We start from the raw sequence: 53,783 nt of genomic DNA, 5'->3' as shown, positions 1-53,783 counted from the left end.
TTCGTGCAGAGTGGTGCAGGCGAGCTGAAGGCACTGCCGATCCTGCCCAGTCGCAAAGAGAGCACACTGCAGTCCCTGGTTTCGAAATCCAGGGCGTGCATCACTGCCGGGCTGTGAGTTGGGAGTCGGCGATAGGCGCCGAGCACACAAGTTGGCGCCCAGCGTCGTCCGGGTTGAGGACCAGGGTATCCGTATTGTAAATAAGAGATTCAGTTCTTAACTGACTTGTGCCTAGTTATAAATGTTTTATTAAATTCAGTGCTCTCTGCTGCGGTGCTCTGACTGTTGCACCGGTGCCTCTCTGCGTGCGTGCTCTCTGCTGTAGTGCTTCTCGTGCTGCAGTGGCTCCTCTGTTGAAGTGCTCTCCCTATGGCAGTGGCTCTTTTCTGTAGTGATCTCTGTTGCAGTTCTCTCTGTTCAGTGTTCTTTGCTGTAGTGGCTCTCTGTTGAGTGACATGCTCTGTTGAGTGCTCTTTTGCATGTAGTGCCGTCTGTTGACGTAGCTCTCTGTTGTGCAGTGCTCGTTGCCTGTAGTGCTCTCGTTTCAGTGCCCCTGTATGCAGTGCCCTCTGTTGCAGTGCTCTCTTTTGCAAGTGCTCTCTGTTACAGTCGCTACATCTGTTGCAGTGCCTCTTGTGGCTGTAGTGCTCTCTGGTTTCAGTGCCCTCTGTTGGCGTGCACTCTGTTGCAGTGCCTGTGTTGCAGTGCTCTCTGTTGGGCAGTGCTTCTGTTAGCAGTGCTCTCTGTTACAGTGCTCCTGTGCCAGTGCTGTCTGTTACGAGTGCTCTCTGTTACAGTGCTACCTCTGTTGCAGGTGCTCCTCTGTTACAGTGGCTACTTCTGTTAACAGTGCTCTCTGGTTCAGTGCTCAGTCTGTACAGTGCTGCTCTGTTACAGTGCTCTCTGTTACAGTGCTCATCTGGTTACAGTGCTCTCTGTTTATGAGTGCTCTCTGTTGCTGTGCTCTCTGTTGCTGTGTCTCGCGGCGAGAAAACATTACACCTCTAGCAGCCTTCTAAGATTCACATCTATGACATTAAGCTGTAAAACCTCCTGATGTTGATGTGATTGTATTTTGGTCAAGAGGGAGGATGTGAGGGATGATCGTTGGTCATGATTCCATTCAGGGTCGGGCGAGAGGCACAGGGTGCTATTGCAAACTCAACTCACAARGTTGCACCTAAGGCCTGAACCAGGGTCAGATTTCTCTATAACRTCAACCATGTGGAGTTGAGAAAATTACATTATTTAAGAGAGTTAAGTGAAAATAGGGCACAGTGACAGCTGTTTGGGTTCCATGACAATCAACAGTGTCATAGTGAGAAGCAGACACAAGCCTGGRCTATAGAGAGTCTTGAATCATAATTACCTCAGTAGCTAACTTACTGCTTTGGCCAAGTGCCAATTAGTCAATGCAAAGTAGATCATCAGATTCTAATAACATGTCCTCAACTTTATTTGTCCACTTATTAGTATTAAGGCTAAAACATGCCATCATTAGATACATCCCACATACATCCAGTACGTCATACTGCAGACACAGATGCTGGTCCTGTCTGTCTTGTACATAAAGGTCACTTTAGTGATGATATGCAGAGAGCAGACAGCTCTGAACCATACAGTATGGTCATGTCTGGAAGAGGGAGCTTGATGTAGAGTGTCTCACTGGAACCCAGAGGATAGGAAGGGTGCAATATTGTATATTGATCTTGGTCATGGGGATGTATCAGATTAGATGTCCATTTGACCCAGGGTTTCCCTATGAGGATTACATCTAATATCACATGTACAGTATGGAAGGTTCTTTGTCTTAGTAGATGTCATGTGATAGATATCAGCTCAAGCTATGTCTCTCTCTCCCATGCAGGTCTCTCACCCAGCCCTTCTCTCATGTCACCGGGACGTTTCCATGGCGATGTTTAGCGGCTCTGAACGCTTCTTCTGGAATGACTCGGAACAGGTTCCGGAAGACCTCCGCCTCCATGGGAATTCCTCTGGTGGTTGGGAGGAGGATACGGAGCGTAACTACTATGCCATGCTGTACTCCCTGCTCATCCTGGCCATCGTGTTTGGCAACGTGCTGGTGTGTCTGGCTGTGGTGCGGGAGAGGTCCCTACAGACCACCACCAACTACCTAGTGGTGAGCCTGGCTGTAGCTGACCTGCTGGTGGCCTCGCTTGTCATGCCCTGGGCCGTATACCTGGAGGTGAGGGTCCACTGGGTGGGGGGACCAGGGATAAGTTGGGGAGGGAGGGTATTAGGACTTGAGGGTCGACCTGTGTGGGGGGACCAGGGATAAGTTGGGGAGGGAGGGTANTGGGGAGGGAGGGTATTTGGAGGTGAGGGTCGACCTGTGTGGGGGGACCAGGGATAAGTTGGGGAGGGAGGGTATTTGGAGGTGAGGGTCGACCTGTGTGGGGGGACCAGGGATAGGTTGGGGAGGGAGGGTATTTGGAGGTAAAGCCGGTTCGGACCAGGGATGGTGGTGGTCTTGCCAACTCCTATTGTAATTGGCGTGACAATGGTCATAGGACCATAGGAGTTGGCCAGCATAACAATATCTGTCTGTTGGGAATGTCTAGGGCTGGGATGTTTTTCTTGGTCAGGTCCCAGGGTTAGAAACACTCCTCAGACCTACTCATGTTATATAAACTACTGAAAGAGAGACAGTTTGTGACACTGGATGGCTTTGGGATTGAGAGGAGGGGGAGGGGATGTGTTCACTTTGAGTTTTCATTCTGTTCAATGAAAATACAGTGCATTCTGAAAGTATTCAGACTCCTTGACTTTTTCCACATTTTGTTACGTTACAGCCTTATTCTAAAATGGATTAAATCGTTTTTCCCCCTCATCAATCTTTACACAATACCCCATAATGACAAAGCAAAAACAGTTTTTTTTTCGAAATGTTTGCAAATTTGTTAATTTTTTTGTTTGTTTGAAATATCACATTTCATAAGTATTCAGACCCTTTACTCAGTACTTTGTTGAAGCACCTTTGGTAGCGATTACAGCCTCAAGTCTTCTTGAGTATGACGCTACACGCTTGGCACACCTGTATTTGGGGAGTTTCTCACATTCTTCTCTGCAGATCCTCTCGGTCAGGTTGGATGGGGAGCGTCGCTGCACAGCTATTCTCAGGTCTCTGTGTGCTGTATGCTTAGGGTCGTTGTCCTGTTGGAAGGTGAAACTTCGCCCCAGTCTGAGGTCCTGAGTGCTCTGTAGCAGGTTTTCATTAAGGATCTCTCTGTACTTTGCTACGTTCATGTTTCCCTCGATCCTGACTAGTCTCTTAGTCCCTGCCTCTGAAAAGCATCCCCACAGCATGATGCTGCCACCACCATGCTTCACCGTAGAGATGGTGTCAGGTTTCCTCCAGATGTGACACTTAGGATTCAGGCCAAAGAGTTCAATATTGATTTCATCAGACCAGAAAATCTTGTTTCTCATGGTCTGAGTCCTTAAGGTGCCCTTTGGCAAACTCCAAGCGACTGTCATGTGCCTTTTACTGAGGAGTGGCTTCTGTCTGCCCACTCTACCATAAAGGCCTTATTGGTAGAGTGCTGCAGAGATGGTTGTCCTTCTGGAAGTTTCTCCCATCTCCACATTGGAACTCTGGAGCTCTGTCAGAGTGACCATCAGGTTCTTAGTTACCTCCCTGACCAAGGCCCTTCTCCCCCGATTGCTCAGTTTGGCCGGGTGGCCAGCTCCAGGAAGAGTCTTGGTGGTTCCAAACTTCTTCCCATTAAGAATGATAGAGGTCACTGTGTTCTTGAGGACCTTCAARGCAGCAGACTTTTTTGGTACTCTTTCTTGACCCAATCCTGTCTCGGAGCTCTACAGACAATTATTTTGACCTCGCGGCTTGGTATTTGCTCTGACATATACTGTCAACCTTACATAGACGTATATTTATCTTTCCAAATCATGTCCAATCAATTGATCTTACCACAGGTGGACTCCAATCAAGTTGTAGAAACATATCAAGGATGATTCATGGAAACAGGATATACCTGAGCTCAATTTAAATGTAAATTAGGTATTTCTTTAATTTTTTTTAAACCTATTTTCGCTTTGTCATTATGTGGTATTGTGTGTAGATTGATGAGGGGAAAACATAATTTAGTCCATTTTAGAATAAAGCTGTAACGTAACAAAATGTGGAATAAGGGAAGGGGTCTGAATACTTTCCGAATGCTCTGTACATGTGAGAGATGGAGTAAGGATAGGACAGGGAGATGGAGTAAGGATAGGGCAGGGAGATGGAGGAAGGATAGGGCAGGGAGATGGAGGAAGGATAGGGCAGGGAGATGGAGGAAGGATAGGGCAGGGACATGGAGGAAGGTGGAAGGGAGAGTGGAGGAAGGATACGGGCAGGAGATGGATAAGATAGTGAAAGAGATGGTATGTTATTACTGTAGATTTTCTCCCTTTAAGGGTGTGAGGGGTGGTGGTGATACATTCAGTGACTGTGAGTGGCTGGAAGATATTGAATGCCTATTGCTTCTAATGAATTTTTTATCTCTATATGCCTCCACACATAATTGTCCCTGTGAGGAGTGTTACGAAATGAATTTAGAGAGGTATAGTCAGTGGGGGTTGTTTTCTCGTCCATTAATATAATTCTTTGGCTTTGGGGGACTGGAGGAAGTTAAAGTGTTGATTGAATTATTTTGAATTGGTCAGAGGGAGGATGTGAGGATGATCGTTGGTCATGATTCCATTCAGGTCGGTGCGAGAGGCACAGGGTGCTATTGCAAAACTCAACTCACAATGTTGCACCTAAGGCCTGAACCAGGTCAGATTTCTCTATAACTTCAACCATCGTGGAGTTGAGAAAATTACATTATTTAAGAGAGTTAAGTGAAAATAGGCACAGTGACAGCTGTTTGGGTTCCATGACAATCAACAGTGTCATAGTGAGAAGAGACCACAAGCCCTGGTCTATAGAGAGTCTTGAACATATAATTACCTCAGTAGCTAACCTTACTGCTTGATGACGAGTTTCTCACACGACTGGCCTATCTGGTGATGTTTTTCTCTCTCGCTGATGATCTGAATCTAGGATTACAGGGACTCTCCGCAACTACAGTGATCCCAGTCCCTACTCCGGTTACTTATCGCGGATTCCTATTACGTCGCGGATTTATAATGCATTTTTTTTTTTTTTGTGCATGTGGCTCTGCATTCTGATTGCGCTAAAAACTCCACTCCCGCTTCTTGTATCAAAACATGCTGAAATTGTCTATCATTTGTCGTCTGTCAGTTAATGTTTACTACATAAAAACAGCTTGGCAATTTTCTTAAGTTTGGCCAGGAAAGGAAGGAAGGAACTAACGCCTGGATCGCTTGCAAACCATGGTGCAGAATGGCACTGAACTTAAGCGATGTAGCTAGGAATGGGCCTTGATGAGCCGTTCATTACAGTTCTGCCAACGTAATCGATGGTGGCTGTCGCCGTGTACAAGAATCTTTTCTGCAAAGCAAAAAAAAAGAGCGAAACAGCTCCTATCACTTATGTCTTCTCCGAAAAACACACCTGCACGCGCGGGCTTTTCAGAAGAAGAGACACTGCAAGCGCATCAGGATTGCAGCGGCCCAGTCTGAGAGCAGTGAAACGGCCTACACGTGAGTCACTGTATTTGTATACATGGTAATAGTGCGTTAATTGTAAAAAAAAAAAAGAGTTTTCTATTCGCGGATTCACTATGCGGGTCATTTTCGCGAACGTAACCCCCGCGATAAACGAGGGATTACTGTATATTCAATATGCGGGAGTCAAAATTGAGGCTATGATTAAAAGTTGGAGCTCTTCTCTGTCTGCATCAACAAGGACAACACACAGGTCTTTCCATCAAGCTAACGGACAATGTCCAGAAGTGAGTTGGGTGAGTTGGGTGTGCAATTACGCAGGTACTTTCCCGAAACGGATGACACAAACAACTGGATTCGTTATCCCTGTCATGCCCTGCCTCCAGTCCACTTACCGATAACTGACCAAGAGAGCCTCATTGAGATTGCAATAAGCGGTTCTGTGAAAATGTAATTTAATCAGAAGCCACTGCCAGATTTCTGGATTGGGCTGTGCTCAGAGTATCCTGCCTTGGAAAATCGCACTGTTAAGACACTGATGCCCTTTGCAACCACGTACGTATGTGAGAGTGGATTCTCGGGCCCTCACTAGCATGAAAACMAAATARAGGCACAGACTGTGTGTGGAAAATGATTTAAGACTGAGACTCTCTCCAATACAACCCAACATTGCAGAGTTATGTGCATCCTTTCAAGCACACCCTTCTCATTAACCTGTGGTGAGTTATTCACAATTTTCGACAGCAGGAAGAATTAAGTCCACCACAATAGTGTGGGGCTTGCCTGTCCTAGCCACTCGGTAGCTCACCATATAAGACGCTTCTAGCCCCTTCTTATTAATGGTATCTGTTGCTTTTATACATGTCTTACTACTCGTAATTRGTCMTAATTCTCGCTCAAAAAACTCCCATGGCTTATTTTTCAAATTGGAATGTTTTGTTTCTAAATGTCTCCGCAGGAGTGAAGGTTTCATCGAGTTGTGAGATACTACTTTTGGACATATAACACACTGTGGCTGAGGAAAGGCACTGCTCCCAATATAAGTGAACTCCAAACCAGTGTAGTTCTCATCATATTTGTGCCTCTTCGATGGTCCAACGTCCCTGTTTGTTGTTCGGTGCTTTCCTGGGTAGCCGAAGGGCTGCAACTGATTCACAACTGTCAGTGTCCATGCTAGCTGGGKTAACCACAAATGTAAAATTACTGATGCTAGCATTGGATGTGCTCGTGGAAGCAGACCAACTTGTGTCGTCGACAGGTGCAGGTGTAGAACTGCTGGTAGTAGCAGTACTACCTGTAGAGCTGGTATGTGTTTCTATGGACCCGGGCCTTACTTTTTTTAACCATTTATACATTTTTGAGCAAACGGAATGAGCAGCAGCTACGTTTGGTTAGTGGAATTCCCGCGAGAGAGTAACGGTTAATGTGATTGGATATTCATTATTTGACTAGGCTACCTGTTTTTGACATTGTGTTGTTATTTCGCTGAACACTAGATGGTTTCATTTTATTTTGGGCAGTGAAACGAGGCTACTCAGGCGAGAAAAAAAACTCACCCAAATGTATAGCCCCGTTGGAAAATATAAATGGATTGTTTGAAAATGTGAAGAAAAATAATAATAATATATATATATACACTACCGGTCAAAAGTTTTAGAACACCTACTCATTGAAGTGTTTTTGTTTATTTTTACTATTTTCTACATTGTAGAATAATAGTGAAGACATCAAAACAATGAAATAACACATATGGAATCATGTAGAAACGAAAGAACTCTTAAACAAATCATAATATATTTTATATTTGAGATTCTTCAAATAGCCACCCTTTGCCTTGACAGATTTGCACCCGCTTGGAATTCTCTCAACCAGCTTCATAGTCACCTGGAATGCATTTCAATTAACAGGTGTGCCTTGTTAAAAGTTAATTTGTGGAATTTCTTTACTTCTTAATGCGTTTGAGCCAATCAGTTGTGTTGTGACAAGGTAGGGGTGGTATACAGATGACTGCCCTATTTGGTAAAAGACCAAGTCCATATTATGGCAAGAACAGCTCATATTATGGCAAGAACAGCTCACTATTATTCTACAATGTAGAAAATAGTAAAAATAAAGAAAAACCCTTGAATGAGTAGGTGTTCTAAAACTTCTGACCGGTAGTCTATTTTTTATAAAATAAAAAAAACTTGAATCACATTTTTATTTGGCGTACCCCTGACGGAATTGRGCGTACCCCTGGGGGTTCGCGTACCCCAGTTTGGGAATACCTGCATTAGAGGATAGAAAGGGTGCATGTGGATGAGGGGGTGGGGGGAATATGTCAGGCGCTGCAGCTCAGAACACATTTATCTCTGTCAGACAGTTGTTATCACGTATTATAGCACCTAAGGGAAGGCCTGTCTGAGCAGCACTATCTATCTGGGTGAGGCAGGCTGGAACTGGGAGTGTGTAATTGTACTTTCAAGGGTTTGAACGTGGGTGGCATAATTGGACAGAGAAAGAGAGAGGGAGAGAGGGAGGGAGCAAAAGAGAGAGGGAGCAAAAGAGAGAGAGAGAATAATTTATTTGATGTGTGTTGTTGATTATGAATAATGATGATTGATATGGATAATGATGGTGATCATGATGATACTGATGAAGCTGTGTGAATGTGTGTGTCATGTGACCCTGCGTTACCTGTCCAGGTGGTCGGAGGGGCGTGGCTCTTCAGCAGGATGTACTGTAACATCTTTGTCACCTTGGATGTCATGATGTGTACCGCCAGCATTCTCAACCTGTGTGCTATCAGCATTGACAGGTAAGACGCCCTGTGTGCGTGTGTGTGTGTAGATATATTCGGTTTCCTCAACAACCTTCTGGTGTTAACGTTATTCTGCCAGTACCGCGCACTGCGATTTCCCATCAGTGTCCTGCTGGTGAGTGTGTGTGTGTGTGTGTGTGTCGGACCAGCTAGTCAGGGTGCTCGGGACACCGTTCGTGTCTGTCTGTGTGTGTGTGTCTGTGTCTGTGTCTGTGTCTGTGTGTGTGTGTGTGTGTGTGTGTGTGTGTGTATGGTAGACTTTATATACAGTACTATTTGTCATTACTGCACCTCCAGTTGACTTGATGCCCTGTTGAGTTGTCAGGTTCAGAGAGCAGGTCTACTTTCTCCAAATGAGCCTTAAATATTTGTGCTGGAGGGATGTGCCTGTACCCTCTAGGTTAGCATGTTGTATAATGTTGTAAACTACTTCCCATGTTTACTGTTGATGTGCATGTACATTATTTATTTGCTTAGTTTTCCAGTTCATGTATAAGTTAATATTTAATAGCTCTTTGGGTGTTGAACCCAAACGACCATTGGGCACAACGTGCTTTTAACCATCAAAGAAATAGGAACACAGGGGGCAGAACACTGTGTGTGTGTGGAGAGTGAAAGCGTATTGTTATTCTCTGTATATGTGCATCTTTATACTGAAAATCACTAATTAGCAGGTTACCCTGACAGGTGATTCATTAAGCCCTTCACCTGGGTGTGAAGTGTGTGTGTGTGTGTGTGTGTGTGTGTGTGTGTGTGTGTGTGTGTGTGTGTGTGTGTGTGTGTGTGTGTGWGAGAGAGAGAGAGAGAGAGAGAGAGAGAGAGAGAGAGAGAGAGAGAGAGAGAGAMATGATCTGTTTAAAGGTCCAGTTTACAGCATGTGTGTTACACTGTACGGATGCAATTACATTAGCTGTCCCAATGATGTATCACTGCTCTCCCAAGCAGACATCACATCTGTATTATTATCATCTATGTTTTCCAGAAACACCTGGGGCATATATGTTTTTGATAGTGCTTTCACCAATATGGTCCCGCTTTAAATGACGTGCAGCTTATAAAAGCTTCATAAAGCCTTCATAAAGCCTTCATAAACACTACGTAAATGTGTCCGAAACATCTATAAGCTTATGTCATGCTCTATAAAGGGTTTATAAATGTGGCATAACTGTGTGACATAACCACCAATGTCAAATGTGACATAACCCACTATGTAAAATATGACATAAACTTGAGCTTAATAAAAGGGTGGCATAAGCACTGTTTAATAAAGTCTTTATAAAGCATATTTAATTGAGGCTTCACAAAGCATTTATAACCTTGTCATGCATCTAGGTAGAGCATTGCAACACCAGGATAGTGGACCACCCATACGTATAAATGTATGCACGCATGGCTGTAAGTCGCTTTGCATGAAAGCGTCTGCTAAATGGCATATATTATTTTAGATTATATTATTCGAAAACATTTCTAGGATGGCCCAACCTCTTTCCCTCTTGAGTGCATAGACAATTTTGGACCTGACCTCAACTTGACCCAAAATGCTGTGCTGTGTGATGACACACGCTCTAAAGTGCAGTCATGGGCCTTTTAAAATCTGTTTTTATTTTTAGACAATTTGTTTTTTTCTCCCCAAATTCTGTTTTCTCTATTTAATTTTTTCCAAGTTTCGGATTTCCACCCATTTTGTTTCTCGTTTCCCACCAGTTTTTTTCACACGTTTTTAATAGAAAAACAACTCAATTGGATTTTCTGTGTTCACAGCAATGCATAAAACACATCAGGGGATAACTTTTGAGGTCTGGGAAAAAATCTAAGAAACTTTTGAGAGTAGATACCCTTTCATTCATGTGGTGTTTCTGTAGAGCAGTAAGCTCACGTGATGCAGTTTGCAACTCAAATGCCCACTTGTGCTGCCACTGGACAGCGAAAAACAACAACTTTATTTATTGTAATTTAAATTAGTTTGTTGTAGTTAAGTGTTGAGTTAGATTACATAAATCAAATCAAATGTTATATTTGATAAATAGATCGCTACCATAGCTACCTCAATCGTTATTTCAAATAATTTGTGCCTAAATAGCAATTTCTAGCTGATGTTAGCAGCATAAGCTAGCTAGTTAGCTATACCAATACAACATTTAGCTCGCTAGCAGGCTCAGCTAAATACAAATCTCCCTAGATACAGCCACGTCTCATAGTCAAGTCATTAGATTTGTAAATTAAAGAGGAATATAATAATACGAATCAAATTAAGTTTCCCATCTCCTCATTTAGAGTATTTATTGTGCATCACAGAAATGCCCTTACCCAGATGGTGAGACAAATGCATTTCCTAACAGACCTGCTACCTTTACCCAGATGGTGAGACAAATGCATTTCCTAACAGACCTGCTACCTTTAACCCAGATGATGGCTGACGACAAAACTGCATGCCTTGAACTAGACCTGCTCGTACCTTTAACCAGATGTGGTCGACACATAAGCATTTCCTAACAGACCTGCTACCTTACCCAGATGGATGGTGACAAATGCATTTCCTAACAGACCTGCTAACCAGATGGTGGGACAAAGGCATTCCTAACAGAACCTGCTACTACCAGATGTGGGTGACAAAAGCATTTCCCTACAGACCTGCTTACCGGGGGTTACCCAGCCAGTGAACAAACTGCATGTTCCTAACAGCGACTGCCTACTTCGACACAGAGATGTGAGACAAATGCATGTCACTAAGCACGACTGCTACCTTATACCCAGATATGTCGGACACAATGCATTTCCCCTCCTAACGAGACTGCTACATTTACCCACCAGAAGAGTGAGACAAATGCATTTTCTACCAGGACTGCTCACGTTACAGATGCGTGAGACAAATGCATTTTCCTAACAGACCTGCTACCTTTACCCAGATGGTGAGACAAATGCATTTCCTAACAGACCTGCTACCTTTACCCAGATGGTGAGACAAATGCATTTCCTAACAGACCATCTAACTTTCTTTGTTGTTAGGTTGGAACCAACATGCAGTACCTCCAGCAGAGGCAAGAACCATTTGTCCGCCAGCTCAGGAACAAGATACACTATTCACTGCCCTGTGTAATGTTTAGTAATTGCATTGCTGGACTTTTTTAAACAATGTATTTGCATTGTWWTAAAAATGTAAAAATAAGAAGAAATGTATGGTTTAAACTTGTCTTTAATGTTTATTTGTTTTAGCTGTTAGTGATAATTCCCTAGGTGTTAATACATTTAGCCTTTATGTATGTGTTATGAATGAACGAAGGTCTGAATTTATAATAAGTACAGCGTCAAATGATATAAGGCATTTATGAATGTGTTATAAATTATCAAAGCAGTCTGACTTTAAAGTAAGTACAGCGMCATGCAATGTAGAGTCTTTATAGATGTGTTATGAATAGGAATGTGGCGGTCACAAAATTCCATCAGCCGGTGATTGTCAAGCAAATAACTGTCGTTCTCATGGTAATTGACCATTAATTAACATAAAGAATAGCATACTCTGAGTTGTCCTTATGTTAGGTCCTGATCTTGCTATGCCATATGGCTGTGGGCTACACTAGTTCATTTAGCAGACAAGATGTGCTTAGAATTCCAGGGCATTATTTTATATTATGAATAATAGAATTGAACAAAGCTGAATAAAATAGAAAGGATATTTTCTCCAAACGATTTGGAGTGCGAACATGCAGCTATTCTGTGTTGGTCGGTTAACAAAGAAATAGGTACTCCTATATGCTTAATTTAGAGTTGTTAATATAACTTTAGTTGTTCTACAAATGTTGGACTATACGTTTTGATGTTAGGCTGCATGATGCGACTCTAATGATGATTTGAAAAAAGTTGCTTGAAAGACATTTTTGTGCAGGCTGTACACACTATATCCTTCACTCATTCACAATTTGACAAGCACTTGATAATGTCTAGAATTTCACGGCGGCATCCCCTTTGTGTGGCCATAATGCACCCTTAAAAAACATGCCTTTTGCGGCCAGTGGCCATTYTGCCCTTCTCCATGCGCTCCGAAGTACCTCTCACTCACATGGCTCTCCATCAGTGATCGGGTGTTTCTCACAGGCTACAAGTGAAGACAGACATTGGGGACGCAACTGCGCTTGACCTTATCCAATTCCGAGGTGCATATTGAAGATATTGGAAGAACTGTTCACATTTACTTTTCGTCAGCCAACATGATGAGTAGGCGTAACGAACAGCAAAAGCACTAGCCTATGTCAATCTACTATCCCCCATAGTACAAAAGTCAACCTATTCTATTCTGTGCGAGAAATAAATATTCCAAAGTGATCGCAAATGCAATTATGCATGTAATATTTTTATTATAAAGGTGCATTTGTATGGTGAAAATTGTCTTCCCCAACCTTGAAATGTAGGCGCTGCTTATGTATGCCAGTTAGGTGCTTAATTTTGAGAAGTTATTTGGCCACTTTAGTTGTGATACAAACCTTATCAAAACATATAGGCCTACAATGAGGCGTGCAACTATGATTAGAAAAAGTTGCCAAAAAAAGGAATTCTTATGCTGGGCATCATTCACAGCTGATAATATATAATTCACAAYTGATAGGCTAATATTGTCACCCATCAGACTATTTTTGATTTAATCTTCTCTTTACATATACTAAATAATATATGTGTGAAATTTGTTTTGATTTAATATGGACCATTATCATGCACCTGTATCAAAATAGGGGCAGTGGGAAAAAAACACATGTCATCTATGCACTTAAATAGCAAATGGAGGAAGCTTTTCCCGTGGTTAATTTGCATGCCAGCCAGGTAGGCTATACTCCTGTTGTAAATATAAACAATGTGCTTAATATTAGGAAAGTTGAGAAATAAATATTGTAGGCCTATATGATGGGATCCTCCTATTTTTAGTAGAGGCCATCACTCTGTTTACTCGCGCTGTTGCATAGCCTATAGAAATGTTGCGCAACATCAGCTCATGGGCTCTCATGAAGTGCTTGATCAGATGTTCAATTACATTTGCATTGATGTCAGAGTGATTAGAGGGACAATAGAGTGCTGAGTACCAGGCAGTTAGCAAGTTTGGTAGGCTACTAATGACCAGCAGCAGCATCAGAGCTTGGAGAAGCCTAATTACGTGACTGAACGGTCACATGGAAATGAACTGCCTTCATGACTCGTGACCGCCTGGTGTGGCGGTAATACGGCCACCACAACAGCCCTAGTTATGGATGACCGAAGGTGTCTCACTTCAAACAAAGTACTACAGGATAATGTATAAAGTGTCAATAAATAGTCAGAGACCTGACTGGGTCCGGCACCCCACGGTATGGCTTGTTATATTGTTGTATCAGAGACCTGACTGGGTCCAGCACCCCACGGTATGGCTTGTTATATTGTTGTATCAGAGACCTGACTGGGCAGCCACACCACGGTATGGCTTGTTATATTGTGTAATGCAGAGACCTGACGGGTCCAGCACCCCACGGTTAATGGCTTGATTATATTGTTTATTCAGAGACGCTGACTGGGTCCAGCACCCCAGAGTGGCCTTGTTACTATTGTTGTTCCAAGAGACCTTGACTGGGTCAGCGTACTCCACGGTAATGGCTCGTAATATGCTCACCACTGGTCAGCTCCCAGGTATGGCTTGTTATATTGTTTGTATAGAAGACCTGACTGGGTCCAGCACCCCACGGTATGGCTCGTTATGCCCAGCGCCCCACGGTATGGCTCGTTATATTGTTGTGTATGTGTACTGAGGAACATGTAAATAAAGACACTTTTAATTTCCTTAGGTTGGGGTCTTTCATCAAGGTAAGTGTATCCATTCAAAGTTGGCCTTAGTGGGAGTGACCATATAATTATATGGGAGTGACCTTACTGAGTAAAGTATTTGTCATCAGGCTATGTCCTTTGCTAGCAAAAATATTCCCCCTTGTCCTCGCTAGTAAATGTTTCCATTTTTTTTACCCTTATTTTACCAGGTAAGTTGACTGATAACACATTCTCATTTACAACAACGACCTGGGGAATATTTACAGGGGAAGAGTTAACACAGCCACAAAGTCATAATTATGGCTAAACCCCACCCATTTCCACAATTTATCTTCTTAAAATGCTATTTAAAGCTGACCTTAACCTTAACCACAATGATAACATTATGCCTAATCCTAACCTTAAATTAAGACCAATAAAAAAAGATTTTTTTATTTTTTATGATATAGCCAATTTTGAATTTGTGGCTGCGCTATCTAGTGGAAACCATTCCCCTTGGCCTCAAGGGAGAAAAAGACAACAGGTCCTACCTTCCAGCTAGCTAATTAGCAAAGGACATAGCTAGCAAGCTAAATTCTCCACCAAGAAGAAGAAAGACTACACCTTTCAAATCTGTGGTCGATGTGTGTTGCGTTTGTGTGGAATACTATCCCAATGAGAGTTACAAACACAATGTCTTTATTGCCAAGACTCATTGGGGAAGGTGTTTTGGGATATTAAGGTTATGATTAGGTAAGTGTTATGATTATGGTTAAGGTTAGGGTAAGGGCAGGGGTTAAATCAAATCAAATTTAAATGGTCACATACACATATTTAGCAGATGTTATTGCGGGTGTAGCGAAATGCTTGTGTTCCTAGCTCCAACAGTGCAGTAGTATCTAAACATTATTCACAACAATACATACATCTAAAAGTAAAATTATGAAATTATGAAATATATAAATATTACATTGAGCAATGTTTGAGTGGCATTGACTAAAATACAGTAGAATATGATATAGTATATACATATGAGATGAGTAAAGCAGTATGTAATCATTATTTAAACATTATTAAAGTGTCTAGTGATTTCATATTTATGTATATAGGGCATCAGCTTCTAAGGTGCAGGGTTGTGTAACCGGGTGGAACGCAGCTAGTGATGGCTATTTAACAGTCTAATGGCCTTACGATAGAAGCTGTTTTTCAGTCTCTTGGTCCCAGCTTTGATGCATCTGTACTGACCTCGCCTTCTGGATGATAGCGGGGTGAACAGGCAGTGGCTCGGGTGGTTGATGTCCTTGATGATCTTTTTGGCCTTCCTGTGATATCGGGTGCTGTAGGTGTCCTGGAGGTGGCTCCCCTAAACCCTTAGGGTTAGGGTTAGGGTTAGGGTTTAGGGAAGGGACGTACCAAGGATCCCAGATAGCACAACAGAAAAACGATTAGGGGTAATGTGAATAACGTGACTTCACTAAACCATTAGAACGTTTCTGCAACTAACTCCCCCTAACAAGCAATGTTTGAAATATGCTCTACCCTCTTGTGGCTTTGAGTCAGTGACTCTTATCACGGAGCACGTCTATATCATATTCAACATAGTGGGTATGTCACATTTGACATGGGTGATTATGTCACACAGTTATGCCACATTTATGAACACTTTATAAATCATGACATATGGTTATAGATGCTTTGTAACACATTTATGTAGTACTTATGACGGCATTATGAAGGATCTATGAAGCCTTTATAAGCTGAATGTTATTTAAAGCGGGACCCAAAACACATAAATGCAGTGGTATTACGCTACATTTGCAGTAAATTAAGTACATTCATAATGTCCTATAGTTTATGCAGTTTGTTACAGTTATTGCCGATTGCTAACACACTGAAGGTGAATGCTTAGACAAAAGCATCAAAACCTTACYTTTTGTAACCATGCCTTAAACAAAGGCACCAAAAGTACAAACACATTTTCTGCTTTCCACTTTGTTTGCAATTCTGCAACACACTTTGCACTTTGTTTACACTTTGTTTACAATTCTGCAAAACACTTGCAAAACACTACACACTGTTTCTTACATTAGACACTTCGATCAAGAATGAAATCTCTTGCAATCATTGGAAAACACTTCTATTCAAAATGCTAAACATACCTGAAATTGGCAACACCCACACACACACACACACACACACACACACATGAAAACATTTATACAGTAATTGAACACCAATTAGTCTGAGCCTTAGCACTACAAATAGACCTCCGGTAAGCTCACCTCTTTTGTGAGAACTTTCCAAACGTGGAGGCAGTGAAAGCGAGAGGAAGAGAGAGAGGAGTAGGAGGAGGACAAGAACAAAGAAGGGGACCAGGCAATAGACGTAGACATATTTCCGATGACATTAGGGCCACTTTGGTGGACCATGTCATAAATCATGGCCTGACGATGAAGGAGGCTGGGCAGAGAGTTCAGCCCAACCTGAAACACTACAAAGTAGCATCCATAATACGGACATTTAGACTGGAGAACAGGTATGTCTTCAACTTTCTACACTAGACAGTACGTATGTAATCGTTGCACATCATTCTGCATCACAGTACAATACAATGTATGTCCTACAATATTAGGTCTATGCTCCCCAGTGAACAAGGCACCTGCCTTGCCTGTAGCTTGTAGTTTTGACTGAATGTGTCTGACCCATCCCATCCCCATCCTTGTGTGAAAATGTAGACATTGTAGTACTGTGTTTTGAGTTACACCATATTCACGGGACAGTGTATACATTTTCTGTTACAGAGAGTCCTGGACTTTGATGCAGCTGCACAGCCTCATGAGTTCATTTTCACTGATTAAGATGGATTCAATCCAGCTAAAACCAGGCGCCGGGGCCGAACTGTTATAGGACAAAGAGCCGTTGTGAATGTCCCTGGGCAGCGTGGGGGAAATATCACCTTGTGTGCCGCCATTAGTCTGCAAGGAGTTCTCCATCACCACGCCACCCTGGGTCCCTACAATACAGCAACACATAATCATATTTCTGGAAGCACTACATAATGCAGCTGTACAGGACGGACCAGAGCAGCCCAGGTTTGTGGTCATCTGGGATAATGTTGGTTTCCACCGGGCTGCTCTGGTCAGGGACTGGTTCACCAACCACAATAACTTCACAGTTGTATACTTGCTCCCCATTTCTCAATCCGATTGAGGAATTATTTTCGGCTTGGAGTTGGAAAGTGTATGACCGCCAACCACATGCACGCCTGCCTCTTCTGCAAGCAACGGAGGAGGCATGCGGAGACATTGAGGTGGGGTCAGTCCAGGGTTGGATATGGGGCAAGGCAATATTTTCCCTGTTGCCCAGCCAGGGTTGACATTGCTTGTGATGTGGATGAGGTAATGTGGCCAGACCCTAACAGAAGGCGGGATCCATAAACCATCCACCCCATCCCTTACAATAATATGTTTTGTTTACCATTGCACTGTAATTTTACGGTAATAATTATTGTTTCCGTGAGTTTACAGTAACATATTGTATTGATTACTGTACTGTACTGAAATGTGAGTAGATGTACTGGACAATCTTTCACAGAAGCCTGTATGAGAAAATAAAAAAGGTATACAAAGTACTAAAGACAGCAGTGTTTTGTATAGAGTACATCAGTGTGTTGCTGCTTTGAAAGAGTAATTTAAATGGTGCATGTGTGTATCATTTTGTTGCAAAAATGCCATTTTGAAAAAGGATTGTTAGGTTTTGATTGCAGAGTTTCATTTTGCCATAGAAATTAGATGTTTATCTCCAAGTGTTGTGTCTTATTTGGCTTGTGTGTAGAGTTTTGACACAATGAGCCAAATTCCGCAACAAGTGTGTAAGCAATCGCAAAAAAATGTAATACAATATATTAGGATAAATATATCAAAATAGATAGAAAGTGTTCTGAAGTGATCTGAAGTGTTCCGAAGTGTTCCGAAGTGTTGCCGAAGACTGTTTTCTGAAGTGATCTGCCGTGTTCTGAAGTGATCTGAAGTGTTCTGAAGTGATCTGCCGTGTTCTGAAGTGTTCTGAAGTGATCTGAAGTGATCTGCCGTGTTCTGAAGTGATCTGAAGTGTTCTGAAGTCATTGCAGGCATTCTCAACGCTGTGCGTTACAGGGAAGACATCCTCCTCCCTCATGTGGTACCATTCCTGCAGGCTCATCCTGACATAACCCTCCAGCATGACAATGCCACCAGCCATTACGCATTCTTGGCATACAACACAAGGTTTATGAATTTTATCAAAGCTTTCCTGGCCTTATTGCTGAATTGCCAAATTGACTAATTGTGAAACAATTTCAATATAGAAGCGCTTCATTTGCTGTTCCATTGTGGAACTTGATATCACACTCATTGGAATTTCATTTGCTTCTTTCTCTTTCTGTTAACTTCTAATTTTTAACCTACACATTTTCTCTCTCTCTCTCGTCACAGATCAGTATAACCTGACTGATCAATTTCCAGGGTTAGTTAGCATAACCAGTCTGTTTGTGGTGACTGATCCATTTCCAGGGATATGGTTAGGGTTAGTTAGTTAGTATAACCCGTTTGTCTGTGTGATCCATCTCCAGGTACACAGCGGTGGTGATGCCTGTCCTCTACAACACCACACACAGCTCCAGGAAGCGTGTCTCGGTCATGATCGCGACAGTGTGGATCCTGGCCTTTGCTGTATCCTGCCCCCTGCTGTTCGGATTTAACACATCAGGTGAGACACGTGAGTACAGGTGAGACACACCCACACCCCCTCGCACCTACACAGTTTGAAATGAACCACTATCCAGTGAGCCCCTATACCCCTGGAAAACTGCCTCCCTAGCCAGTGAGTCAGTTCTTGATTGTAGTGAATGATCTCTATTACTCAGTGTGTGTTGTTTCTCTCCATATGTCAATTAAGTCCAGGCTTTTTCAGAAATTCACCAATTTGTTCACACCAATGTTAGGTCTATGGGGTAATCTATCAGTCTCATTATAATAAACCATATTAAAATCCCCACCAACTATAATCTGACTGGATGGATATTTTCTCAGAAGAAGTAAGTCAGTTGGAGGACTAGAACAGTATCCATACACATTACACAACACAAATAATCGGTCCATGTGGTTGATGACCGCTACTAGCCAATGTCCATTAGTGTCCATCTGAGTAAACAAAAATGTCCCTTTGAAATTGTGTGCTAGAATTGCAACCCCAGCTGCATGATTAGTCCCGTGGACAAGAAAATGTCACTACCCCACTGATTTTTATTAATCTATATTTTGTATTCGTATTTTTTTTTAGGTACAATTTATAAATAATTATTAAACTGCATTGTTGGTTAAGGTCTTGTAAGTAAGCATTTCACTGTAAGATATACACCTGTCGTATTCAGCGCATGTGACACATTTGATTTGATTGCATTTTCCCCAAAATTATAGTCCTCTTTGCATGAATGTGTTTCTTGAACGAATATAAGATCTGCGTTGCAGTCCTTAAAAAAAAAGAAGTTTTCCTCTTCAACCGGTTTCGTATCCCCCTGGCATTGAATGACATAAACTTCATGTCCATATATACAAAATAGAAAGGAAAATCCTATGCTATCTGAACTCTCCCCTCTATAAAAAGTTGCTTCATATACAATACCAGTCAAAAGTTTGGACACACCTACTCATTCAAGGGTTTTTCCTTAATATTACTATTTTCTACATTGTAGAATAATCTTGAAGACATCACAACTATGAAATAACACATATGTAATCATGTAGTAACCAAAAAAGTGTTAAACAAATCTAAATATATTTTATATTTGAGATTCTTCAAAGTAGCCACTCTTTGCCTTGATGACAGCTTTGCACACTATTGGCATTCTCTCAATCATTTTCATGAGGTGGTCACCTGGAATGCATTTAATTTAACAGATGTGCCTTATTAAAAGTTAATTTGTGTAATTTCTTTCTTTCTTAATGCGTTTGAGCCAATCAGTTGTGTTGTGATTAGGTAGGGGTGGTATACAGAATATAGCCCTATTTGGTAAAAGATCAAGTCCATATTATGGCAAGAACAGCACAAATAAGCAAAGAGAAACGACTGTCACGATCGTCATAATAACTGGACCAAAGCGCAGCGTGACCTGGGTTCCACATCTTTTATTACTATGTGAAACTCAAAGCAAAACAATAAACGAACAAACGAAATGTGAAGAAAATGCAGTGCTCACAGGCACTACACAAAAACAAGATCCCACAAAGCACAAAGGGGAAATGGCTGCCTAAATATGATCCCCAATCAGAGACAACGATAAACAGCTGCCTCTGATTGGGAACCATACCAGGCCAACATAGAAATATAATTACCTAGATGACCCACCCTAGTCATACCCCGACCTAACCAACATAGAGAATAAAAAGCTCTCTATGGTCAGGGCGTGACAACGACAATACATCATTACTTGAAGATAAGGTCAGTCAATTCGGAAAATGTCAAGAACTTTGAAAGTTTCTTCAAGTTCAGTCGCAAAAACCATCAAGCGCCATGATGAAACTGGCTCTCATGAGGATCGCCACAGGAATGGAAGACCCAGAGTTACCTCTGCTGCAGAGGATAAATTCATTAGTTAACTGCACCTCAGATTGCAGCCCAAATAAATGCTTCACAGAGTTCAAGTAACAGACACATCTCAACATCAACTGTTCAGAGGAGACTGCATGAATCAGGCGTTCATGATCGAATTGCTGCAAAGAAACCACAACTAAAGGACACCAATAATAAGAAGAGACTTGCTTGGGCCAAGAAACATGAGCAATGGACTTTAGACCACTGGAAATCTGTCCTTCGTTCTGATGAGTATACATTTGCGATTTTTGGTTCCAACAGCCGTGTCTTTGTGAGACGCAGAGTAGGTGAACAGATAATCTCTGCATGTGTGGTTCGCACCGTGAAGCTTGGAGGAGGAGGTATGATGGTGTGGGGGTGCTTTGCTGGTGGCACTGTCAGTGATTTATTTAGAATTCAAGGCACACAACCAGCATGGCTACCACGGCATTCTGCAGCGATACGCCATCCCATCTGGTTTGTGCTTAGTGGGACTATCATTTGTTTTTCAACTGGACAATGACCCAACACACCTCCAGGCTGTGTAAGGGCTATTTGACCAAGATGGAGAGTGATGGAGTGCTGCATCAGATGACCTGGCCTCCACAATCACCTGACCTCAACCCAATTGAGATGATTTGGGATGAGTTGGACCGCAGAGTGAAGGAAAAACAGCCAACAAGTGCTCAGCATATTTGGGAACTCCTTCAAGACTGTTGGAAAAGCATTCCAGGTGAAGCTGGTTGAGAGAATGCCAAGAGTGTGCAAAGCTGTCATCAAGGCAAAGGGTGTTACTTTGAAGAATCTCAATTATAAAATATATTTTGACCTGTTTAATGGTTTTTAGGTTACTACATTATTCCATATGTGTTATTTTATAGTTTTGATGTCTTCACTATTATTCTATTATGTAGAAAATAGTCAAAATAAAGGAAAACCCTTGAATGAGTAGGTGTTCTAAACTTTTGATTGGTACTGTAGGTCCATTATCTTTTCTATATATTTTCTATTTGGATTAAGTTGTTTAAGTTAACACTGAAAGCTTTTCTCCATCCCTGTAACACTGGTATAAATGATTCAGGAGACACACGCAGGAATGGGTCATAGGTTTTTTTATTGTACCAAAATTACGGCGTGCCGTGTAAAGGCAAGGGAACGAAGACGAAACAAACACTATACAAAAACACAGGGTTGAAACCCAAACAAAAGAGCGAGAAGTACCTTGAATAAATAACACTAGCACAATGATTACCACACGGTACGAGATCCATAATCATCTGCGCAATCCACAAGGGCACTAAAGCCCAAAACACACAGCACAGGTACTCACACGCACCAACGGACATTGGAACAGTAATGTACAGCCCAATGGAAACCAAAGTGCACACTTATACAAGTACTAATCAGTGGGAAGTAGGGGACAGGTGTGCGTAATGAATGTTCCGGAGGGATCCGTGACAATCCCCAATTTGTATTTATTTTTATGAAACCTTGCTGCGACCCACAGGTGGGTCCCGACCCACAGCTTGGGAACCACTGGACTAGATGTTCAGCTCAGATCAGGTAGAGGCGTACTGTAAGTGTTTAGTAATTAGACCATGGTCGTGTTCTCCGAATGGTTGTTTTCTTCTTCCTCAGACGACCCGACGGTGTGCTCCATCTCCAACCCTGACTTTGTGATCTACTCGTCGGTGGTGTCCTTCTACCTGCCCTTCACTGTCACCCTGCTGGTGTACGTCCGCATCTACGTCTTCCTACGGAAAAGGAGGAAGAGGATCGCCTTCCGCCAGGCCAGAAGTGGAAAGGTCCAGCCAGGCTCGGCCCTGCCCTCAGTGGTGAGAACACATCCAAATGGTCCCACYGTGATAGTGCAAATGTACCTTGAAGTGAGTGCATACTCTCATACATCTGCACATAGGTGTGTAAGGATTTCCTTACAGAAGAGATGGCAATCTCAATGGGACTCACATAGATAAATGAATGAAAAAGCACTACACGCTCACATCAACATTGCACTCATGATTGGCCAATGTCACAAGTGGCATCTGTCATGTGACACAACCACAATGAAATGTCTACCAGCATCATACAGAGCGTGCACGGAAACAGAGGTCTTGGAGAGATCTGATGTAGAGAGGCGGTTATCCAGCTAGTCGTGGTTGCAGGAGGAGGGATGATGATATAACCACTCCATGGAGTTGTGGTGAGGTCCATGCTGCTCTCTAGGTGGCCCGGCTCCATATGATGTGTAGAAAGGAGCGTATCTGAGAGCTGGGAGAACAGTTCTACTCACTTGTCAGTTCAGGTTATACGATAATGTGGGATCTGAGGATCCGTGGGCTTGTTGGAGTTCCTTTGATCATTACATTCACGTTCAGGCAGGTTTCAGGGTCATTTCCATCACACTAGAGGTGACTAAGGTCATGCCCATAATGTGATGGTAGCAGGTGGAAGGAGAGTTTGTTACAGTCCGCTCTTTACCAACTTAGAAATCACAATGTCAAATAAATGGCAATTACATGGTAATTAGAAACTAATTACTGTTTTGTTTAATTGGGATTCATTAAAATAGGAGCCATTACATTGTATTTAGTTCCAAAGGGAGCCAATTGTTACCACATAATGTCTTAGTAAATACCAAGCAACACCATCTGGAGGGGAAGTCAAATAAAGAGAATTGAATCAGTGACATTGGGGCTGGTTATAAGATCAGACCCTTCATTTGAGCGGCGGGTTGCAGGATCATTTCCAGTCATTGAGCCCAGGTTTGATCATATCCATTACGGGATGTTTGTGTTGTCGGATCACGTCCCAGGAGACATCTGGGATGAGGGACTAACGGTGCTGTTTGGGAACGTTGGAACAGGATTTAGTTCCAGCTAACTGGAGAAAAWTGTGATATGGAGAGAAAAGCTTTCAATGCTGCCCTGATTTATTTTTATTTTGATATAAATGGAATGCAATTTTTTCTCCCCATCCAATTTCAATAGAGTCAATCAGAGATTGAGACAGCAGGCAAAGACGTTAAGAACTTGAGGAATCTGGTTTAAGGTGTTCGAGGGCCCTGTGCTACGTGGTTTAGTTAACAGCTACTATATTGACAGATGGATGGATTGGGGAATGGGTGCGAAGATAGATTTGTTTACCTTTTGAAGGATGAGTCAGGTTTGATATTTCCTCTCTGCCAATCCTCTCACCCTCCTTCTCTCCGTCCCGCCTCATGTGTGTTTAGGGACAGTTTGAAATTTACTGGGGTGGGGGGGGTGGGGTCCAAAATAGGGGAGGGTTGACTAACTTTTGTTTTGGTGAGGGTTGTGTATTGTTTCATTGGGCAAAGAGGATGGTAGTGCGTTTTTTTCCCCTCGTTAACATTCGCTCTTTTGCAGGTTTACTATATAATTTCTCCATATAGCCAAGTTTCCTCATCTGCTTGCATGCAACTCCACTACATTAAGGTGTTTTGGTACTTCCTTTATGCACTACGCTTTTCTGTGTGCTAACCTTTACTATACCACAGGTCAATATGTTCTAGCAGTCTGTCTATCCTGCCCTCTATCTACCATTCATAGTGACAATAGGAGTTGGTGGATCATTTGTCCAGATTTGCAATAGGCTAACTAGCAATCATACCACAGGTAAAAGCATTCAAAGCTGCATACATTTTCAATATGAATCCACAAGAACAAATAGGAATAGCTGATAGGCAGCGGAGAGGCCAGTTGCATCATTGCGCATGAAAGAACAGTGAAGACATGAGACACACAGCTGAAAAAGCTCCCCTATTGATCTTGTTTAGGGACAATACAATTCTCCTAACAAAACTAGCCTACAACACCACAATGCAATTAATAATTGCAATATTGTTTTTAAGTGAGTACAAAATTCTACTCTAGGCTGCAGTGAAAATACCTTATTTACATAAGTATTCAGACCCTTTGCTACGAGACTCGAAATTGAGCTCAGGTGCATCCTGTTTCCATGGATCATCCTTGAGATGTTTCTACAACTTGATTGGTGTCCACCAGTGTTAAATTCAATTGACTGGACATGATTTGGAAAGGCACACACCTGTCTATATAAGGTCCCACAGTTGACAGCGCATGTCAGAGCAAAAACCAAGCCATGAAGGAAGGAATTGTCCGTAGAGCTCCGAGACAGGATTGTGTCGAGGCACAGATCTGGGGAAGGGTACCAAAACATTTCTGCAGCATTGAAGGTCCCGAAGAACGCAGTGGCCTCCATCATTCTTAAATGGAAGAAGTTTGGAACCACCAAGACTCTTCCTAAAGCTGGCCGCCCAGTCAAACTGAGCAATCAGGGGAGAAAGGCCTCGGTCAGGGAGGTGACCAAGAACCCGATGGACACTCTGACAGAGCTCCAGAGTTCCTCTGTGGAGATGGGAGAACCTTCCAGAAGGACAACCATCTCTGCAGCACTCCACCAATCAGGCCTTTATGGTAGAGTAGCCAGACGGAAGCCACTCCTCAGTAAAAGGCACATGAAAGCCCACTAGGAGTTTGCCAAAAGGCACCTAAAGGACTCTCAGACCATGAGAAACAAGATTCTCTAGTCTGATGAAACCAAGATTGAACTCTTTGGCCTGAATGCCAAACGTCACGTCTGGAGGAAACCTGGCACCATTCCTACGGTGAAGCATGGTGGTGGCAGCATCATGCTGTGGTGATGTTTTTCAGTGGCAGGGACTGGGAGACTAGTCAGGATTGAGGGAAAGAGTAACAGAGCAAAGGAAAATGAGTTGCTGTTATTATTCTAAATATGACATCATAATTGTGATAATCTGATGTCCCCCTAGCTGATCATTGTCTGGCTCTGATCGTAGTGTAGAACTAATGAAACAGGCAGGGAGATTGAACTCATCCTTGGTGGTGGGCGAACCCTCAACCTCCTGGCACGTATCCCTTCGTGGCATCGACTATGCCACAAAAGCATGCTGCAGTGGCAAAGTCGATATCCACGACTATAAACACAGGGTCGCTAGGATTATTATTTGTGGTCGTAAACATTATTTAGAGTTAATTCTATGAGGGTACATTTCAAACTGTCCCTTACATGTTGAAAGATAAGTCAGTCATCATGTGTATCCCTCTCTCCATCCCCCTCTCGCTCCATGTCATCCCCCTCTCGCTCCATTCATCCCTCGCTCCCTTCATCCCCCTCTCGCTCCCTTCATCCCCTCTCGCTCCTTCATCCCCCTCTCGCTCCTTCATCCCCTCTCGCTCCCTTCATCCCCCTCTCGCGCCCTTCATCCCCTCTCGCTCCCTTCACCCCCTCTCGCTCCATTCATCCCCCTCTCGCTCCATTCATCCCCCTCTCGCTCCATTCATCCCCCTCTCGCTCCATTCATCCCTCTCTCCCAGGAGACGTGTCTGCAGGAGGAAACCCCCAAGGAGAAGAGAGACCTGTCTCCCATCAGGATCAAAGTGGTAAGAGTAGTGTGTATATGTGTGTGTGTGTGTGTGTGTATATGTGTGTGTCTGAGTGCGTGTGTGTGTGTATATCTGAGTCCATGCGTGTATGTCTTTATGCGGTCTGCGTGTAGGTTTTTGTTTATGTTGGAAAGTATGAGAGCGTAAAGTACACTTTTAGAAGTAAAGGAGCCTGGAAGAACCTTTTGGGGTTAAAAAAATTGCCACACAGGGAACCTTTCCAGTTCAAAAATGTTCCTCGAGGAACCTCTCTGAAAAGAGGAATCCCTGTTTAAAGGTTGAAACTGGAACCTTTTTGTGATGGGAGGGGTTCAATTTTTTARCTTTTTAATAATATATTGTAGAGGTGGCAGCCTATGAAAAGGCATGGCTTTCAAATAGTTATTTTTGGCCAAACGTTAGAGTAAATGTCATTCCTGTTCACCATGTTAAGTTTGTACATATTTTCCTTGAATATTTATGCATATTACGTATTCTAATATAATATTAATATTAACATTGCTGATTATATATAGTAATAAAGTGTTAACTATTCCAACTTTGGGATTTTAATAGATTATTGAAGAACTGAGGGTATGTTTACACAGGCAGCCCAATTCTGATTTTTWAAAATTGTCCTTTTGACCAACCAAAGGTGCAAATATGAACAATTGACTAGCAACGGTTCCTTTAGGAACTCCAGGGTTTCTTGAGTCACCACTAATACTAAAAGTGTATGTGAGATAGACAGCTTCGAGGCAGATAGATAGACAGCTTCGAGGCAGATAGATAGAGCAGCTTCGAGGCAGATAGATAGAAGCTTGAGCAGCTAGATAGAGACAGCTTCGAGGCAGATAATAGATAGACAGCTTCGAGGCAGATAGATAGACAGCTTCGAGGCACAGATAGAACAGACAGCTTCGAGGCAGTATGAGACAGCTTCGAGGCAGATAGAAGACAGCTTCGAGGCAGATAGAGACAGCTTCGAGGCAGTAGATAGAAAGCTTCGAGGCAGATAGATAGACCGCTCGAGGCAGATAGATCGACGCTTCGAGGCAGATAGACAGACAGCTTCGAGGCAGATAGATAAGACAGCTTCGAGGCAGATAGAGAGACAGCTTCGAGGCAGATAGATAGACAGCGTCGAGGCAGATAGATAGACAGCGTCGAGGCAGATAGATAGACAGCTTCGAGGCAGATAGACAGCGTCGAGGCAGATAGATAGACAGCGTCGAGGCAGATAGATAGACAGCTTCGAGGCAGATAGACAACCTGAGTTTTTGGATGGGTATTCAAGCTGCACTGTTGTTGGTTTAAACAGAATCTAAATAACTCACTGACTCTCAATGAATCAGGTGGCATATTCAGATATTCTTGGCAGTGAGTGTCTGTTCTCTTTTTTAGCATTGTGTGTGTGTGTGTCATTACTTTGTCTTAGCCCCAGGGCTGCGAGGGAGCTGAAAATCTGAATTATGAAGCTCCTCTCCTACTGCTTCTAAACTCAGATCCCAATCTTAAAGTTTTGCGCTTTATTTGTCACACCAGCTCGCGCATAATCCACAAATTACTTCAAAGATGGAGAAAATGACAAGCTTTAATTTCCTCCTGAGAACAGGGCTGCAAAGCTTGGCTTTTAGACGTGTGTTCAGACTGACAGGCAGAGACATGAGAAACAGGAAGGAAGGAGCAGTGAACTAGGAAGGGCCGGGGTCTCTGAAAGTAAGGGGTGGAGATCAGGGACAGACACGTGTAGAATCAGGAGTAAGTGTCAGGGAATCCTGTCACCTGGTGTCCCAGTTCTGAAAAAGTCCCTGATTAGAGGGGAAATATGAAAGCAAACAGTGTTGCAGACCTTAATCTGCATACCCCCATCCCCTCCCTCTGGAATCGGACAAGGGGTTGTTTTTGGACCAGATCAACAGTAGGGTCATTGGTCAGCATCTTCAGATATGACTGACTGTGTGTTCCTTCCAGGAGAGTGTGGAGCCGGCAGTGCCCCCTAAAACTCGCCTCCTGTCGGGGTGCCTGAGGTGTAAGCGTACCCGCACGGCCCCCGTGGAGAACACTCTGCTGCCCCCAGTGGACATCCAGAACTACTGCAGCATCAGCCACGCCTCCTGCGGCCACACCGAGCACGAGCAGGACCGCGCCGAAGAAGAGGAGTTGGCCAAAGAGAGAGCGCGTAGAACCGTGAGGAGGAGCTGTGAGGTCAAGGAGTTGTCCAATGGACGCATTCACACGGCCCTCCGCCCCGCCCCCTGCTCCCAGTCCCTGGCCGGCCAACAACAACAACAACATGGAATCAGGAGCATGCAGAACAGGGAGAAGAAGGCTACGCAGATGCTGGCCATTGTTCTTGGTAAGAAGTAGTACTTTCTCTATTAGAACTATCACCATGTGTATTATTCATTCATCTCTATGAACTCTACCACGTGATTTGATTGAGAACACATGGACCACATGGGGAAGAGTGGAAGAGAGAGGAGAGACACAGGAGTCAAATGGGTCAATCAGAAGCTGGGGATGATAGACTGTGAATACTGTTGTAGAATACTGGGGTTATGGACATGGGGGTCAGAGGTCAGAATCACTCTCCCTCCCAGATCTATTCCCGCCATTATAACAACATTTTACTCTGCAGAATAATAGAACAATGTCTCCAGAGCCGTACAATACCATTGTATTGCCTATGTAGGATATCAGTTACAACTCATTACCTTCACTGCTGGGTGCCTAGCACTAGTTTGTCTGCAGTTCTAGTGAGACTTTATTATGTCAGAACAAACCATGGTAAAGCTGAAATGTAAATTGGATGGGCGGATCTAAATATAGATATGTAAATTGCATGGATAGATCTAAAGATAGATATGTAAATAGGGTGGGTGGATCTAAAGATAGATGTCGACTCTGAGGTGAAACACCTGCAATAGCACCTTACCATTCTATTTTTCTTTCACACACACGCAAGCGCACACACACAGACACAAGGTATACACACCTGCACACACGCATGCACCGAACACACACAAACATACACACTGTAATGATTAGCGGATGTTGTTAGCCGCCATTGGTCCAGGCTGTTCATTGTGAGAGCTGGCATGTTGGCGAGTCCAAGCCCTACTGAGTGAGACTGAAGCTAATCAGAGGTGTCTGCTTAATTAGACAGAAGAGTCACGTACACACACCACACACACACAGAGAGCAGATGTCCTCAGCCTGACACTCCCTAGCTTCTCTGGCCTAGAGAGAATTGGATCGGTCAGCCATGTCACATGACTTGGACGACTTTGAACTGTGGGGGAGACACTTTCTGAATTCCAAATCGACACCTAGCCCACGGTATCTTCATTTGATCACTCTGTTGTCTGTGAGAATTTTTCTGCGTTGTCAAATGAGCCCGTGATTTACATAAATTCACTGAAACCCTGCAGTTCTTTCTCAATCGCTCGCTTAAATCGCTAAAGCACCAGACAGAATACATTTCCTACTACTAGGTCCTACTGTAGGTCCTACTACTGCGACATTCAAATGTACAGTATCTTAAATGCAGCCATACACATCAACAACCATTGTTTTATATAGCTTAAAGAGATTGAAGGGAATCTTAAGCACTTACAAATCCGTACGATATTGTATGAATTTGAATTCATAACACACAGGGCCTTCAGAAAGTATTCACACCTCTTGACTTTTTCCACATGTTGTTGTCTTACGGCCTGCATTTAACATTTATTAAATTGAGACTGTGTCACTGGGCTACACGCAATACCCCCTCATGTCAAAGTGGAATTGTGTTTTTAGAAATGTTTACAAATTCATTAAAAATGAAAAGCTGAAATGTCTTGAGTCAATAAGTATTCAACCCCTTTGATATGGCAAACCTAAATCATTTCAGGAGTAGAAATGGGCTTAACAAGGCACATAATAAATTGCATGAACTCTGTGTGCAATAATAGTGTTTCACGTGATTTTTGAATGACTACCTCYTCACTSTACCCCACACGTATAATTATCTGTAAGGTCCCTCTTTAAAGCAGTGAATTTCAAACACAGACATTGAATATCCAATTAGCATGTTGAAGTCAGTGGAGGCTGCTGAGGGCAGGACGGCTCATATTAATGGCTGGAAAGGAGCAAATGAAATGGCATCAAACACATGGAAACCATGGAAACCATGTGTTTGATGTATTTGATATCTTTCCACCTATTCTGCTCCAGTCATTACCACGAGCCTGTCCTCCCCAATTAAGGTGCCACCAACATCCTGAAGTTAAAGTTATTCATTTGGATGGTGTATCAATACACCTAATCACTACAAAGATACAGTTGTCCTTCCTAACTCAGTTGCCAGAGAGGAAGGAAACCACTCAAGGATTTCACAAGGCCAATGGTGACTTTAAAACAGTTACAGAGTCTAATGGCTGTGATAGGAGAAAACTGAGGATGGATCAACAACATTGTAGTTACTCCACAATACTAACCGAAATGACAAAGTGAAAAGAAGGAAGCTTGTACAGAATAAAAATATTCCAAAACATGCGTTCTGTTTGCAATAAGGCACTAAAGTAATAATGCAAAAAATGTGGCAAATGTATGTCCTTAATACAAAGCGTTATGTTTGGGCCAAATCCAATACATCACTGAGTACCACTTCATATTTTCAGGCATGGTTGTGGCTGCATCATGTTATAGATGTGCTTGTCATCGGCAAGGACTAGGCAGTTTTTTATGATAAAAAGAAACAGAATAGAGCTAAGCACAGGCAAAATCCTAAAAGGAAAACCTGGTTCAGTCTGCTTTCCAACAGACACTGGGATATGAATTCACCTTTCAGCAGGACAATAACCTGAAACACAGGCCAAATCTACATTGAATGTTCCTGAGTGGTCTAGTTACAGTTTTGACTTAAATTGGCTTGAAGATCTATGGCAATATTTAAAAAATGACTGTCTAGCAATGATTAACAACTAACTTGACGGAGCTTAAAGAATTTAAGGAATAATATTGTACAATCCAGGTGTGCAAAGCTCTTAGAGACTTACCCAGAAAGACTCACAGCGCTGAATCAATGCTAACGGTGATTCTAACATCTATTGACTCAGGGGTGTGAGTACTTATGTAAATTAGATATTTCTGTATTTCATTTTCATAAATTAGCAAAAATTTTAAAAACATGTTTTCACTTTGTCGCTATGGGGTAATGTGTGTAGATGGGTGAGATGTATTTTTATTTTATTTTTTTATCCGTTTTGAATTCAGGCTGTAACAACAAAATATGAAAGAAGTCGAGAGGTAAGAACACTTTCTGAATGCACTGTATAATTTTTTTGCAGGACTTGATACAGTATATCATATGAAATTGTTTACAATTTTCGGGGAGACGTTTTGGCTCGTGAGTGATCCTTTCAAAACTACTGGCAGAAATGATAGGAAACCTTTATAACGCATCTTTAATGACACAAGAGAGATATTGGTCTCTCCACTATGACGTACAAGTGTATCCGAAATGCAATTGGACTCTAAACAATAGCCTACTGTAGCCTATCAAAACTAGTTTCCCGTTAGAAATGATCACTTTTATGATAATAATCAAATCCTTCTGCTGCAGGATTATTTTACTCCTTCAACGAAACCGGTCAAATTAAGATCCTACGTCTGTACATAAAGTGTCTATGGGGGTATGGGTCTACTTGGAATTCTGTCAGTATGTTGAAGTTGCTGTGTGTTAACTTGCTGGAGGATGTTTGTATAGGAGCATAAGTTAAACCCATTAACCCTGTAGACCAGGCTTGCTCTCTGTGGCTGCTGTAGCGTGCATTAGCTGACCGTAAGGCTAATGTATACACCACACACTGTACAGGTTCATGAGGAATGAAGGTGTTTGAAGTCATAATTCTGACTCACTCTCTTTTACACTCCCTCTTTATCTCGCTTTCCGCTGTCTCGCTCGTTCTGTCCCCCCCCTCCTCATCTCCCTCCCCCCTCTCTCTCCATCCCTTCTCTCCCCCTTCTCTCTATCGCTCCATCCCCTTCCCTCCTCTCTCTCTCTCCATACCTTTCTCTCTCCGTCAATCATGCGCTCCCTCTTCCCATCCATATCTCCTCATCCCTCCCCTCTTTCTCTCATCCCTCTTGCTCTCCCTCCCCTCTCTCCCTTCCCTTTCTCTCTCTCCATCTCTCCCTCCCCTCTCTCCCCCCTTCCTTTTCTCTCTCTCCATCCCCCTTCCCTCCCTCTTCCAGGAGTGTTCCTGATCTGCTGGCTGCCGTTCTTCGTGACTCACATCCTGAACACCCACTGCAGGACGTGTCGTATTCCCCCGGAGCTCTACAGCGCCTTCACCTGGCTGGGCTATGTCAACAGCGCCCTTAACCCTGTCATCTACACCACCTTCAACATTGAGTTCAGACGCGCCTTCATCAAGATCCTCAGCTGCTGAGAACACCATGGTCCACCATGACCGGGTCATAGCCATGCTCCTGACCTGTACTGGACTGGACCTTGGGCCCGGCATACCTGAGTATGAATAAGATGCATGAGTCATGGCCTGAGCCTGACTGCATATTATCAGGGGCAATGACTCTCCTTCAATAAGATCATCTGCTGCTGAGAGGCCAATAGGTCCACCGTAACCATGTCATGCAAGGCTTATGACCTGTACTGGACCTTAGGCCCGGCACACCTGATGTGCACACCTGAGCATGGATAATGGATACTGTACCTGAGCCATGGATACATGAGCCATGACCCGTCCATCTTTAGGTTCAATGACTCGTCTTCATCTAAATCATCTCCAGCTGAGAGGACAGATCCATAAAGACCATGTCTGACCATGCTCTTCCACTGAACCTCTCAGCACACTATAGCACACCTGAGCAAGGACTTTCTGACGGTAACACAGGCCCTGCACACCTGAGCTGAACTACAGGTACCGTATCTGACTTGGCTGCTAGTTAGCTGGGCAAGGACCTGCTCTACCTGTGTTATACTGTACACAGTGGGCAGGAGACATGAAGGGAGGGTATGGGAGTTAAATTCAAACCATACAAATTACTGCTACAATACTGGTGATTCAGAGGTGGGGGAAATACTTTTATAGAGAAAAGAGGACAAATGCAACAAAGGAAATGGAGAGAAGTAGAGTTCCACACATCCATATGACACAATGTACAGCCATCAAAAGACACGAAACCCTTTCCCTGCTGCAGGGGTATTCAACCGGAGGTACTACAGGGGCTCCGCCACAATAAATACAAAATAAAGTGGAAGAAATACAATTTTTATTTAAATGTTGTTGTGACTATCCCTAGCAACAACAGATTAAACACTTTAATGACATACTTCTTCCACATTTTGTTGTGTTACAGCTTGAATTTAAAATGGATTCAATTTAGATTTTTTTTGTCAATGACCTACACACAATACCCCATAATGGCAAAGTGGAGTTATGTTTTTAGAAATTTGTACACATTAATAAAAAACGAAAATCTGAAATGTCTTGAGTCAATAGGTGTTCAAACCCTTTGTTATGGCAAGCCAAAATAAGTTCAGGAGTACAAATTTGCCTAACAAGGATTTTTGAATGACTACCTCATCTTTGTACCCCACACATACAATTGTCTGTAAGGTCCCTCAGCCGAGCAGTGAATTTCAAACACAGATTCAACCACAACAACCAGGGAGGTTTTCCAATACCTCGCAAAGAAGGGAACCTATTGGTAGATAGGTAAAAATAAAAAAAGCAGACACTGAATATCCATTTGAGCATGTTGAAGTTATTAATGACACTTTGGATGGTGTATCAATACACCCAGTCACTACACAGATACAGGCGTCCTTCCTAACTCAGTTGCCAGAGAGGAAGGAAACCGCTCAGGGATTTCACCATGAGGCCAATGGGGATTTTAAAACAGTTACATAGTTTAATGGCTCTGATAGGAGAAAACTGAGGATGGATCAACAACATTGTAGTTACTCCACAATGCTAACCTAAATGACAGAGGTTAAAGAAGGAAGTCTGTACACAATAAATATATTCCAAAACACGCATCCTGTTTGCAATAAGGCACTAAAGTAAAACTGAAAATGTGGCATAGAAATTAACTTTATGTCCTGAATACAAAGCGTTATGTTTGGGGCAAATCCAACCCAACACATCACTGTGTTGGGTTTAATGACACAAGAGAGATATTGGTCTCTCCACTATGACGTACAAGTGTATCCGAAATGCAATTGGACTCTAAACAATAGCTGTAATTTCTGGCATGGTGGCGGCTGCATCATGTTATGGGTATACTTGTCATCGGCAAGGACTAGAGGTTTTTTTAGGATAAAAATAAATGGAATAGAGCTAAGCACAGGCAAAATCCTGAACCTGATTCAGTCTGCTTTCCAACAGACACTGGGAGACAAATTCACCTTTCAGCAGGACAATAAACTATAACACAAGGTGAAATATGCACTGCTTACCAAGACAGGACAATGAAAGTTTCTAAGTGGCCTAGTTACAGTTTTGACTTAAATCGTCTTGAAAATCTATGGCAAGACTTGAAAATGGCTGTCTAGCAATGATCAACAACCAACTTCACAGACCTTGATTTTTTTAAAGAGTAATAATGTGAAAATATTGTACAATCCAGGTGTGCAAAGCTCTTAGAGACTTACCCAAAAAGCTGTAATCACTGCCAAAGGTGATTCTAACATGTATTGACTCAGGGGTGTGAGTATGTACACTACCGTTCAAAAGTTTGGGGTCACATAGAAATGTCCTTGTTTTTGTATGAAAAGCACATTTGTTGTCCATTCAAATAACATCACATTGATCAGAAATACAGTGTAGACATTGTTAATTTTGTAAATGACTATTGTAGCTGGAAACTGCAGATTTTTTATGGAATATCTACAGTCATGGCCAAAAGCTTTGAGAATGACACAAATATATTAATTTTCATAAAGTCTGCTGCCTCAGTGTCTTTAGATATTTTTTTCACATGTTACTATGGAATACTGAAGTATAATTACAAGCATTTCATAAGTGTCAAAGGCTTTTATTGACAATTACATTAAGTTGATGCAAAGAGTCAATATTTGCAGTGTTGACCCTTCTTTTTCAAGACCTCTGCAATCCGCCCTGGCATGCTGTCAATTAACTTCTGGGACACATCCTGACTGATGGCAGCCCATTCTTGCATAATCAATGCTTGGAGTTTGTGGGTTTTTGTTTGTCCGCCCGCCTCTTGAGGATTGACCACAAGTTCTCAATGGGATTAAGGTCTGGGGAGTTTCCTGGCCATGGACCCAAAATATCAATGTTTTGTTCCCCGAGCCACTTAGTTATCACTTTTGCCTTATGTCAAGGTGCTCCATCATGCTGGAAAAGGCATTGTTCTTCACCAAACTGTTCCTGGATGGTTGGGAGAAGTTGCTCTCGGAGAATGTGTTGGTACCATTCTTTATTCATGGCTGTGTTCTTAGGCAACATTGTGAGTGATCCCACTCCCTTGGCTGAGAAGCAACCCCACACATGAATGGTCTCAGGATGCTTTAATGTTGGCATGACACAGGACTGATGGTAGCGCTCACCTTGTCTTCTCCGGACAAGCTTTATTCTGGATACCCCAAACAATCGGAAAGGGGATTCATCAGAGAAAATGACTTTTCCCCAGTCCTCAGCAGTCCAATCCCTGTACTTTTTTCAGAATATCAGTCTGTCCCTGATGTTTTTCCTGGAGAGAAGTGGCTTCTTTGCTGCCCTTCTTGACACCAGGCCATCCTCCAGAAGTCTTCACACGTGCAGATGCACTCACACCTGCCTGCTGCCATTCCTGAGCAAGCTCTGTACTGGTGGTGCCCCGATCCCGCAGCTGAATCAACTTTAGGAGACGGTCCTGGCGCTTGCTGGACTTCCTTGGGCGCCCTGAAGCCTTCTTCACAACAATTGAACCGCTCTCCTTGAAGTTCTTCATGATCCGATAAATGGTTGATTTAGGTGCAATCTTACTGGCAGCAATATCCTTGCCTGTGAAGCCCTTTTTGTGCAAAGCAATGATGACAGCACATGTTTCCTTGCAGGTAACCATGTTTGACAGATGAAGAACAATGATTCCAAGCACCACCCTCCTTTTGAAGCTTCCAGTCTGTTATTCGAACTCAATCAGCATGACAGAGTGATCTCCAGCCTTGTCCTCGTCAACACTCACACCTGTGTTAACGAGAGAATCGCTGAAATGCAGGCAATTTTTTGGGGGGGAATTGCAATTAATTGCAATTCATCTGATCACTCTTCATAACATTCTGGAGTATATGCAAATTAACATCATACAAACTGAGGCAGCAGACTTTGTGAAAATGAATATGTGTCATTCTCAAAACAATTAGCCACGACTGTACATAGGTGACAGAGGCCACATTATCAGCAACCATCACTCCTGTGTTCCAATGGCATGTTGTGTTAGCTAATCCAAGTTTATCATTTTAAAAGGCTAATTGATCATTAGAAAACCCTTTTGCAATTATGTTTGCACAGCTGAAAACTGTAGTGATGATTAAAGAAGCAATAAAACTGGCCTTCTTTAGACTAGTTGAGTATCTGGAGCGTCAGCATTTGTGGGTTCGATTACAGGCTCAAAATGGCCAGAAACAAAGAACTTTCTTCTGAAACTCGTCAGTCTATTCTTGTTCTGAGAAATGCAATGCAAAAAATTGCCAAGAAACTGAAGATCTCTTCCAACGCTGTGTACTACTCCCTTCACAGAACAGCGCAAACTGGCCCTAACCAATAAAAAGAGGAGTGGGAGGCCCCGGTGCACAACTGAGTAAGAGGACAGGTACATTAGTCTCTAGTTTGAGAAACAGACGCATCACAAGTCCTCAACTGGCAGCTTCATTAAATAGTACCCGCAAAACACTAATCTCAACTCAATGAAGAGGCGACTCCGGGATACTGGCCTGCTAGGCAGATTTGTAAAGAAAAAGCCATATCTCAGACTGGCCAATAAAAAGAAAAGATTAAGATGGGCAAAAGAACACAGACACTAGACAAAGGAACTCTGCCTAGAAGGCCAGCATCCCGGAGTTGGTCAGAAAGGTCAGAGACACGGGTACTAAACTTGGATTAGCTAACACAGAAGTGATGGTTGCTGATAATGGGCCTCTGTATGCCTAAGTAAATATTCCATTAAAAATCAGCCGTTTCCAGCTACAATATTTATTTACAACATTAACAATGTCTGCACTGTATTTCTGATCAATTTGATGTTATTTTAAGGGACAAAAAAATTGCTTTTCTTTCAAAAACAAGGACATTTCTAAGTGACCCCAAACTTTTGAACGTTAGTGTATATAAATGAGATATTTCTGTATATCATTTTCAATAAATTAGCAACATTTTCTAAAAACATGTTTTCACTTTGTCATTATGGGGTATTATATGTAGATTGGTAAGGAAAACAATCTATTTAATACATTTTAAATTCAGGCTGTAACACAACAAAATGTGGAATATGTAAATAGGTATGAATACTTTCTGAAGGCACTGTACCTACAGTAGAAAGAAGAGAATATCTTATTTCTAATGTCAACATTATTTCTCAACTCCTAATATTGGGCAAATTACACTCACTGGAGGCAATTACACTCACTGGAGTATCTGACAGGCTTTGAAAAAGCAGCCGTGAATAGGCTACCAGTGAGTGCCGATGGCTGCTTTGACATTCATTTTTGCCAACTGCTCTTAGTGAAATGTGTTTGGAGTTACCTTTCAAGCTAATAGGCTGTTAGAGTTTACACTTCCTCTTCCAATTAGAATGTGGGGATTTCAAAATAATAAAAACGATCTACCAAGTCAATTCATTTTAAAATGTTGGTTACTTCTCCTTGCCATTATCATTCACCTGATGATAAGAAACYTTTTTTTGTTAATGTATGATGGGGATCCCTGGGTCGCCAGTTTGCCTGGGAGCAGGTCCCTGGGCAGGAAAAGGTTGAAGACCCCTGGTCTAATGTGATCTTTGTTTGAGGTACAAGGAATGATACGCTGTCCTGGTGGTTGAAAAGGTGACATGAAGAAAGACCCTCAGTCAGTAATACTCACACAGATCAGTCCCAATCACAATRCTCTGTTGGATGCCTGGAACAGTGTTATGACCAGGCCACAAATGCTGACGTCATGTGTCAATCAAAACACAGAGTCTTCCTTGCCTCAGTGTATTACTATTTGAGTCTACAACTCACAGCTCAAGCACAGATCTAGGATGCGTCCCAAATCACATCCTATTTCCTACATAGTGCACTACTCCTGACCAGACGTAGTTTGAATAAGGTGCCATTTATGATGCAACCCTAGAGTTCACAGCTCTGTCTCCTACAACTGATGACTCAAAGCTACTGTATACATGTACTGTAGCAAGGGCTCACAGTCCAATTCATTTCTAAGGTTCACTGAGGTGATGGGCCTATTATATTCAGAACAGCAGTACTTACTATTACTACTGACATCATCCAGGGCTCCCGAGTGGTGTAGCGGTCTAAGGTACTGCATCTCAGTGCTAGAGGTGTCACTTCAGACCCTGGTTTGATTCCAGGCTGTATCACAACCGGCCGTGATTGGGAGTCCCATAAGGCGGCCCAGCGTCGTCCGGGTTAGGGTTTGGCCGTCATTGTAAATAATCATTTGTTCTTAACTGACTTGCCTCGTTAAATAAAGGTTAAATAAAACATTTAAGAACTATATGCCTCTGTCCGCCTCTGCATGCGTGTCACAGTCATCAAGCTGTTTATATTTGAATCACTGTGAATTCATTCAAGAGTTTGCTTAAAGGCTCCGTCCATCTGAATCACAGAGTCCTTTTATATCTGGATGTGAGAGATGTTTGGATTGCTGTTGGAGTCATTTAAACCGATGTCAACACTTATGGAACACAGAGGAGGCGTTTTGAAAACAGTTCTTTGTGCCACTGTTAGATTTTTTGATAAGCCTCTGGTTTAGCCATGCCTGCTGGGTTGAAAAATATCTGAAGCTCTCTGTTCCTTGATAGTGGCGTTCTCAGGGGGCGGGGCTTTGTAGTGCCAGTGAATCAGACACGGGTGTGAATGGTGAGGTGGGCGGGGCTGTCATAGATGAGAAAAGCTTCTCTGTGTTGTGGTGAATAAAAGCTAAATTAAGCAGTTCTCATCGGCTACTTGTCATCTGTACGCACACACAAAACACACACACACAGAGAGTGTGGAGAGAGAAAGTGAGCAGTACATGTGGTGTGGAGAGGCAGATTGGGCTCTGGGGCAGTATCACAGCTGGACCCCAGCTGAGCCTTGAGAGAAACCACAGAAACATGTAGAGAGATAGAGAGAGAAGACGGATGGAGGGCTGAAGATAGAGAGAGAAGACGGATGGAGGGCTGAAGATAGAGAGAGAAGACGGATGGAGGGCTGAAGAGAGAGAGAGAAGACGGATGGAGGGCTGAAGATAGAGAGAGAGAGAAGGTGGGTGGAGGGCTGAAGATAGAGAGAGAGAGAAGATGGACATGGAGGGCTGAAGATAGAGAGAGAGAGAAGATGGATGGAGGGGCTTGAAGATAGAGAGAGAGAGAAGATGGATGGAGGGCTGAAGATAGAGAGAGAAATGGGATGGAGGGCTGAAGATAGAGAGAGAGAAGATGGATGGAGGGCTGAAGATAGAGAGAGAGATGGATGGAGGGTGAAGATAGAGAAGATGGATGGAGGGCTGAAGATAGAGAAGGATGTGATGGAGGGCTGAAGATAGAGAAGATGGAGTGGAGGGCTGAAAGTAGAGAAGATGGATGGAGGGCTGAAGATGAGAGAAGATGGATGGAGGGCTGAAGATAGAGAGAAGATGGATTGGAGGGCTGAAGATAGAGAGAAGATGGATGGAGGGCTGAAGATAGAGAGAAGATGGATGGAGGGCTGAAGATAGAGAGAAGATGGAATGGAGGGCTGAAGATAGAGAGAAGATGGATGGAGGGCTGAAGATAGAGAGAAGATGGATGGAGGGCTGAAGATGAGAGAAGATGGATGAGGGCTGAAGATAGAGAGAAGATGGATGGAGGGCTGAAGATAGAGAGAAGATGTGGATGGAGGGCTGAAGATAGAGGAAAGATGGATGGAGGGCTGAGATAGAGAGAGATGGATGGAGGGCTGAAGATAGGAGAGAAGATGGATGGAGGGCTGAAGATGAGAGAGGTGAAGATGGATGGAGGGCTGAAGATAGAGAGAGAAGATGGGTGGAGGGCTGAATATAGAGAGAAAGATGGATGGAGGGCTGAAGTTTAGAGAAGAGAGAAGATGGAATATGAGGGCTGAAGAGAGAGAGAAGATGGATGGAGGGCTGAAGTTAGAGAGAGAGATAGATGGATGGAGGGTTGAAAGTTAGAGAGAGAGAAGATGGATGGAGGGCTGAAGAGAGGAGGAGAAGTGATGGATGGAGGAGGCTGAAGATAGAGAGAGAGATGGATGGAGGGCTGAAGATAGAGAGAGAGATGGATGGATGGGCTGATAGATAGAGAGAAGAATGGATGGAGGGCTGAAGATAGAGAGAAGATGGATAGAGAAGGGGCTGAAGATAGAGAGAAGATGGATGGAGGGCTGAAATAGAGAGAAGATGGATGGAGGGCTGAAGATAGAGAGAAGGATGGCTGGAGGGCTGAAGATAGAGAGAAGATGGGATGGAGGGCTGAAGATAGAGAGAAGATGGGATGGAGGGCTGAAGAGAGAGAGAAGATGGATGGAGGGCTGAAGATAGAGAGAAGATGGATGGAGGGCTGAAGATAGAGAGAAGATAGATGGAGGGCTGAATATAGAGAAAGACAAAAGGAAGAGAGTGAGATGAAGACAAGAAAAGGAGAGAAGATGAAAGGACAAAGGCAGGGTGAGAGAGTGAGAGAGAGTAGAGAGAGTAGAGAGAGTGAGAGAGGGAAGAGATAGAGAGTGATGGCTAGGAGGGGATAGATGGAGTGGAGCCAGTCAGGGCAGTGGAAGGAACACCAGCAACACTGAATCCACTTAGAGATCTACACCTGCTCACCTACCGCAACCCACACATCACCTCACACTTAAAGTGTGTGTGTGCGCGTGTTACACGTGTGAGGGGGAGAGAGAGCATATGGATGTAAAAGAGAGGATGAGACCATAACCTGTTTGTGTGTATACATATCTGTGTTGGTTTGCATATTGACGTCTGCATGTTGATGTCTGCATCATGTGCAATAGCAAAAAAAAATCGAATCAAAGTTTATCCTAATAGTATTTAAATATTGCACAGATAAAATGAAGCGTTGCCTCTTTCAAGGTAACACAGTTTAGCAGATGTTATAGTGGCTGCAGCAAAATGCTTGTGTTTACTTGCTCCTAACAAAGCAGTACAAATGTCAAAGTACAGAAAAACAATAATTGTAAAACTAAAAGAACAAGAAATCGCGACAGTCAGGACGAATTCAGTTAACAAGCCAAATTACACTGTGTTTCAGTAATCAAAATGCAGTATATGTGTATATACAGTGCCTTGACTTTATCAACATTTTTCGTGTGTCAGCCTGAACTTAAAATTGATTAAATTTAGATTTTCACTGCACACAAAACCCATAATGTCAAAAGCTGAGTCAATAAGTATTCAACCTCTTTGTAATGGCAAGCCTAAAGTTCAGGAGTAAAAATGTGTTTAACAAGTCACATAATAAGTTGCTTGGACAATAATCAATAATCACTGGTGTAAAGTACTTAAGTAGTACATTAAAGTATTTTTACTTCACTATTCATATTTTTGACTACTTTTACTTTACTACATTCCTAAAGAAAATAAATGTACTTTTTACTCCACAGATTTTCCCTGACACCCAAAAGTATGAGTTATATTTTGAAGAACAGGAAGATGGTCCAATTCACACACCTCTCAAGAGAACATCCCTGGTCATCCCTACTGCCTCTGATCTGACAGACTCACTAAACAGAGAACATCCCTGGTCGACTCACTAAACAGAACATCCCTGGTCATCCCTGCAGAGATGCCAGGGATGTTCTCTGTTTAGTGAGTCTGTCAATACCTTGCAAAGAAGTGCACCTATTGGAAGTGCACCTATTAAAAAAGCAGACATGAAATATCCCTTTGAGCATGGTGAAGTTATTAATTACACTTTGGATGGTGTATCAATACACCCAGTCACTACACAGATACAGGCATCTTTCCTAATTCAGTTGCCGTACAGGAAGGAAAACGCTCAGGGATTTCACCATGAGGCCAATGGTGACTTTAAAACCGTTACAGAGTTGAATGGCTGTGATAAACTAAAACTGAGGATCAACAACGTAGTTACTCCCATTATTGGGACCCATCTTTTTGTTGCTAACCGTTCTTTGCTACCTGACAACTTTACGGTTTTTACTTTTTAATTACCGTTTATATTTTTGTTATTTCCCTCACTCGACTTGTTTTCATTCAGCTTTTTCCCTCCAGACGCTTTATCTGGACGTGGTTCGTCAGGACCTCCATCAGCCGAATCTAAGTAGTAACATTAACATGATGCCTTCTAATTGCAGTCACTGTACTCATAATATACAGAAGAACGATCGCCTTACGGCGAGGATAGCTGTGCTGCAAGCCCAGCTTCAGACGCAATCGTTAGGCAAGGGTAATTTCAGTGTAGGAAAGGATGAAACAGCGTCTGTGCCACCAGTAAGTACAGATAGTAGTATAAATCCCCACAGTCCCCGCAGCCGGACAATTTTCTCATGGCTTCTGGAGGGAAATGCTGTAGGAATGCTCAACCGGTGTTGCTCATTCAGCTGACAGAAACTTTCAACCAGTTCTCCCCACGAGAGAACAAACAGCGAGTCGGAGTCAGACGCCGAGCCTTCTCTGGTCTCTACTCCTCCCGTTATGGGGTCTGAGACACCGAAGCCTCCCACCATTAGCTCTGACAAATTGAAAACTGTAGTCATTGGCGACTCCATTGCCCGCAGTATTAGACTTAAAACGAATCATCCAGCGATCATACACTGTTTACCAGGGGGCAGGGCTACCGACGTTCAGGCTAATCTGAAGATGGTGCTGGCTAAAGCTAAAACTGGTGAGTGTAGAGAGTATAGAGATATTGTTATCCAGGTCGGCACCAACGATGTTAGGATGGAACAGTCAGAGATCACCAAGTGTAACATAGGTTCAGCGTGTAAATCAGCTAGAAAGACGTGTCGGCATCGAGTAATTGTGTCTGGCCCCCTCCCAGTTAGGGAGAGTGATGAGCTCTACAGGAGAGTCTCACAACTCAATCGCTGGTTAAAAACTGTTTTCTGCCCCTCCCAAAAGATAGAATTTGTAGATAATTGGCCCTCTTTCTGGGACTCACCCACAAACAGGACCAAGCCTGGCCTGTTGAGGAGTGATGGACTCCATCCTAGCTGGAGGGGTGCTCTCATCTTATCTACGAACATAGACAGAGCTCTAACTCCCCTAGCTCCACAATGAGATAGGGTGCAGGCCAGGCAGCAGGCTGTTAGCCAGCCTGCCAGCTTAGTGGAGTCTGCCACTAGCACAGTCAGTGTAGTCAGCTCAGCTATCCCCATTGAGACCGTGTCTGTGCCTAAACCTACGTTGAGTAAAACTGAACATGGCGGTGTTCGCCTTAGCAATCTCACTGGAATAAAGACCTCCTCCATTCCTGCCATTATTGAAAGAGATTGTGATACCTCACATCTCAAAATAGGGCTACTTAATGTTAGATCCCTCACTTCCAAGGCAGTTATAGTCAATTAACTAATCACTGATCATAATCTTGATGTGATTGGCCTGACTGAAACATGGCTTAAGCCTGATGAATTTACTGTGTTAAATGAGGCCTCACCTCCTGCTTCCTGTGCTTGAACCTCCTATGTTGAACATAATAAACGGCTCTCTATCCACCGGATGTGTACCAAACTCACTAAAAGTGGCAGTAATAAAGCCTCTCTTGAAAAAGCCAAACCTTGACTTATGACCTTTTAAATGGCGTCAGACCGAGGCTCTGCATCTGTCCTCGTGCTACTAGACCTTAGTGCTGCTTTTGATACCGTCGATCACCACATTCTTTTGGAGAGATTGGAAACCCAAATTGGTCTACACGGACAAGTTCTGGCGTGGTTTAGATCTTATCTGTCGGAAAGATATCAGATTGTCTCTGTGGATGGTTTGTCCTCTGACAAATCAACTGTACATTTCGGTGTTCCTCAAGGTTCCGTTTTAGGACAACTATTGTTTTCACTATATATTTTACCTCTTGGTGATGTCATTCGGAAACATAATGTTAACTTTCACTGCTATGTGGATGACACACAGCTGTACATTTCGATGAAACAAAAGTGCCCTCGCTGGAAGCCTGTGTTTCAGACATAAGGAAGTGGATGGCTGCAAATGTTCTACTTTTAAACAAAACAGAGAGATGCTTGTTCTAGGTCCCAAGAAACAAAGAGATCTTCTGTTGAATCTGACAATTAATCTTGATGGTTGTAAAGTCGTCTCAAATAAAACTGTGAAGGACCTCGGTGTTACTCTGGAACCTGATCTCTCTTTTGATGAACATATCAAGACTGTTTCAAGGACAGCTTTTTTCCATCTACGTAACATTGCAAAAATCTGAAACTTTGTCCGAAAATGCAGAAAACTTAATCCATGCTTTTGTCACTTCTAGGTTAGACTACTGCAATGCTCTACTTCCCGGCTACCCAGATAAAGCACTAAATAAACTACAGTTAGTGCTAAACACGGCTGCTAGAATCTTGACTAGAACCAAAAAAATGTGATCATATTACTCCAATGCTAGCCTCTCTACACTGGCTTCCTGTTAAGGCAAGGGCTGATTTCAAGGTTATAACTGCTAACCTACAAAGCCTTACATGGGCTTGCTCCTACCTATCTTTCCGATTTGGTCCTGCCAAACGTACCTACACAAGACTCAGGCCTCCTTACTGTCCCTAGAATGTCTAAGCAAACAGCTGGAGGCAGGGCTTTCTCCTATAGAGCTACATTTTATGGAATGGTCTGCCTACCCATGTGAGAGACGCAGACTCGGTCTCAACCTTTAAGTCTTTATCTAAGACTCATCTCTTCAGTAGGTCCTATGATTGAGTGTTACGTACGCCTCTAGGAAGAGGGAATACAACACCCTGCTACAACTCAACTCCCTGTGGAGTGAAAGAGGTATGGGACTGTAGGTGCGAGTAAGGATGACAAAAGGCAGAGAATTGACCGTTTACTAGGAATTTATTGCTTCCTTCACACGGTAAATTTGGGGAAAAGGTTCTGAACGGAACCAAAGCCCCATCTCCTACCTTACCACTACTTACCTAACTTAGCACCACCTGGTGCCCTAACCAAAATACAGGGGGTGGTCCGCCCAGGTCTTACCTAGTGTGCCTAGACAGAGTATATACTACGGGTATATGTATTGTAACGGTTTTGACTTGAGGTTATTATTTATAGGGGTGCCAGGTAGGTTGTGCCTACCAGAGAAAACATTGGTTTCTCCTTTTGGTTTGGGAGGGAATGAGTCCCATCTGGTCCGTCAAGTCTACACCAATACAAAGTACTTATGTAAAAGTCAGGATGGAAATACACTTTTCATAAACCCTTAAAACATTGGAAAGAACTTCAAAAACTACTATTATTTTGTGTGGGTTGTATTACCAACATAAATCACACATACAATCAAAATAACACTTATTTTACAACACAACTATAAAGTGTATCAAAGACTAATACATCCTCACAACTACATAAATCACAGTATACATCACCCCAAAACAAAAACCGTGTACAAAAAGGTTGTAGTCAGTCAGACAATCCAATCCGCCAACAGATCTCCAGCGGAGAAAAGGCCACGAAGAACAACGGAGAGGTGTAGTCCACAGACGCAAAGAGTGGATCCAATCCTGGGTAAACTCGCTATAAGGCTACAAAACACACGGAATAGAGAAGCTTCGGAACTGAGGGTTGAAAACATCCTCATTCACGTCTCCATCACAACCTCACCTTTGCGCAGCTGATGCTGGCTATTTAATTGGGAATTAAAGGGGAAGCGCCCTATTGGAAGGAGAAGCACTATTTAATTAAGAATTAAAGGGGAAGCGCCCTATTGGAAGGAGAAGCACTGAGACGGTTCAGGAGAATTCAGGGCCGTCACTGTATGCCCGCAGGCCTCATGCCTAAGCACTCCCAAGGTGCCTTACCCTTCCCCCTGGGAACAACAGAATAACAAAAGCAATTTCAATAATCAAACCACTGCGTCCTACTGACACAATCAGCTCTCTCTCAACCAACACAGGACACACTAATCATCTCTCTCCTAACAACAACCAACACAGGATATCACCCTCATCTCTCTTCTCTCAGCAATTATCCCTTCTGAGCAACAGAACACTGGCTTATATAGCTGGAAAAGGAGTTGGTAATGGGATACAGCTGTATCTTGACGAGGGGGCGTGGTCGTTTTTCCAATTAGCAATGGGAGCTGACCAATCAGCTGCTTGGGGGAATTCAGGAAGCCATCCTGAAACACACACATACAAATACACAAACCACAACACAGAAACTGGGGAACGTAACAATGAGTGTAGTCTGGCCCAGGAGTGTGAAGGTGAACAGAAAGGCACTGGAGCAACGAACCGCCCTTGCTGTCTCTGCCTGGCCGGTTCCCCTCTCTCCACTGGGATTCTCTGCCTCTAACCCTATTACAGGGGCTGAGTCACTGGCTTACTGGTGCTCTTCCATTTGCCGTCCCTAGGAGGGGTTGCGTCACTTGAGTGGGTTGAGTCACTGACGTGATCTTCCTGTCCGGGTTGGCGCCCCCCCTGGGTTGTGCCGTGGCGAAGATCTTTGTGGGCTATACTCGGCCTTGTCTCAGGATGGTAAGTTGGTGGTTGAAGATATCTCTCTAGTGGTGTGGGGGCTGTGCTTGGCAAAGTGGGTGGGTTTATATCCTGCCTGTTTGAACCCTGTCCGGGGGTATTGTCGGATGGGGCCACAGTGTCTCCCAACCCCTCCTGTCTCAGCCTCCAGTATTTATGCTGCAGTAGTTTGTGTCGGGGGGTAGGGTCAGTCTGTTATATCTGGAGTAATTTCTCTTGTCCTGTGTGAATTTAAGTTTGCTCTCTCTAACTCTTTCTTTCTTTCTTTTTCTTCTTTCTTCTTTCTTCTCCTCTCTCTCGGAGGACCTGAGCCCTAGGACCATGCCTCAGGACTACCTGGCCTGATGATCCTTTCTGTCCCCAGTCCCCTGGCCGTGCTGCTGCTCCAGTTTCAACTGTTCTGCCTGCGGCTATGGAACCCTGACCTGTTCACGCGGACGTGCTAACCTGTCCCAGACCTGCTTGTTTTTCAACTCTCTAGAGACAGCAGGAGCGGTAGAGATACTCTTAATGATCGGCTATGAAAAGCCAACTGACATTTACTCCTGATTATTATTTGACCATGCTGGTCATTTATGAACATTTGAACATCTTGGCCATGTTCTGTTATAATCTCCACCCGGCACAGCCAGAAGAGGACTGGCCACCCCTCATAGCCTGGTTCCTCTCTAGGTTTCTTCCTAGGTTCTGTCCTTTCTACGGAGTTTTTCCTAGCCACTGTGCTTCTACACCTGCATTGCTTGCTGTTTGGGGTTTTAGGTTGGGTTTCTGTACAGCACTTTGATATATCAGCTAATGTAAGAAGGGCTTTATAAATATATTTGATTTGATTTGATTATGTCTAGCGAAAACCAAACAGTGCATTCCACAATAAGAACCTCATACCAACGGTCCAGCATGGTGGTGGTAGTGTGATGGTTTGGGGATGCCTTGCTGCCTCAGGACCTGGATGACTTGCCTTAATAGAAGGAACCATGAATTCTGCTCTGTATCAGAGAATTCTGCAAGAGACTGTCAGACCATCCGTCTGTGAGCTGAAGCACAGCAAGACAATGATTCAAAACACAATCAAGTCAACATGAAAATAGCTAAAAAGTAAAAAAAGCAAAAACCTAATCCCAATTGATATGTTGTGGCAGGACTTGAAACGAGCCGTTCACGCTTGAAAACTCACAAATGTCGCTGAGTTAAAGCAGTTCTGCATGGAAGAGTGGGACAAAATTCCTCCACAGTGACGTAATAAACTGATCAACAACTACAGGAAGCGGTGGTTAGAGTCATTGCAGCTAAAGTTGGCACAACAAGTTATTGAGTGTAAGGGGGAAATTACTTTTTAACACAGGGGCATTGGGTGTTGCATAACTTTGTTTATGAAATAAATTAAGTATGTAATTGTTGAGTTATTTGTTCACTCAGGTTCCCTTTATCTAATATTAGGTTTTGGTTGAAGATCTGATAACGTTCAGTATAAAAAACATATGCAAAAGTAGAGAAAATTAGAAAGGGGGCAAATACTTTTTCACAGCACTGTACATCACAGAAGACTGAAATATAGCAAAACCGTTTGACATAGAAACTTTTTTGTAGTAAAAAAAAAAGTTTATTAATTATGAAATTATGAAAAATATGAAAAACATTCCACCCATGAGGCAACTAGAGGGCGATTTGGTAATTTGACTGCAGGAAGGGGTGTTAATGTATGGAGGGATTTGGTCATTTGACTGCAGGAAGGGGTGTTAATGTATGGAGGGATTTGGTCATTTGACTCTGCAGGAAGGGGTGTTAATGTAGGAGGGATTTTGGTCATTTGACTGCAGAAGGGGTGTTAATGTAATAGGAGGGTTTGGTCATTTGACTGCAGGAAGGGGTGTTAATGTATGGAGGGATTTGGTCATTTGACTGCAGGAAGGGGTGTTAATGTATGCATGTTGTGGCCAGTAGAGTAATAAACCCCTTAAACAAGTCACCAATTACCAAGGGATCCAAGCTAAGACTAGAGTAACATCCACTCCACAAACACACACCATATTGTACACAACACACACACATATTGTACACAACACACACACACACACACACACACACACTTATACTGTGATTCCCCCCCCCCCCCCACACACACACACACCCAACATCCACACAGTTGGTTAACATAAATTGTGTCTGCATATAAAGTATGTGCACATATGTCCTCGGCTGGTGTGAGGGGAGGATTACTGTCCCAGAGTTGTCCTAGACTGGTGTGGAGAGAGGATTACTATCCCAGAGATGTCCTAGAATGGTGTGAGGGGAGGATTACTGTCCCCAGAGATGTCTAGAGTGGTTTGAGGGGAGTTACTGTCCCAGGGATGTCCTAGACTGGTGTGAGAGGACGATTACTGTCCCAGAGATGTCCTAGACTGGTGTGAGAGGACGATTACTATCCCAGAGATGTCCTAAGACTGGTGTGAGAGGAGGTTACTGTCCAGAGATGTCCTAGACTGGTGTGAGAGGAGGATTACTGTCCCAGAGATGCCTAGACTGATGTGAGAGGAGGATTACTGTCCCAGAGATGTCCTAGACTGGTGTGAGAGGACGATTACTGTCCCAGAGATGTCCTAGACTGGTGTGAGAGGAGGATTACTGTCCCAGAGATGTCCTAGAACTGGGTGGTCGCGCGAATGAGAGGGATTACTGGAGATGTCTACGCTTGTGAGGGATTTACTTCTCCAGGATTCTAGTCGTGAGGGTTACGCAGGTCCAGACGGAGTGAAGGAGGTACTGTGCCGATGCCTAGCTGTAGAGGAGATAGCCAAGTGTGATGAGATGATGAGAGGAGGCACCATCCACACGAGATGATCCGCCAGAGATGGCTCACATAAGCTGGAGTAGTGAGAGGACATTACTGCACTGCAAGGAGTATGTACTAGACTGCGTGATGAGGAGGAGGAGTGACGTCCCCGAGAGAGTCACCTCAGAATGGTAAGGATCGGTTAGTCCCAGAGATGTCCACTGTGAGAGGGATGATGTCCGAGAGTAGACGGGGAGAAGGATGACTGCCAGGATTCCTAGCTGATGAGAGGAGGAATCGAGTGGCTCAGCTTGGAGAGGAGGACTGGTCCCAGAGAGTCGCTAGAGAGGTTAGGGAGTGATACCTCGTCCGCACAGAGAAATGTTCTAGACTGAGTGTGAGAGGGAGGATTTACCGTGTTCCCAGGAGAGTGATCCTAGAGCGACCTTGGATATGTGAGAGGATGATGACTGCTCCACTGAGATGCTCCTAGACGAAGTGTGAAGGGGAGGATATAACTGCCCAGTGACGAAATGTGCACTAAGACTGGTGTGAGAGGTAGATTCACTGTCACCACAGAGATGTCCTAGCCCGGTAGGGGAGGATTACTGGTGTTAAGAGATGAGAGACGCCAAGAATTCAGTGTGTGGAGAGGAGGATCCAGATGGATGTTAGACTGGTTAGGGGAGATACTGGTCCAAGGTGCTGAGGAGTAGCGGAGATTCTACTGGTCCACAGAGAAAAGTGCCTAGACAGATGGTGGGTGAGATTTGTCACGGCACGAGATGATCTAGGCTGGGAGTGCGCGGATCTTCCAAGAGATGCCTATGAGTAGTAGGGACATACTTCCCGAGATGTTAGACTGTGGTGATGAGAGGGATTAGCTGCCGAGTGTACACTAAGACGGAGGGGTATGTCCCAGTGTGACTGAGTAGTGAGAGGAGGACTCACTCAGTACACCAGAGAATGTCCTAGAGCCTGGTCGGTGAGAGGAGGATTTACAACTTGTCACCCAGAAGATGTCACTAGACTGCGCTGTAAGCAGGAGGGATTACTGTCCCAGAGGATGTCCTCAGACTAGGAGTGATGGAGGATATCGAGATGTCCAGACTTGGTGTACAGACGATTGATGAGAGATCGCCAGTAGCCCAATGACGTCCTAAGTACTGAGTGTGAGAGGAGGATTACTGTCCCAGAGATGTCCTAGGCCAGATGGCTGGATGTGGAGGACGATTACTGTCCAGAGAGTCCCTAAGGACGTGGATGATGAGGGATGAGGATCCACCGTACGCAGATGAAAGATCAAGCCGAGATAAGAGTGTGTCCACATAGTTAATGTAGTACCAAGGAATTGTGCCCAGAGATTGCAAGACTGGTGTGGAGAAGGAGGACTTCACTGCGTCCCAAGTATGTATTCTAGAAGCGATGGTGTGAGGGGAAGAGATTACTGTTCCAGAGATCGTCCTATACGTTGGTGTGGATGAGGGAGGTTACTAGTCCAGAGATGTCCTAGACTGTGGTGAGAGAGTGAGGATTACTTGTGCTTTGATGCTGTGTAAGATTGTCGAACAACGTTGTAGAATAGGGCTACCAGATATAGAACAGAGCCAGGTTGACTGGGGATACTTGTAGATACCAGCAGTGTGAAGTTGGAAGTTGTAACATACACATATGAGTGGAGTATAAGGACTAATTTTAAAGTCACATATCTTTTTTGCAATCACTATGCTTTGGCAATCGTTGGTCTACTTTGTTCTAGTAACAAGTAACTTTGTTCATCCTGGAATGTCCACATATTCCTACTCGTAAGTTTTCATTTGTAGGAAACCGTGCCGGTGTTGGGTTGAAGCGATGCATGAGAGATTGACCATAGAGACAGGAAGGCTTTAGTCCGCCAAACACAACTTTACCCAAGACAGAAAATAACATACAAAGAAAATCACTGAGGTTTGGCTCTGTCCTTCCTCCCTACTGTGGCTTGGTGTCGGTCTCTCCCCGATCCCCTCTCGTGGTGTGCACCCGGACGCTCTCCTTTTATTTGGCCTCCACGGCTGGTTGGCACTTTCCTCTAATTACCTCCACTTAGCTGTCTGTGTCGGGGGTGTCCAGCCTCCGTATTCCCAGAGAGGGACCAACGTCGCCTCACGTACCTCCCTCTATTACATCCCCGGGGTAGACCTCCTGGGGATACCCCCCCCCTTAGCCCTGACTGGGAGGAGGCATGCTCAGGGCTAGGTTGCATCTCTCCTGGAGAGGGCGTACGCATTGCTGTGCTGGGCCCCCGACCTGTGGATGACAGAGAATCGCTGTAAGGACAGAGAGACAAGCGGGTGACACGGTCATATGTGAGTCGTCCTTCTCTTGCCATCCACACAAAGGGGGTCAATGGTCAGTGATTCAGGGTGTAACTTCCTCCAGGAAAGTAATACATTGAGGTGTCCAGTGTCCACTTCAACGGACGGCACCTCTCGAGTCAGCAGATCAGCAATCGATGTATTTTCTCTCCCTCGGGAGGAGCTTCCTGCTGACATACATGATGGCGTGCTCCTCGCCTCCTGCTCTTGGGAACAAAATGGCCCCTACCCCTGTGTCAGACGCATCTGTCTGGACCTGGAGGTTTTTGAGAGAGTCCGGGGTGACGAGACTACAGGTGTGAACATCGCATCCTTCAGGCTGGAACACCGCCTCTGTGTCCTCGGTCCTCCTTCAGGCGGGCCTGCTGTGGCCGTGTCCACGTTACGCACAGCGCCTCGCGTGCGTGCCATTTCTTCAGTAAGTTCACCATGGTAAAGCTGAGGGGTTTTCTCCGTCCCGGTTGCGGACCTTATAGTTGACGTCGCCTACCCACTCAACGATGTCGTAGGGCCCGATGCCACGTAGCCAGGAATTTACTCTCTGTTTTGGGATCAGCACCAAGCTCTCACCTGGTTGGAACTCTCGGGTGGGCCCCCGGTTGTAGATACGCTCCTGGGCATGTTGCCCTTGCGCCAGTGCTCTCTCACCACTGGCTAAATCGCTGTCATCCTCTCCCTCAATTCTGCCTCCAATACGTTCGTACTACACATGGGAAGGGGTCGGCTGCTAGGCGCCTGCGAAAGGGGGCGCCGTGGGACCTTGCTCTTAAATTTACCACACCCAATGCCTTTAAGTCCATATGAGCGATCCAGACGAGACAACCCGACTGGGAGGCCTGGATCGCCCATTTACACGTCAGCTCATAAGAGTGTGGTGCTAGAACCCCCGCTGATGGCGGTTTCGGTAGCCGCCTTTCTAGGGAGTTTTTTCCTCAGCCACAATGAAAACATCAGTCGGGGCAGCAGCTGTCCACTCGTGCTTCCTCCTCAATTCCACTCTTGATGACATTCCCTTCAGCATCTGTTGTTATTTAGAGGTCTTTTTATATCTCATGCGTCCCCAAGCCCGGTCGTGTGGTATGCTGTATATCATGGACACTGGTGCCTCACTCTGTTAGGGGCTTTGGTGTCGTTTAATCACTCTGCGTAACGAATCTTGTCATCAACAACAGACGACATGATATCTGTTGAGGAGGATGTCATTAGCCTGGTATCCCGTTCAGGATTCGACCACCGCTGTGAATATTCCAAATCTCTATAATTGATTGCGCGAGTTCTGTGATTAATATGAGAAGTATGATGACTTACGAGCACTCATCAGCTAAGCGAATACCCATTTGCTGCCACCTACCGGTACTGGCTCAACGGAATTTGCCTCAGGAATACCGGGTGGAGTAATCCCCACGATTACCAGGATGTAATTGGTCGTCCCCCATCACAGGTCTTCACACCAAACGGACCCCCAGATCCACCGGTATTTGATCACCCGCTCTCTCACAATGGCACTCCTACTAATGGGAAAGGGAACCAAAGGGTTTTGTTCCCACTGCCCCTGGCCATAGAGAGGCTGAGCCCCATAGCCCCACGT

General features: G+C 43.7%; 1 protein-coding gene across 1 annotated transcript; it reads left to right on the top strand.

Moving 5' to 3' along the window:
• Nucleotides 1-1,881: 1,881 nt before the first annotated feature.
• drd3 (dopamine receptor D3) lies at nucleotides 1,882-32,755 on the top strand. Its single transcript, XM_024147475.2, has 7 exons — nucleotides 1,882-2,206; nucleotides 8,277-8,389; nucleotides 18,762-18,898; nucleotides 22,400-22,596; nucleotides 26,140-26,205; nucleotides 28,162-28,546; nucleotides 32,431-32,755. The coding sequence occupies exons 1-7, from the start codon at nucleotides 1,910-1,912 to the stop codon at nucleotides 32,625-32,627; spliced, it is 1,392 nt and encodes a 463-aa protein (XP_024003243.1). The 5' UTR covers nucleotides 1,882-1,909; the 3' UTR covers nucleotides 32,628-32,755.
• Nucleotides 32,756-53,783: the final 21,028 nt, after the last annotated feature.

Source organism: Salvelinus sp. IW2-2015, linkage group LG14 (assembly GCF_002910315.2).
Source record: "Salvelinus sp. IW2-2015 linkage group LG14, ASM291031v2, whole genome shotgun sequence".
NCBI lineage: Eukaryota > Metazoa > Chordata > Actinopteri > Salmoniformes > Salmonidae > Salvelinus > Salvelinus sp. IW2-2015.
The sequence above is the reverse complement of the archived record's forward strand: the minus strand, read 5'-3'. Positions and strand labels throughout refer to the sequence as shown.

What these genes read in the sequence shown, in the direction of transcription:
- drd3 (XM_024147475.2), top strand. Translation starts at nt 1,910, where the DNA reads ATGGCGATGTTTAGCGGCTCTGAACGCTTCTTCTGGAATGACTCGGAA. An exon ending in TGTGCTATCAGCATTGACAG is followed by an intron (nt 8,390 to 18,761) that starts GTAAGACGCCCT and finishes ATCCATCTCCAG; the next exon opens with GTACACAGCGGTGGTGATGC. An exon ending in GATGCTGGCCATTGTTCTTG is followed by an intron (nt 28,547 to 32,430) that starts GTAAGAAGTAGT and finishes TCCCTCTTCCAG; the next exon opens with GAGTGTTCCTGATCTGCTGG.